Source organism: Triticum urartu, chromosome 3A, assembly GCF_056163025.1.
Source record: "Triticum urartu cultivar PI428250 chromosome 3A, HENAU_Tu73, whole genome shotgun sequence".
NCBI classification, from domain to species: Eukaryota; Viridiplantae; Streptophyta; class Magnoliopsida; order Poales; family Poaceae; genus Triticum; species Triticum urartu.
The window spans coordinates 62,559,722-62,631,810 of record NC_141875.1 but is presented as its reverse complement, the minus strand read 5'-3'; the positions used below and the strand labels follow the sequence as shown (position 1 = coordinate 62,631,810).

Genomic DNA, 72,089 nt, shown 5'->3' with positions numbered 1-72,089 from the left:
GACTGATTTTCTAAATCACCTTTGTTCCATATTAAGTGTCGCTAATTTAGTACTAAATCAACGCCACTTAAGATGGAATGGAGGGAGTAGCTTTTATTACATCTTCACCAATTTCCTGGTGCCATTCTTATTCTATAGCACCAAGTCAAATGTTGATCCTTATTTGTATAATATGCCCATCCATATTAGAAGGGCTACATTCTACTAATTCAGTTAGGCTCTAACCATCCAAATTTTAGTAATCAGTGTTATTGACTTTCTTATGTCGTGTCCTCTGCTCCTAAAAGACGACATGCAATCAGAGATGAGGACTGCGCATGTGAGGGCAACAATTTCACCATACGGGGCTACATCCATGCGCCAACTAAGTTATGCACTTCTTCACTTTCACCTAGACTACAGAAAAAATGGGCAGATCCACCTGGCACTATCGCTATTAGAATTAAAAGAACGTTTCTCTGGTACCGTTGTTCTGCATGCCAAGTTTAGCAAAACTTATTTGTCTAATGGATACATAATAACATGTTTGTTTATCTAACTAATGCCATATGAATAACCGACAGTTTTAAAATCGACTTTGTATTTTAATTCATACAACATACAGTCAATCAGGCAACATCCTAAATTTATTTTGCACATAGGAAGATCGGAAGAAGAAGAGGAAAGAGGGAACGGAGAAATCAAAATTCAAGGAACAAAGAACCAGAAAGCAGCCACAGTAGCCTGAGAAAAAAATCCTCCTTTCAGCAAGAAGAAACAGAAGAAGGAACATGAGATCCACTTCCCATAAATATCCGGACCTCTTGGATTATTTTTTTCTTGGCTTATCAAAATAGAGTATACTAATTTAGAAACATCTGTATAACAGATAGTATTACACAATGCAACGGGCAAACCTTTCCTAAAAATTAGACATGCACAAACATGGGGTTCGAAAGAAACTGCAAGATTTGGGATTTGTGTGCAAACCGAAAAAAGGAAACTTGAGACCCACAGCAAGATTTTCTTTTTATGTATATGCAAGGCTCGTCCTATCTATTAGTTTCTTCTTCTGAATCCCCAACTATCAAGTGCTTTCTCTGAATAAAAAACACTATAGTGTTCTATGAATCATATTGTGTGATACTAATCAACCAATTAGCTAGAATTAACAATATAAAGAGCCATTGCCATTTTAGTAAGGTAAATACCATCCCTATGACTATGGAAAATAGCATGCACCAAAGTGAACATCCATGATGAGAATTGCACACGTAATCCCTCCGTTCCGATTTACTCGTCGTGGTTTTAGTTCAACGAGTAAATCGGAACGGAGGGAGTACTAAAGAAGGCACTGACTTCCCAATAAAGAAAACAAATTGCTAATACATAAATCAAAAAACCGATCCGACCTTGATCTCTAATTACAACTGCAGCACACATTTCTACCTAGAGATATATTTGTTTTGCATATACTCCCTCTGTCCCAAAATAAGTGACTCAACTTTGGGACGGAGGGAATATAAATCAATTCATAGCCTTTCTAGAACAACTTTAGAGTAATCAGCACCCTTGGTAATATACCAAAACAGGTGCTTCATCACTTGTGACTTATTACTCCACTCCACATTTATATGGCCTTGAAACATTCTAAGTAAAATGTCATGTTATAAGGTACTACCAGTCTGTTGTTGAGATAATGGCCATTTTTATAAATTGTTCGACCATCATCACGACGTCGGTATAAGGCAAACCCATGTTCATCAATGATAGTTGAATCTCTTAACTATTTTGGAAAATATTTTGAGAAACAACATTTTTTCATGCAAATGCATTTATCATCCATCTCACTACACTGACCATGCATCATGAATTCAGAAATTGAAACATATCCTAGAGGATCACCTAGTGGATTAGGTATCTCAAAGGGAATAAATGACTCGATACTTTCAACACCGACCTCACCTTTGTCTCATTTACGCCAGACGAGTATATGCATGTGTGGCAAGCCTCGTTTTTTGGAACTCGGCGGTATACAACACTGCAGAAAACATGCTGAAGTTCAGTTAGCTAGAACACCAACCGAAAGAAACATAACAACATAGAATAAAAAAAATTGTGCATTTGATTTAAACTAAATAGAACATAGTACCAGGCTTAATTGGGCCAAAAGCTCGCCCAGACTTTATCTAATTTAAGCTTCATATGATAGATCCCAACAACAATACCCACCCAATCAGAAGGCCTCTGCCCTGGCTCTAATGCATCCTTAATCTCATGCCATTTGGGGTCAAGTAAAAGTGGTAAATATTTCTAGTGTGACATGCACCCATCACAAAAAAACCCATCCTGGAAGTAACGACAACCACTGTTCTAACATCCAACCATCAAAGTGGGATCATCACTTAATGCAAAACACATATTAGGGCTATGGGGATCAAAATCAACTCCATTGATTCATACTTAATCTCAAGTTGTTTCTGAAATAGAATAAACAGGTTCTCCTGAACACCCTTGGTAATAAACACCTTGCAATTGGTGTGACAGAGTGGAAAACACCCTTAAATCATAACATGCCTCTTATATCATTTTTGAGATCGATTTCCCCCCTAATGTATCTGTGAAAGTGAGCATCATATGTGCAATGAGAAGAGCTGGAGTTGCAATTGAGGAAAATAAAACAATTTTTCTGGCACCATAAAAATGCAGTAATCTGACCTCTCCGACATCAAATGCGGGCGTGCGGCACTCATAAAATGTTTGATTTACTCCATAACGGCCCCTTGCCTCCTCCATGGTGCTCGGCAGAGCGAGCAAATATGGCACTGCAGATTTTCAAGTTACCATGGCCATGAGAAAGAGACATACATATGTGGTTGAATAATACAAAATAACAAACAACATTGCCATTGGGACCAAGCCGATGTACTGCTGCTACTCCTCACCATGATACGCACAAGGCAGTCAGCCCTGGCATGCACGCTAATAAAAGGAAAAGAAATAGTAACATCATTGCCCCCCATTTATAAGTTGCTTCCTCTGAATTCCTATCTATCAGCTGACAATAACCTGAAAGAATACCAGGCACATGAACCTTACATGTAAGCACAAAACACGAGCATGCAACAATTTTTTAAGATAAAGGGTGAAAACAGATGTGCATCAATTACCAGGTCATTTAAGTTAAAATAACCATTAGCCAAACAATGAAGTTCACTATATGGAAACCATTTAACTTTAGACATTGCTACCTTTCAACTGGAAAATACCACATCTGTGTATGCAGTTGCATGGCACTAACAAAACTTCCAGTACTATAAGAAAAAATCTGGCTATTTTAATTACCTCCATGGTTATTGAACAAGAGCAAGATTGACTTGATTTGCACACAAGCACTTACAGCTGCGCAGGGGGATGAGAGGAGAGGAGAGGAGGGCACACCTCAGTCGGGTCCTTGTCGGGAGCGGTGGTCAGAGAAGCTGCAGGAGGCCGAGGCACCGGATCGATGACCAGCAGTTCGCCGGCCATAGGTGTGTCTCGCCATCATAATAAATAAATCCACAACCCAAATGGACCGACAAAGTGCAACTTACCCTTTACCGGATTAAATTAAGAACCAACAACAAACAATAAAAGATCAAGAACAACTTATATGCAGTGAAGATATGAGAGAAGAAACCTTTACATAAGATGGCTATAAACACTGGAGCATAAATAAGCAACACCTTTAAATACAAATAAAAAGGGTTCAGGGTTCATTGCATAGTGGGCTTAGATTAACCTTTCCTCGATTATATAACCTGCCCCCGTCATCTCTTATCACCAGCTCAATCTGTTTATACAGTAGAGCTGCCCTGGTTATCACTCAACAAGAATGACCATCCAAGGACAACAACAAGCATCACAGGATCAAAAAGGATTCTAGAGACACGAGGGAGGATCCAACTTGATACCCACAGGTGCCTCGATTGCTCAAAGGCACACTACTTTCAGCCAAGGTAATCATCATCGCCCATTTTGTTGCCATTGGAATTTTATCCGACGGCTCACAACGATCTGGTAAATATCCACGTGAGCCGAGCCCGAGATCCGACGCCCGAAAACACATCAGGAAAACGATCGGACGGCCAGAATGCTCTAATCACTGAGAACGCTCAGGTTTCGATCCGTCTCATGTTTCTGGAAGAAAGGATTCAGGGTTCATTGCATAGTGGGCTCAGATTCACCTTTCCTCGATCATATAACCTACCCACGTCATCTCTTATCACCAGATCAATCTGTTTATACAGTGGAGCTGCCCTAGTTATCACTCAACAAGAATGACCATCCAAGGACAACAACAAGTATCACAGGATCAAAAAGGATTCTAGAGACAAGAGGGAGGATCCAACTTGATACCCACAAGTGCCTCGACTGCTCAAAGGCACACTTATTTTAGCCACAATTAATCATCATCGCCCTAGCACGAACGCCACTGATCAATCTAGCAAATCTAGGAGCATAGGTATAGGACCAGGGCATCCACATGTAAACCAGAGCATCAAATGAGCTCCTATGATGTCACGCCCTCGATGCGACTATAGCTCCCATGTGTCGAAGCACGACTTAAAGATATAATCGCATTGAAGGCATATGTCGCAAGTGAGGTAATCTTCACACAACCCATGTAATACAATAGGGGAAAAAGATACATAGTTGGCTTACAATCGCCACTTCACACAATTAAATGAATAAAGCATTACATCATCCAAATACAATCAAGGCCCGACTACGGAGCCAAAATAAAAGAAGAACCCCAAATGCGACAAAGGTCCCCGATCGACCCCAACTGGGCTCCTCTACTGATCAACTAGAATGGAACAACACGAAGGACAAGGTCTTCAACGAGCTCCTTCTGAGCTGGGTTGCGTCATCTGCACGGACTCATCGGCACCTACAAGCTGGTTTTGGAAGTATCTGTGAGCCACGGGGACTCAGCAATCTCGCACCCTCGCGATCAAGACTATTTAAGCTTATGGGTAAGGTAAAGGTATGAGGTGGAGCTGCAGCAAGCGACTAGCATATATGGTGGCTAACATACGCAAATGAGAGCGAGAAGAGAAGGCAAAGCACGGTCGATAAAAGTAGATCAAGAAGTGATCCTATAGCAACCTACGTCAAGCATAACTCCAACAACTGTGTTCACTTCCCGGACCCCGCCGGAAAGAGACCATCATGGTTACACATGCAGTTGACTCATTTTAATTAAGTTAAGGTTCAAGTTATCTACAATCGGATATTAACAAATTCCCATCTGCCCATAACCGCGGGCACGGCTTTCGAAAGTTCAAATCCCTGCAGGGGTGTCCCAACTTAACCCATCACAAGCTCTCACGGTCAACGAAGGAATATACCTCCTCCCGAGACATTCCGATCAGACTCGGTATCCCGGTACAACAAGACATTTCGACAGGGTAAAACTAAACCAGCAACACCGCCCGAATGTGCCGACAAATCCCGATAGGAGCTGCACATATCTCTTTCTCAGGGCACACTCAGATTGTCTTAGGTACGGGTAAACCAACCCAGAGTTGCCCCTGGTGGCCACCGGCAGCTGACAGGTGGACCAACACTCAGAGGAGCACTGGCCCGGGGGGGGGGGGGAGGGGTAAAATAATGATGACCCTTGGGCGCGCGACCCCCAAGGGAAAAGAAAAGGCTAGGTGGCAAATGGTAAAACCAAAGTTGGGCATTGCTGGAGGAGCTTTACTTAAGGCGAACTGTCAAGGGGTTCCCATTATAGCCCAACCGCACGAGGAACGCAAAATCCGGGAACATAACACCGATATGACGGAAACTAGGGCGGCAAGAGTGGAACAAAACACCAGGCATAAGGCCGAGCCTTCCACCCTTTACCAAGTATATAGATGCATTAATTAAATAAGATATGTTGTGATATCCCAACAAGTAAACATGTTCCAACAAGGAACAACATCACCATGTTCCAACAAGGAACAAACTTCAATCTTCACCTGCAACTAACAATGCTATAAGAGGGGCTGAGCGAAGCGGTAACATAGCCAATCAACGGTTTGCTAGGACATGGTGGGTTAGAGGTTTGACATGGCATTTTGGGAGGCTGGCAAGCAAATGGTAGGCATCGTAGCATTGGCATAGCAAAAGAGCGAGCAAACTAGCATAGCAAAGATAGTAGTGATTTCGAGGGTATGATCATCTTGCCTGAAATCCCGCAAGGAAGAGGAACGAGTCCATGAAGAAGACAAACGGACGTAGACGAACGGGTCCTCACAACACGACGTTACCGGAACCAACCCGAAGAAGCAACACCGGAAAGAAACAAGCAATCATGGTAAACAACCATCACATAATCATGCCAAGATGCACAACCAAGTATGATGCATGTCCGATTTAATTATGCATGGCAAGAGATGAAGCATAAAGAAACTACACATCTAGTCAAGGTTAAATGAGGCCGGAAGCAACGAACAACAAATCCGGAAACTCCTCATGTGCATATATTAGGTTTGGTCCTGTTCTGCCCTAAACCATATTTTAGAGTTGTTAAACATGCAAAGTAAGGCCACCATGTTAAACTAGGCATTTTTCTACCCCATTTACATATAAAGATTATTTAATTCAGGGCTACGGTTGAATAGTTATGAATTAAATCATTTTAGCATGGCATAGGAGCAAATTTAAACAACCATCATTTTAGACATTTTAAACATGGATGAAAATGACATATTATTAAACTAGACAAAATTCTGAGCAAGTTTCATATATAACTCATTTTAATCCGATGCACGAATGGTGAGTTATTATATGCATGACAATGAGGGTTTTTCTGTAAAACTGTAATACTCTGGATAAATAGGAAAATCCCAGGCGTTGAGAAAAAAACATCACGGGCCGAATCCTAGAACAGGAGCATGGGCGCGGAATAGCATGTTGCGCCCAGTGCGATGTATAGGTGGGGGCAGCTCACCATGGGCTTCGGCCCAGCTGGAAGCAGAGGAGGCCGGCGATAGCATTTCTGGGCCTCGGGCCGTGCGCTGGGTCGGATGAAGCTGGGTCGGCGCTGGGCCTTGGCGCCTGTCGATGGAGGCGGCCCAGTTCGGTGGATCTGGAGGCCGACTGGCTTGGCGCTGGGCCTTGGCGCGCTGCGGCTGGATCCTAGGCCGCGCAAGCGAGGCAGCAGCTCGGGCGGAGTCAACGGGCGCGCAGCGGCGCAGCACCGCGATGTAGAGGATGCAGGCACGCGCTCGTCTCCATGGCTCGAACAGAAGGAGAGGCCGCGCTGCTCCTGCGGCTGACAACGAGGGGATGGCGGCGCTGGAAGGCAGGTCAGGTGCACGGTGGGGAGGGCGTGATCAACGTGGTCGAGCGGGACAGGCTCGGTTCCGTGCACAGCCCGATGCAGGGAAGAAAGGCGACGCGGCAGGAGCTTGACGCGATTCTGGCGACGCGGACGAGGTGAGGAGGAGTGGAGGTGGCCTGCTCCGGGTGGCGGCTTGCGAGGACTTGGCGTTGGCTTCGGTGGAAGCAGAGGAGCGACGCGACAACGAGGGCGGCCCTGGAGGCTCCTGGCGGCCGGACCCGGTGATGCAGCGGGGCCGACAAGGTCCTGGAGGCGCTCGGGCAGAGGTGCGAGCATCCTCTTCTGCTCGATCTGAAGTAGAGCAGCGGCGGTGACAACTTGCAGGCAGGATCGCGGGGCACGGCGGCGGCTGCACAGAGCAGGGGAGGTGCAGTCAGGCAGCGGCGCAGCTGCATAGGGCTCCGGCGACGCGGAGGCTTGGCGAGGCAGAGGGCGTTCTCTGGATCCGTGGCGGCGCTTGGCGCAGGAAGACGAAGGACGCCGACAGCTTGCTCCGGGACGAGGCGGCCATGTCGGGGCATGCTGTTGACAAGCAGAGGGAGCGAGTTGAGAGAACGAGGAAGACAGAGGAAGGGCGGCAATATACTCATCTACTAGCTATGGTGAGCTGCGGCTTGCTCGGGGGCAGAAGGACGGGCGCCACGCTCGGGGTGAGCTGCGGGAGGAGGAGCCGGGGAACGAGAGGAGTGGTGGCCGTTGCGATCTGATTGGGTGGAGATGGATCGGGAGGGATCCCGAGGTGGAAGAGGACTGGCGGCGGCGGGTGAGGGGATTTGGTGGATGGGACAAGCCCCTAGGATCTAGGGTTAGATAAAGGGGAACTATATATAGCAAATGGATTTTTGGTTAGGGGCAAATCCGTCCCTCCGATCGTAATCGGACGGTCAGGAAAAATAGGCTAGGGAGCACAAATGAGAAAACGGAGACGTTTTGTATATGTTTGGGGATGATCCGGATCCAACGGTGACGAAAGTCCGGTTCGGGTCCGGGACAACTCTCGGACGCGCGCGCGAGGAGGGCCGCGGGCTGACGAGAGAGGTTAGGTTGGGTCTGGCGGTAGGTAGTGGGCTGTGCGGAAGTCCTCAGGCTGAGAGAAGAGAAGAGAGAGGCCCGGCGACTGTTTCCGGAGACCGAAAACGTCCAACGAAAATACCGGCTATATTGCCGCTATAGTTTAACGGTTGGGCTATCAAACGAGCTCCGAATGCGATGAAACTTGGCAGGCGACCTACTAACAACATAACAACACCACATGCCAACTTTCATCCCATTCCGAGAACATTTTCCTGCCACTTATAAAATACTATTTCGGACATGCCGCGGGCGCGTGCAAGTGTGTCTGGGCTCAGAACGGACAACGGAAGGAACTGGGAGAACCCGGACGGATGCAAGTTTTGAAAACATGATGATGCAATGCACATGATGACATGGCAAGATGCAACACGCAAGCAAATGACATGGCAACGACAGCGAATAACTGAACGACACCTGGCACATCGGTCTCGGGGCGTTACATATGATAGCAACTAAACATGAAAAGCAGCCTGCAAACACTAAGATAGCATGGATCCACAACTATAGAGCTCAAGTAGGAACCTATGCATGAGTAGGGCATAGAGCATCAACCAGACGAGCACCACATCAATATTGCCACGGCCATGTCCCATACAGTAGCCGAAGCAGAGGAGCAGATGGAAGATGGAGCTCACCGAGGGAGGTTATAGCTGAGACAGTACTCAGTGCGTGCCGGGGTTGCGCCTGAACGCCATCCAACCGGCGAGGAACCGCATCAGAGTTGCGCCTTGCACCGTCCCGCCGACGAGCACGAACGCATCAAACAACCAAGTGACTCTGTGCACGGAATACATGTCACACAATATAAACAATCAGATATGCCATCACAATAGGCGAATAAACATCTAGTAAAAACAGAACAATGTAAGATCCACACTCACCTAAGATGAGCCGGGGCATGCCTATATGTGCTCCATTCAAATGCTTAACGCTACACAGATCAAGATGGAAAGAAATAAATCAGGTAGAAATCAACTCACCCACATCAACAATATAAGAAACAAACAAAAGATATTTCCCCCTGATAACACGAACCTGCAGCCACAGCACAAAAATCCTCCCGGCAGTTGAATTTGGCATCGACCTGGACTGCGAGCTATGAGAAGGGCTGCTCGGAGATCACGTCTCCTCAGCGACATATACCATCTTAGGGAGTCTAAACACCTCTCTCCAGGTCATAGCTGACACCACTACAAACAAAAGGGAAAGGTTTTGATGAGTACAAGTAAAGGAAGAAAAGGCCAACAACAATTAAGTAAGTGAATAGTTGCCATACTTTGAGGATACTCTTATCAGAAAAAATGAAGCTAAATATGTAAATAAAAGTTTCAGACCTATCGTATGTGCAATTATCAAAGTTGTTATTTTTAGTAAGCATAGTATCATTGGTCTCAAATTTGCATATCTGCTTTTGCAGCTGTATCGACCACAAAACAACAAGCCAAAAATTTACCATTAAAGACATTCCACATCACACGTCCATAAATCATGAATCGCACAAAAGAACAAAAAAGATGGGAGGGAGGTGGTATACCTGAATTGGAAAGGTTTTCGACAAGGAATTACAACTCTGTACAACGACAGCTACACCATTGGGATAGCCGTGCTGCACACAAAACATGCTCATGTCACAGAATTGAGCGCCATGGAGAGGAGAGGTGGACAGTAGTACGACAATGAGAGAACACCTACAACAATCGGCGAGTGAGCATAGGCCTAAAATTCATCTAGTTGCATTCTGCAAGACCTAGGTTGTTATTTGAAACTCATAAAGTGATAGGCCTCACAAATAGATGATCTATGAAGAGCAAGAGCGTGTAGAAAGCATCTGATCTATACATATAGGAAAAGCACCTACAAACCGGCGCCATGTCAAATTTTAAACTTGTTCAGAATAAGAGTTCATGTGCCTAACAAAAATATGCCATCCCATAGCAAAGCTTTTCTCTTCTCCTCTCTGTTACCTCGAGTAGCTGCATTAGCTTATCATATAATTATTTCTACTATATGAAGAGAAGCACTATTTTAATAGATATGTTTGACAGAATTGGCAATAATTCTTTCAACTCAAGACATAAAATAGACAAGCCTTCCAGTATGGGGACTGGTATTTCCTAGCTGCAAGTATTTAGAACCATTGACAGAATTGCTAGTCTATTTAGTCAGAGAAATCAGCACATATGTAAACAACATATCTAGATTTAGGAACACTACAAACACACGAAGCATAGACCGATAATATCTAATAATCTGTAAATCATACTTGCTATGGTGTTATCTTTAAGAGATGCATGTGATCTAATTGAGAAAAACACCTTGTGTGGCCATTCTGCTTGTGTGACCACCCATGCTCCTCACTAATGCAAACATCAATTAAACCATAATTGCAATTCAATATTTGGAAACTCAGATCATCACACCCTTGCCTCGGTTATTGTTGAATCATAGGAGCATAGTATAAAGAAACAATAAATAAAACAAGCAAAGGAACAAAATAACCAACATTCCATGCACAAAGGTGAAAGGACCAACAATCATAGGCCCTACAAAGATCCAGACAAGGAACAAAAGGCATATATCTAGGCTCCACTAAAAACAAGCAGTGAAGGAAGGAAACGACAAACATCCAATGCACAAAGACAAAAATACTTTTGGCCTTTAACAGAAAGGACATGATCTACAAGCAGAACGGAGCGAGGCAAAAAATGCATACTACCATACAATCCTACACCTAGGTCTGGAAAGAAGAGGAGGGCAAAGGAGGAGAAGTGGGGTTGACCCGCAGATCCGTGAACAAAGATGGACGAGGTTGCTAATAGATGATGTGCATGCACAGATCGAAGGAGTCACCGACCAGGGGATTGACCAGAAGGTCATGAACCGTGGACCAATCTGGATGAAAAAAAGATGAAAAAATAAAGATTAGCAGTAGCCAATAACCAAAATGGAACAAAATAGTGACATACCTACGGATCGACGAGTGCAGCAGAGGTGGAGCACCATGGTGCGATGTGCTTGCGGCCCGAGCTAGGGCGCAGCCGCGGCGCCGAGTGGCAGTGGCAGCCTGTGCTCGAAAAGCAGAGCAACGGACGAGGACTGAGGAGGAGGGGCACCCCTGGCACGAGCAAGGGACCGCGCTGCTCGGGTCGAGCACTGGCGCATCTCTACAGCTCGAGGCCGGCGATGGGAAGTGCGAGAGGATATGGGCCGGTGATGGCATGAGAGATACAGCAGGGAAACGAGCGCAGGAGAGGAGGGGCTAGGAGATCGAGTGCGGGATCGAGCGGACGACAGGAATCCACCGCCGCCACGGATGCCATCGCCGGCGCCGCTGATCCGCCGCCCTCCTCCGTGGCCGCTGCCGCCGTCGCCGTGGTTGGTGGGAGCCGCCTAAGCGTGCGGGGCCACGCGGTGGCGTGTTGGGGAAGGAAGAACGCGGGCGCCGGAGCCGTTGCCGCCGTCGCCGGATGAGGAGCGAGCGAGGGAGGAGGGAGGCGGCTGCGTGGGAGGGAGGGAGGCGGCTGCAGGAGCGAGCGAGGGAGGAGGCTGCTAGGTCTCCGTTGAGCGGCCCCCTTTTATACCCCCACCACGCGAAATGACCGAAATGCCCTGGTGGGGCATGGTATTTACATTTTGTTGCCATTACTATTCATTCCAGCAGTGATCGTCTCAGATCCAATGGCCCAGCTTCCTTCAGATGTCGATCCAATGGCCCAAAACTCATCAAGCCACACGATCCAATGGTCCAGAATCGCGATCGCTGAGGAGGCTGTGTGATCCATCCGTCTCTTATTTCTGGATTTGCTGACCAGGCTGGCCCTAGGTTGGCTTCCCCAGCGTGGCCCATTTGCATAAGATGGGGCCACCGCTTTTCAGCTCTTTTTCTGTTGAGTTTTAATTTTCCAGAAAATATGTGGTTATTATGTGGCATGTTCAATATGTTTGCTTTTTTAGCAATCTCTATAACATGTCTTATTACTATAACGACATTGTTTTGCGATCGAGATTAAGTTTTCTCGCACAACAATACTAGACCATAGTGGCGCGCGTTGCCGCGCCCGTCGGTTTTTTCTATAAAATGATAGGAATTTCTATAAATATATTAAGACATGAACCATAAAAGTAAATTTGCATTAAGACCAATAAATATCTCCAGTAATTATTTTTTGTGGGCGATTAAATATCTCAGTAATTAAACATATAAAATTAGTTGATACTGAGCGAAATAGTGCAAAGTCGGTTCGAGCCTTGTGGGTATTTAGTTAGGACTGTCCATGGATAAATGTTCAATTTTTGTTATGCATCCTACCCGCCACCTTGTTAGCCTTTAACTCCAGGTGCATACGGCCTCGCAACATGCTCCAACTTACCCATTTCTAAAAAAGCACACCATTATAGTATTTCCCTACTAATTTTTCTTGTATTTAAGCATTTACAGAGCTATAATATATTTTCTTAATAGCACAGATTAACACCTCTTGAAGAATCAACAATCCAAACAATATACCAGTTTAGGGGGTATTCCTAAATTATGAACGCAAAATTTTAGGATGATTCTTAGTCTTCACACCATGTATATTCATAGTAACTCACCACAAATACTTCACTCCATATATATTCAGATAACTTTACTACATATTCAGATAATTCACATGACACAAATTTTGAGTATATGGCACGACATTTGATAAGACAGTTGGTGAGTGCAAGTCTGTTTCATCAACCAATGCTACCTGCAGATTTTCAACCTTACACGAGGTAAAAGATATGGACCAAACATATAATTATTGGCAGTGGGATTCCTTACCCCTAATCAACCATTAGTTGGAAAGCCTATAGAAAAAAAACACTGGGGCAGAGAGGAAAGTAATTTGATAAATTTGGAAGAAAAATATAATTCTGTCAGTACATAGTTAATGATTTCTGTTGTGAGAATCCTTTTTTGCTTATAGTTTCAGCTATGTGTTCTGCTATAGATAGGAAAGTAGAAAAGGCACCTCAAGTTTCAGTTTGTCCCAAACTTATGCAAGTTATGCAACAAGATATCTTCCTGCAAAAAAAGCAACAAGATATTACACTTTTTGTGTATATATAAAGTCAGGATAAATAATTAAGAAGGAAATATACCTTATAAGGTTTGTTCACAATTACCATCAAGAAGGTCGCTGAGTTTCCTTCTGCTCACATAACACCCTGAAACAATTCTTCTAGAGCCCTATAATTTTTTCCACAGACGTAAACCACCCACAGTTGGTCTCATGGCTGACAGGCTATTGGCAAATAGAGGATCCGAAGAAAACAGTAAGGACTTTTGAGCCATTGAATCCAACACCCTGCAGTAATATAATCAAATCTTGACTGGAATTAGTACGGCAAGATATAGCCTCGTGCATGATATTATACTCCACATCAAGAAAATGGTGAATCAAGGAGAAGTTGATGTATATGCCAAGTAGAGTAGGAAAAATTATAATGCCTTGTTCATCACACTGCCAAAACATTATGAAAAGTAAGAATCTTCCTATGTTTTTAGATCGAACATAATTAAGCTTAGTCTCAATCATTGATCAGAAATTCAGAAGTGATGTGAGATTCTCACCTGACAGAAAAAAGGTTGTCGTGGGACAAATCAAGAAACCTATTATCCCAGTTTTAAATCAATCCAGAAGTAAATCAAGCAACAACGGCCTGACCTTGTTTGAGGATGCAACCAGAACCACCGTCCGTTGCACATAGAGAAGGATATCGTAGGCAAAAAGGAGTGTGCCGGCGGCAGACAACAATGTTGGAGCAGATGATGCCAGGTTGCAGCCTTGGAGTGAATCCAAGCTGCAAAGCCAATGGAGGCCGGGAAAGTCGTCGAGCGTCAGGACCAGGAAAGGCATGAGGAATCAGGAATTCAAAATCTAAGTAGAGAAATTACATATAATGAACCAAAGAATATAAATAGGCTTATACGAAGTAAGGAGAACATAGGGAATAAGGCCACTAATTGATGCACCACCATCGAACTTGACTAGGGAACAGACCGGCGACACAATCAAATCATACAGGAAAGGGGGAGCGTAGGGACGAAGTATATATACACACCTCCATTAATTGCCATCAGCGAGTGGCGCACATCACCCGCGATGAATTCTCCATTGAACTGACAATTGATTGCCTCCTTCAATCCCGGCAAATCCGTTTCACTGGTATGGCTCACGAACAGTCCACCACCGCTTCGCTTGATCGCATCTACCTGCGTAGTAGGAGGCTAGAACCTGCTTGGTCGCATGGTTCGCTACGTCTGCGTGACAGGCAAGGCCGCGTGATCACATCGCCAAGCTTGGCTTACGGTCGCTATGCGGGTCTTCATTCATGTCCACCGTACATCATCATGCCAGGGTTGCGGCCGAGCGAGCGTAATAAGGGTCGTGTAGAGGCCTGTTCTTTTCCTCTTTTTTTAGGCAAACTCGCGGCCTGTTCTTTTCCTCTCGCTATGGATAAGGGTCATGTAGAGGATGGGAAGTTGGCCAAGTAGGCCCAAAATAACATCAGTGGCCCAAAATTGTCACCGGAGTAGCGTCCCAGTACGGACAGCGGCCCACGCGGGATTAAAAGCTAGTCGGACGGCCAAAAATGCGTACAAGTGATGATCCAACGGTCTCAAACGCAGATAGCCTGGGATGGCCGGAAAAGTGTTCGGTTATAATGTTTCTAAATTGATTTGCGATTGAGAAATATATTTTTTTCTCACAAAACAATCTCATTGCGATTGAGATTAATTTTCTCTCGCAAAATATTAATTCACCCTGTTGAATTATCTTGCAACTTGATACATGATCATCTCATTTAATTTGAGGTCTATACAATTCAAGTTTTTTTCATTGAACATCAAGTTTGCAATATCATTACTATTTATTATAATAGTGGTGTATTTCCGTTGAGTGCGATGTATTCCGGAAGGTGCAAAATTTAAAGTGATTTCTTCAAGCTGATGCTTGGGATCACAAGATAGTCATATGGATCTAATGCCTACGCAGATTATCGATGACTACTGATAAAGTCTACATTTTGTCGTTTTGACATTATGATTGCTTTACAAAGTGCTCTCCCACACATTTTTCTAAGTCATGACATAAGGCATTATGAGTGAGTATTTCCTGATTTCATCAGATTATACTCCCTAATGCTGCGAGATCTACTTCATTCTGGAGATTATCTTCAAGGTGTCATGCTTAGCAATTTGAGATTCGCATTAATGGTTTCAAGATAACTTCTTGAAATATCCATTAACTTTGCAACATTACCATGATGATCTTTAATTTACTAATCGTAAATTAATTATCTCTGGTAACCGATGGCTAGAGAATTGAGGCATTCGCCCTCGATGGCCACCACTGCCCTACTTGGGCCATGGACATCATGATCGCTCTTGTGTCTTGTGGGATAATGTGTGCCATCAAAGACCTGTCGGATTCTCCTACGGTTAGAGTCACACCACTAACAGAATAAACATGTTGCTTTATGCATCATAAGACATTATATCGATCCAGATCTCAGCATCTGGTTATTCTGTATTAGCAATCCCTGGGATACAAAGAACCTCAAGGGCAAAAGGTTTGAAGGTCACTCCTTCAATCTGACATCATCATGGCAGTCTGTTGTTTGCATGACGTTCTTCTAGAACCGAGCAATAAAATGACTATCCAACTGTCACAGGACCCTATGAGCACGGAGAACATGAAGGTTGAATATGCATCAACTGACATGTTTGGAGACTACATTTAGTCCCTCAATCTCCTTAGTGATCTATTTATTTATGTCCATTTATGATGTTCTAATATGAACATGATTATTGTTGTCATCATATATTGTATCAGCACTTTGGTACAAATACATTTGTATGTATTCTATATATCTAACACTGATTTTCATATTGAGAATCTTCATGTCTATATATATATATATATTTCTACGGGAGTCAATCTGATGAAAAATGATATGTGCCTTGTGGACATATGCACCACAAACTTTATTCTCAGGGTAGTCCAATGTTTCCACTCTCGTTGAGAGAAAGAAGATATTTAAATCACTAGGCGCGATGAGGTATTTGTTGGCTCAACTCGAGTCATATTTACTATCCCTGTGGGTACTCGAGTAACGTCGGGATGCTTTATTGCTTCCCAGGTTTAACTCGTACCCTACTAAACTATGGAGGTATCCGTCAAAATAGTTTCCATAGTGAAACTTATGATGACAACAAAGAGAAATAACTTCTCTTTACCATATGCAAAGGATATGGAAAACACATTCTATGTGTATCATCTGGATTGTACTACACATACGACACAACCCGTACCACATGTTGTGTACGAGATAGTTTTCCAGAGTGTCTTGCACATGACAAACTTGGCATACTTGCCTTGGTCATCGAGACATTGGGTTGAAACAGAAACTATCAGCAATTCCAATAATTTATGATTATTATGATGCTAAATTCTAATAACATTTGGATTTTATGTGCACTACAAGTGACAAAGGGAAGCTAATTTTAAGGCTTGCACACCTTAAAATTCTACGATGAACCACTCAGACTCCTTGAATGCATCAAGTCGAGGTAAGTGGCTCTTTCCAGCCATTGAGTAGACTATTCAGGTATTCCATGGTTCTAAAAGACATATCTACATGATGGTCTTAAGTGTGTGCTTTATTCACACGAAACCATTGGCTCATTATCCTGACATCGATTTCAAGCAAATCCAATGGGTAACCAAAATTCTCCTTGAAGGCATTCTCTATGGCCTTTGGATTGAAGTTTAGCAATTTGTCCTGATGTCTAGACTCAAAATGGTTTGGTAGAATCATATCCAAAGAGTTAAGCTCATTGCATTATCTTTATTTTGGAATTGCAACTTACCAACTTTACGTTGGAGTCATGTAGTTTTACACGCTCATGACCAAACTGCATAATATTATTCCCCTCTGTCTTTGATACGTGGAAATCTATCTAGTATTTCTTATCTGTGGTAATTCGGTTGCATACGATATCACCACCCGGCATACATCATTGGCCCCTCAACATATAGTTGGGATCTATGTGAGGAATAACTGTATTTCTGTCAATACCTCAAGCCCCTCGCATGGGGAGTTATTCAATGCCAGTATGCTGATTTAATGAGGAACATTTCCAGGCATTAGGGGGAGATTTCATTTACCATAAAAATGCCAGGAAATTAGTGGAATGTTCAACACATTTCTGCCTCAAATCCACGTACTCAAAGATCTGAACCATGCATTCAGAAGTTTTGCAACACATTGCAAATAATCTGCCAGGTTCATTTACTGACTATAAAGGTGTCACACAATCCTACAATCCTGCAAAGTACGCATGAAAGAGTGGAGGTACCAGCAAAATCCACTCCACTCCTCGTTCAAAGCAACAGGGGGAGATGTATGGCAGAAGTACATCAGGATTCAGCTTCTCGCAAGGAAGGATATCAAGGCATGTGAATCAGTAAATGCAAGTCAACTTCACATTGGCAGACACCTAATGGGTAGTATACACCCAGTGGATGGGAAACCTCCACCAACCCAGGTCATAGTGCACATAATGACCGGGTCATCGGAATACCCGACTCAATCGCATTGGGAAATCGCGAGCAGTCACCATGGGTAATGATGTTTCTATCAACTCTATATTGGAATATAAATTCTGGAGAAAGATATAACGGAAGTCTACAAATGTCGATATACATTTCTCAACTAGGTTGCAAAAACCTTTCAAATGATTCAGATCCAAAGACCATGGCCATGGCAAAGTGTGAACAACATTCAGACTGAACTCAAGCAAAGGGTATAATCTAGGTAGAAATGATCTTGCTCAATAATGGGAAGGTATTCATAAGCAATACCTACACCAGTTTTCTTCTGGAAAAAAAAACTGAGAACAACAAGGTGGTGAAACATAGAGCAAGTATTGTAGCACAAGGGTTCACGCAGATACCCAACTATTCTCCAGAGGTGGAATCTCATTCTGATAAGTTATATCATTGGCAGTTCAAAATCATCTACCTCTGCAGTTGATAGATGTAGTGATCACATGTCCATGTGGATCACTAGATTCAGACATATATGATTGATTTCCGATGGAATCTCAATTCTGAATCGAAGTACAAAATGCAACATACATTGTGTAAAATAAATAAGTCATCATATGACTTATTATTATCGTCGGTACATTTGGTACAACCGACGTAGTGAGTTCCTTATTCACAGGGATTACTCCTACAATGATGATTATCCATGTTTGTGTGTCTGCAATGACGACACATGTAATCATCTAAATGACGGAGTTTAAAATGAAGGATTTGGGTAAACCAAAATACCGCTTGTTACTACAACTTGAGCACCTTCGTTCATACATTATGGTATACTATGTTGTCTATATCCAAAATATATTGGAGAAATTCATTGTGGACAAATCTTATCCATCCATAACTCTCATGGTAGTTCATTCTCTAGACGTAGAGAAAGATCTATTTAGACCAAGAGATGATGGAAATGAGATATCGGGACTCAATGTTCCATAATGCCATTGGATCCACCAAACACAATTGGTTGGGACTCAAGAATATCTATCGATATCTCCAAAGGCATCAAACATCTTGTCCTGGTTTTTCAGTTTCACAGAAATGTGAACACCGATATCATTGGATACATCGATTAGATCCCCACTATGTCAGATCGTAGACAAGTTTAGTGTTCATACTAGGTGTGGTAGCCCTCTCATGAATAGTCTTCCAAACAGACCTCATGGCTACATCCACCAACCATTATCTCAAAGATAATGTTGCTTGTGTTGCCCGGATGCAAACAGGTTACGTAATTAGCAATATCGTTATATTGCATATCTTGCAAGTCAATCATGTGAACGATTTGTTCACCAAGTCTCTACCAGCTTCTACATTCCAGAGATACGTTCATGGAATTGGTATATGACGACTTCGGAATATGCAAGAATCAGGGGGAGTATCCTTCTAAATTGTTCCTGTTCAATGCATCATATTATACTCTTTTTCCCTTCATGAGTTTACTATACAGGTTCTCATAAAGGTTTTTAATGAGGAAATATCAACATGAGATCATATGTCATACTTTCTGTTTTCCCCACCGGGGTTTTTGGGAAAGTATATACGACATATTTATTGTTCTCTAAACTCTACGAGTTTTCTTGTACTGAGTTAAAAGAGACAATAACCATTATATGTTGCATCATTTTCTCCTTATTTTTCCCACTGGGTTTGAAGGAGTTTAGCAACATATCAAACGGTATACTCCTCACATTTTTCCCACAGGGTTTTTGGAGGAGACCTTTTCAAGATGATGATATTACATGGACAAGTGTAGATTAGGGGGAGTGTTAAATCTCAATTAAACTTGTGTTAATTATGGGGGAATCTCCCCTTGTACCAACCGCAGCCAGTTTGCATTGGCAACTGTCGCGTCGGTTCCTGACATCTCTCCCAAACGGATGCCTCTTCGATGCATCCCTTCTGCCTGTATAAATACCTACAATCATCTAATGAAAGGACACTTGTTCACTTTTACATCTGTGCCGAGGCTCTCTCGATTGTTCTCTTGTTTTCCCTTTCAACACTCTTCAAATTGGTCTGGAGTGTAATTATGTTGGGACAATCATAACTCTCCTTTTTCTTGTGGGTGTTACAGTCGTGACTCGTGATTAAAGTGTGTTGTGCTAAACATTTTTCTTTGGGAAAACTTTATTTTTGCCACTCTAGTTTTTTACCACTTTGCATATGTCACTCTAGAATTTGACATTTCACTTTTGCCACTCTTAGCTTTTTGTTTTGAATCTAAGTGATTGATTGATCTCATCGATGGTTACAGGATGCCATTTATATGGTCTGGAGGGATACGATGGTTCGGACAAGACATCGGTTCCAGACCAGATGCGTCTGTGCGGGAGGCAACCGCACGACGGTTGGGCAAGGGAAGATTTCCCCTAATTACATATGTAATTAATCTTAACACTCCCCCTAATCTACGCTTGACCATGTAGAATTGTCTCACGATCTTCCAGGTAGGGCTATCATCTTCAAAGATTCTTCTCCAAAAAGTTCTTCATGAAAACTTGATGAGAACCTGGAACATAAACTCACAAAGAGATAGCATAATATGATGTCATAAAATAAGGATATCTCAAGAAAGGACTTCTCCTAATCACCGCTTGTCATAAGAATCCATCATCTTGATTAAGTCTCCTCCAAAAACCCTGTGGGAAAAATATGAGGAGTAGTGTAGGATATGTTGCTAAAACTCCTTCAAACCCAATGGAAAAGAAGAAGAAAAGGATGCAACATATAATGGTTATTGTCTCTTTTAACTCAATACGAGAAAACTCATAGAGTTTAGAGGACAATAATATGCTGCATATACTTTCCTAAAAAAACCTATGGGGAAAAGAGAAAGTAGGGCACATGATCTTGTGCTGATATTACCTCATTAAAAACCTTTATGAGAACATGTATAATAAAATCATGAAGGGAAAAAGAGTATAATATGATGCATTGAACAGGAACAATTCAGGAAGATACCCCCCCTGATTCTTGCAAATTTCAAAGCCGTCACACACCAATTCCAAGAACATATATCTGGAATGTAGAAGTTGGTAGAGACTTCGTGAACAAATCAGTCATATGGTTTGACTTGCAAGATATGCAATATAACGATATTGCTTATTATGTAACCTGTTTGCATCCGGATAACACAAGAAACATTATCGTTGAGATAATGGTTGGTGGATGTAGCCATGAGGTCTGTTTCAAAGACTCTCATGAGGGGGCTACCACACCTAGTAGGAACACTAAGCTTGTCTATGATCTGCCATAGTAGGGATCTGATCGATGTATCCAATGATATCGGTGTTCACATTTCTGTGAAACTGAAAAACCAAGACAAGATGTTTGATGCCTTGGAGATATCGAAAGATATTCTTGAGTACCAACCAATTGTGTTTGGTGGATCCAATGGCATTATGGAACGTTTAGTCCCAATATCTCATTTCCATCATCTCTTGGTCTAAATAGATCTTTCTCTTACGTCTAGAGAATGAACTACCATGAGAGTTATGGATGGATAAGATTTGTCCATAATGAATTTCTCCAATATAATATGGATATAGACAACATGGTGTACCATAATGTCTGAATGAAGGTGCTCAAGTTGTAGTAGCGAGCGGTGTTTTGGTTTACCCAAATCCTTCATTTTAAACTCCGTCATTTAGATGATTACATGTGTTGTCATTGTAGACACACAAACATGGATAATCATCATTGTAGGAGTAATCCTTGTGCATAAGGAACTCACTACGTCGGTTGTACCATATGTACCGACAACAATAAGGCGTATGGTGACTTACTGATTTTACACAATGCATGTTGCATTTTGTATTTCGATTCAGAATTGAGGTTCCATCGGGAATCAATCATATATGTCTGAATCTAGTGATCCACATGGATATGTAATCACTACATCTATCAACTGCAAAGATAGATGATTTTGTGCTGCCAATGATATAAGTTATCAGAAAAAGATTCCACCTCTGGAGAATAGTTGGGTATCTGCGTGAACCCTTGTGCTACAATACTTGCTCTATGTTTCACCACCTTGTTGTTCTCAATTCTGTTTCTAGAAGAAAACTGGTGTAGGTATTGCTTATGAATACCTTTCCATTATTGAGCAAGATCATTTCTATCTAGATTATACCATTTGCTTGAGTTCAGTCCGAGTGTTGTTCACACTTTGCCATGGCCATGGCCTTTGAATCTGAATCACTTGAAAGGTTTTTGCAATCTAGTTGAGAGATGTATGTCCACATTTGTAGACTTCCGATTATATGTTTCTCCAGAATCTATATATCAATATATAGTTGATGGAAATATCGTTACCCATGGTGACTGCTCGCGATTTCCCAATGCGATTGAGTCGGGTATTCTGATGTTCCGGTCATTGTGTGCACTATGACCTGGGTTGGTGGCGGTTTCCCGTCCACTGGGTGTATACTACCCATTAGGTGTCTGTCAACGTGAAGTTGACTTGCATTTACTGATTCACAGGCCTTGATATCCTTGCTTGCGAGAAGCTGAATCCTGATGTGTACTTCTGCCATACATCTCCCCCTGTTGCTTTGAACGGGGAGTGGAGTGAATTTTGTTGGTACCTCCACTCTTTCAGGCGTACTTTTGCAGGATAGTAGGATTGTGTGACACCTTTATAGTCAGTAAATGAATCTGGCAGGTTATTTGCATTGTGTTGCAAATCTTCTGAACGCATGGTTCGGATCTTTGAGTACGTGGATTTGAGGCAGAAATGTGTTGAACATTCCACTAATTTCTTGGCATTCTTTATGGTACTTGAAATCTCCCCCTAATGCCTGGAAATGTTCCTCATTGAATCAACATACTGGCCTTGAATAACTCCCCATGGAGGGGCTTGAAGTATTGATGGAGATACAGTTATTCCTCACATAGATCCCAACTATATGTTGAGGGGCCAATGATGTATGCCGGGTGGTGATATCGGTATGCAACCGAATTACTATAGATGGGAAATACTTGGTAGATTTCCACGTATCAAAGATAGAGGGGAATAACATTATGCAGTTTGGTCACGAGCGTGTATGACTGCATGACTCCAACATAAAGTTGGTAAGTTGCAATTTCAAAGTAAAGATCATGTAATGAGCTCAATTCTTTGGATGGGATTCTACCAAACCATTTTGAGTCTAAACATCAGGACAAATTGCTAAACTTCAATCCGAGGGCCATAGAGAAGGCACTCAAGGAGAATTCTGCAATGCTATCCATTCGATTTGCTTGAAATCGATGTCAGGATAATGAGCCAATGGTTTCATGTGAATAAAGCACACACTTAAGACGATCATGTAGATATGTCTTTTAGAACCATGGAATACCTGAACAGTCTACTCAATGGTTGGGAAGAGCCACTTACCTCGACTTGATGCATTCAAGGAGTCTGAGTGGTTCAGCATACACTTTAAGGTGTGCGAGCCTTAAAATTTGCCTCCCCGTGTCACATGTAGTGCACACAAAATCCAAATATTATTAGAATTTAGCATCATAATAATCATAAATCATTGGAATTGCTGATAGTTTCGATTTCAACCCAATGTCAATGATGACCAAAGCTAGAATGCCAAGTTTGTCATGCAAAAAACACTCTAGAAAGCTATCTCGCATGCAACATGTGCTACGGGTTTTGTAGTATGTGTAGTACAACCCGGATGATATATAGAGAATGTGCTTGCCATATCCGTTGCATATGGTAAAGAGAAGTTATTTCTCTTTGTTGTCATCATAAGTTTCGCTATGGAAACTATTTTGACGGATACCTCCATAGTTTAGTAGGGTACGTGTTAAACCTGGGAAGCAATAAAGCATCCCGATGTTACTCGAGTACCCACAGGGATAGTAAATATGACTTGAGTTGAGCCAACAAATACCTCATCGCGTATAGCGATTTTAAAATATCCCCTTTCTCTCAATGAGAGTGCAAACATTGGACTTTCCTAAATATAGAGTTTGTGGTGCATATGTCCACAAGGCACATCATTTTTCATCAGATTGACTCCCGTAGAAATATATATACAGACATGAAGATTCTCAATATGAAAATCACTGTCAGATATAGAGAATACATACAAATGTATTTGTACCAAAGTGCTGATACAATATATTGTGATATACAATATACGATGACAACAATATGCTGTTGTTACAACATCATAAATGGGTAGTAATAATATTGACCACTCAGGAGATTGAAAGACTATTCATAGTCTCCAAACATGTCGGTTGAGGCATATTCAACCATCACATTCTCCGTGCCCATAGGATCCCGTCATCACTGGTGATGTCGGGTTGAAGGTTGAAGTGAGATTCAATCCTTTGCCCTTGAGTTCATTGTATCCCAGGGATTGCTGATACAGAATAATCAGATGCTAAGATCTGAATCTAATGCCTTATAATGTATAAGACAGCATTTTTCTGTTAGCAGTGTGATGCTAACCAGAAGTGATTCCTGGATTGCACAAATTATCCCATGAGACACAAGAGCGATCATGATGTCCATGGCCCAGATAGGCAGTGGTGGCCATTGAGGGCGAATGCCTCAAATTCTATACCATATGTTACCGCTATGGGTGAACCAGAGATAATCAATTTATGGTCGGTAAATTGAGGACCATCATGGTTGATGTTGTAATGAACTTAGCAAAATCAATGGGTATTTCAAGAAGTTATCTTGAAACCATTAGTGTGAATCTCAAATTGCCAAGTATGACATCTTGAAGATAATCTTCAAAATGAAGTAGATCTCATAGCACTAGGGAGTATAATCTGATGAAATCAGTAGATACTCACTCGTAGTGCCTTATGTCATGACTTAGTAAAATGTGTGGGAGAGCACTTTGTAAAGCAATCATAATGTCGAAACGATAAAATGTATGCTTTATCAGTAGTCATCAATAATCTGCGTAGGCAGTAGATCCATATGACTACCTTGTGATCCCAAGCATCAATTTGACGAAATCACTTTGATTGTTGCATCTGTATTTGCAAGAAATTGAAAATTTCAATTGCAAATAGACGTATTAATCTCGACATGGGTTTAATATGGAAATAAATACATCATAGATATATTCCGGAATACATCATACTCAACGGAGAAACAGTACTGCAGAGGTACTGAATTTATCTTTGCAAGAGATTAAAAATCTCTATTGCAAATGGACGTAATTAATCTCAACACGTGATAAACGTGGAAATGTATTACATCAACTTAAGATCTGGAATACATCTCAGTACTCAACAGAAAAACAGTACTAATGTAGTGAATAATAATGATGATGCAAACTTGATGTTCAAGTGAAAAACTTGAATTGTATAGACCTCAAATTAAACTGAGATGATCTTGTATCAAGTTGCAAGATAATTCAGCGAGGTGAATTAATAATTTGCGAGAGAAAATTGATCTCAATCGCAATGAGATTGTTTTGCGAGAAAATAATAATTCTCAATCGCAAATTTATATTGTTTTGCGAGAAAACTTAATCTCAATCGCTGAAAACATATTCTAGAGAATTTAGTCTAAAACAGGAATAGATCACTGTTAGAACCACTGTTGCTAATAAGTGAACTAGTATTAATACCAGTGAAACGATCAAGCAACTAGTAGACAATAAACAAATACACGGGCTGCTGGTGATTCGCTGAAGCATGTACATGGCCTGGCCACCTAAGGCAGAGCGCACATGGCCACGTTCGGTAGTGTTTTGAATCTAAGTGATTTCCTGGTCCACCGCCGAACAGATAAGGAGACAGACTAGAGAATAAATCCCCAATCTTCCTGGGACTCAAAATGGCGGAGAGCCGGAGAGCCCATGGCCGGCACCACCTCCACGCATGCCGCCGCAGCAGCGTTCACCGGCGACGAGATGTGTTCCCGTCGCGCTCGTCCTCATCCGAGGATCCGCCGGGGAGCTGCGTCTCGGACGCGACGCCGTTCGTCAGTCCCAGCGCGGCCGGGCTCCATGAGCCGGCACGGCGGCCCCGGCTGCTTGATGGCGAGGCGTCCGGCGGGCTGGGAAGCGTGACGCCGAGAGCCATGAGGCGACGGCGAGCGCCCGTGCGAGGCAAAGGCGGAGGAGTGGCAGGCGCGACGGCCCGACAGTGTCCGCGTCGACAACCACATCGCTGGCTTCGGCTTCAACAACCGCAGGGGTTGGAGACGGCCTCGTCGTCATCCTCGATTATGACGACCTCGTCCGGCTGGCCGGTGCTCAAGTCCCGGCACGGCGGTCGATGGCGGCCATAGTGCGGCCGTAAAGCCTCTCCGCGAGAGTGCTCCAGCCCGCGTTGGCGGGACAGGTGCGCGCGAGGGCGCGACAGAGCGCGGGAGCGCGGCGCGGACAGGCAGCGGCCACGGGCAGGAGGGCGCGCAGCCGGGCGGCCGGGCGCGGGGGCGCGTTGCAGCGCGGAGGCCGTGGTCAGGGGCGCGGCGCGGAGGGCGGCGGCCGGCGCGGCCAGAAGGCGATGGCGCGACGCGCGGCATGGCCGGGCGGAGCCGGCCACGGCCTGGCTCGGGCGGGGCGCAGCACCTACGCGGCCCGGAACGGCCACGGCGCAGGCGGCCGGCGAAGAGGGCACGATGCGCGGTCGTGCGGAAGTTTTGAGGCCTGGTGCTCTCGGTTACGAGCGTGCTGATAACGTGTTTTGAATCTAAGTGATTGATTGATCTCATCGATGGTTACAGGATGCCATTTATATGGTCTGGAGGGATACGACGGTTCGGACAAGACATCGGTTCCAGACCAGATGCGTCTGTGCGGGAGGCAACCGCATGACTGTTGGGCAAGGGGAGATTTCCCCTAATTACATTTGTAATTAATCTTAACATTTTTGACAATACATTACAATTGCCATTATGTGGCAAAAATTTCAGAGTGGCAATTGTGATACTTTGTCAAAAGTTAAGAGTGGCAAAAGTGAAATGAAAAATTATTACTTTTGCCACTGAGTGGTATTTGTGATGTATTGTCAAAAACTAAGAGTGACAAAAATGATATGTTAAATTCTAGAATGGCATAAGCAAAGTGGGCAAAAACTAGAGTGGCAAAAACAAAATTTTTCCTTTTTCTTTTGAGCAAATGCTAAACTATTTTTGTAAAGATTGTTAAAAATAGTCACAAAGGTAGCAAAAAAATGGTTGGCCCAAGAAAAATAGAAGGCAAAAACACAATTGAAGAAGTTGAATTTATGTAAACTCATTTTAACACCAAAGATAAAAAGCCTAAACACATGATTGCATATTAGTTAATTACTCCATAATGGTTTATGTTGCAAAATTTAGAAACCAATTATGGGTAATCTAGCTTTTTTTTCTTAGTTTTTCTAATTAAAACGAATGGAACTCGTTGGCACATCCATAGCTGTAGCAGAACTGAGCTGTAGTATAAGTAGAGGAGGACAAAAAGCTTTAACATTGCTCGCTTCACCTCACGCTCTTTTGGTAACTAGATAGGAAGTGCGGCTTGCCGCACCCGACAGCACCGCTGCCGGGTAAAAGTCATATCCAATCCAGTAACGATAATACAATGACCAAAGCATTGCAAATATACACAATAGCATGATATTGGACCGCCACAAGTTTAATCCCTAACTTAATACTGTGAGTAACCCTATTAGGACCTACTTGATAACCCTATGAATAACATGCCAAAGAACCTAAGTAAGCGTGCTATAACTTAATACTCCTTAACATGATGTATGAACCTGTCAGAATTATACAATTTAGCCAAAGGAATTATACAACATGAGTATGACTGTGTAAATACTCACTGGGGCAAGTAGAAATCAGAGTAATCACCGAAAATCACCAGTGTAATATAGAGAAGCACAACATTGATATAAATATGTTCATTACATAGAAACTGGTCCAAGCAACAACAAAAGGTAGTGGAATCAGGTGTGCCAAAAGCAAGGCAACAACTTCAGGCCAAAAGCAAGCCAAGACGATCCATCGAAACAAAACAAAAATAATAATTGGGCCACAACATGGATCGAGCCACGTTCACAACGAGCGGAATCACAAGTAAAAATAAACGGCAAAAGTACGTGCTCGTGGGTAACTACCCTGAAGGGAGTCTGGTGGTGCGAGAGCGGCCTGTCCATCATAGCGGGCTCAGATTCACCTTTCCTCGATCATATAACCTACCCCCGTCATCTCTTATCACCAGATCAATCTGTTCATACAGTGGAGCTGTCCTGGTTATCACTCAACAAGAATGACCATCCAAGGACAACAACAAGTATCACAGGATCAAAAAGGATTCTAGAGACAAGAGGGAGGATCCAACCTGATACGCACAGGTGCCACGATTGCTCAAAGGCACACTTATTTCAGCCACGATTAATCATCATCGCCCTAGCACGAATGCCACTGATCAATCTAGCAAATCCAGGAGCATAGCTATAGGACCAGGGCATCCACATGTAAACCAGAGCATCACATTAGCTCCTATGATAGCAACTAAACATGAACAACAGCCTGCAAACCCTAAAATGGCATGGATCCACAAGTACAGAGCTCAAGTAGGAACCGATGCATGAGTAGGGCATAGAGCATCAACCAGACAAGCACCACATCAATATAGCCATGGCAATGTCCCATACAGTAGCCGAAGCAGAGGAGCGGGAGGAAGATGGACCTCACCGAGGGAGGCTGTAGCCGAGGCAGTACTCAGTGCGCGTCAGGGTTGCGCCTGAACGCCGTCCAACCGGCGAGGAACCGTGTCAGAGTTGCGCCTTGCACCGTCCCGCTGACGAGCACAAACGCATCAAACAACCTGTGTAAGGAAGGCATCGTTGTTTATCAGAAACAATTAGTTAGGAATTACTATTTAACAGAAATGCATTTTTTAGCACAAAGATATGCACAGGAAAAATACAGAGCTCAAGTAGTAAATAAAATGTCATGCAAAAGATATAAAGGTCCAATGTCCAATAACAACTCAACCTTATTTTTTCAGAATCCTTTGATACACACTATAAGTTGCCGACCAAAATCTTTGAGCATGCACATCTGGCATAAAAATTTGATATGAGAACTCATAGCATTTTTTGTCGGTTTAAAACCTTGGATCTACAATCAGAAGTATCATATTACTATTACTCTTACATACATGTTGGCATACACAATATATCTCTACTCTGCCATAGTGTATAGAAAAATAACAGGACTATTAACTCTACATGAGAAGTGAACTCATGGGTACAGGGGATCAATCTTACCTTGAATGTCTTTCACCAAGGCATCCAGCTACCAACGCAAGATCTCAAACACAGAACATCTATCTTAGAACACCAGTGTTTCCCTTCATAGTCCACCCTTCCTATAATATTCTGGTAACAACAGAAATCTCCCGTTAGTTTATATAGCATGCAATTTGCGCTCAAACTGAAATAAGAACAACATTTTGTCAGTTTTGTCAGTAACATTTGGTTAATTGGGCACCAACAAAATCTCCTATATGATTTGGCGATTAAAGAATAGTAACAAATGATATAAAATAAACAGTGACATCAACTCTAACTACACAATATCTAGGGAAACAACATGAATCTCCAATTGGTTCACAAAGTATGCAACTTTTCTCTCAACTGAAATGCGAACAACATTTTGTCAGTGATATTTAGTTAATGGAGCACCAACAAATCTCCTATTTCATTTAGAAGAATAAGAATAAATAAAGGATATAAAATAACCAGTGGCACATTTAACTCTAACTACAACTTGGCAAAGAAATTACATTAGTTGATTAATGATTATCTGTAGCTAAATCCTATATTCAATACACAAGACGAAGGAATTCATATATTAGAAATCATATGTGTTGGGGAACGTTGCAGAAAACAAAAATTTTCCTACGGTTTCACCAAGATCCATCTAGGAGTTCATCTAGCAACGAGTGGTTAGATGCATCTACGTACCTTGTAGATCGCGAGCGGAAGCGTTCAAAGAACGGGGATGATGTAGTCGAACACGACGTGATTCAAATCACCGATGATCAAGCACCGAACGGACGGTGCCTCCGCGTTCAACACACGTACGGAACGGATGACGTCTCCTCCTTTCTTGATCCAGCAAGGGGGGAAGAGAGGTTGATGAAGATCCAGCAGCACGATGGCGTGGTGGTGGATGCAGGGCGTCACAGTAGCAGGGCTTCGCCTATACTACGAGAGAGAGACGTAACGGGGAGAGAGGAAGCACCAAAGGCTGAGGTATGAAGTCCTCCCTCTCCTCAACTATATATAGGAGGGCCAAGGGGGGGTGGTGCGCAGCCTAGGAGATCCAATCTCCTAGGTGCGGCTGCCAAGGGGAGGTTTCCCTCCCCCCCAAGGCACCTCGGGGTGCCTTCCACCACTTGGACTCCTCCTTGGTGGAAACCCTAGGCGCATGGGCCTAGTAGGGCTGGTGCCCTTGGCCCATGTAGGCCAAGGCGCACCCCCTACAGCCCATGTGGCCCCCCTGGGACAGGTGGCCCCACCCGGTGGGCCCACGGGACCCCTCCGGTGGTCCCGGTACAATACCGATAACCCCGAAACTTGTCCCGATGCCCGAAACAGCACTTCCTATATATAATTCTTTACCTCCGGACCATTCCGGAACTCCTCGTGACGTCCGGGATCTCATCCGGGACTCCGAACAACATTCGGGTTACTGCATACACATATCTTCATAACCCTAGCGTCACCGAACCTTAAGTGTGTAGACCCTACGGGTTCGGGAGACAAGCAGACATGACCGAGACGACTCTCCGGTCAATAACCAACAGCGGGATCTGGATACCCATGATGGCTCCCACATGCTCCACGATGATCTCATCGGATGAACCACGATGTCAGGGTTAATCAACCCCGTATACAATTCCCTTTGTCAATCGGTATGTTACTTGCCCGAGACTCGATCGTTGGTATCTCAATACCTTGTTCAATCTCGTTACCGGCAAGTCACTTTACTCGTGCCGTAATGCATGATCCCGTGATCAACCACTTGGTCACCTTGAGCTCATAATGATGATGCATTACCGAGTGGGCCCAGTGATACCTCTCCGTTATATGGAGTGACAAATCCCAGTCTCGATCCATGTCAACCCAACAGACACTTTCGGAGATACCCGTAGTGCACCTTTATAGTCACCCAGTTACGTTGTGACGTTTGATACACCCAAAGCACTCTTACGGTATCCGGGAGTTACACGATCTCATGGTCAAAGGAAAAGATACTTGACATTGGAAAAGCTCTAGCAAACGAACTACACGATCTTATGCTATGCTTAGGATTAGGTCTTGTCCATCACATCATTCTCCTAATGATGTGATCCCGTTATCAATGACATCCAATGTCCATAGCCAGGAAACCATGACTATCTGTTGATCAACGAGCTAGTCAACTAGAGGCTTACTAGGGACATATTACGGTCTATGTATTCACACGTGTATTTACGATTTCCGGATAATACAGTTATAGCATGAATAAAGACAATTATCATGAACAAAGAAATATAATAATAATGCTTTTATTATTGCCTCTAGGGCATATTTCCAACAGTCTCCCACTTGCACTAGAGTCAATAATCTAGTTACATTGTGATGAATCGAACACCCATGGAATTCTGGTGTTGATCATGTTTTGCCCTAGGGAGAGGTTTAGTCAATGGATCTGCTATATTCAGGTCCGTATGTACTTTACAAATCTCTATGTCTCCATCTTGAACATTTTTACGAATGGAGTTGAAGCGACGCTTGATGTGCCTTGTCTTCTTGTGAAACCTGGGCTCCTTGGCAAGTGCAATAGCTCCAGTGTTGTCACAAAAGAGTTTGATTGGCCCCGACGCATTGGGTATGACTCCTAGGTCGGTGATGAACTCCTTCACCCATATAGCTTCATGTGCTGCCTCCGAGGCTGCCATGTACTCCGCTTCACATGTAGATCCCGCCACGACGCTCTGTTTGCAGCTGCACCAGCTCACTGCTCCACCATTCAACATATACACATATCCGGTTTGTGACTTAGAGTCATCCAGATCTGTGTCGAAGCTAGCGTCGACGTAACCCTTTACGACGAGCTCTTCGTCACCTCCATAAACGAGAAACATTTCCTTAGTCCTTTTCAGGTACTTCAGGATATTCTTGACCGCTGTCCAGTGTCCCTTGCCGGGATTACTTTGGTACCTTCCTACCAAACTTACGGCAAGGTTTACATCAGGTCTGGTACACAGCATGGCATACATAATAGAACCTATGGCTGAGGCATAGGGGATGACACTCATCTCTTCTATATCTTCTGCCGTGGTCGGACATTGAGCTGAGCTCAATTTCACACCTTGTAACACAGGTAAGAACCCCTTCTTAGAATGATCCATATTGAACTTTTTCAATATCTTATCAAGGTATGTGCTTTGTGAAAGACCTATGAGGCGTCTCGATCTATCTCTATAGATTTTGATGCCTAATATATAAGCAGCTTCTCCAAGGTCCTTCATTGAAAAACTCTTATTCAAGTAGGCCTTGATGCTGTCCAAGAGTTCTATATCATTTCCCATCAAAAGTATGTCATCTACATATAATACGAGAAATGCTACAGAGCTCCCACTCACTTTCTTGTAAACGCAGGCTTCTCCATAAGTCTGCGTAAACCCAAACGCTTTGATCATCTCATCAAAGCGAATGTTCCAACTCCGAGATGCTTGCACCAGCCCATAAATCGAGCGTTGGAGCTTGCACACCTTGTTAGCATTCTTAGGATCGACAAAACCTTCCGGCTGCATCATATACAATTCTTCCTTAAGGAAACCATTAAGGAATGCTGTTTTGACATCCATTTGCCATATCTCATAATCGTAGAATGCGGCAAGTGCTAACATGATTCGGACGGACTTTAGCTTCGCTACCGGTGAGAAAGTCTCATCGTAGTCAACCCCTTGAACTTGTCGATAACCCTTAGCGACAAGCCGAGCTTTATAGATGGTCACATTACCATCCGCGTCTGTCTTCTTCTTAAAGATCCATTTATTTTCTATGGCTCGCCGTTCAACGGGCAAGTCAGTCAAAGTCCATACTTCATTTTCATACATGGATCCTATCTCGGATTTCATGGCTTCTAGCCATTTGTTGGAATCCGGTCCCGCCATCGCTTCTTCATAGTTCGAAGGTTCACCGTTGTCTAACAACATGATTTCCAAGACAGGGTTGCCGTACCACTTTGGTGCGGAACGTGTCCTTGTGGACCTTCGAATTTCAGTAGGAGCTTGATCAGAAGTATCTTGATCATCATGAATAACTTCCTCTCTAGTCGGTGCAGGCACCTCAGGAACATTTTCTTGAGTTGCGCCATTTACCGGTTCAAGAGGCAATACTTCATCAAGTTCTACTTTCCTCCCACTTACTTCTTTCGAGAGAAATTCTTTCTCCAGAAAGGATCCATTCCTGGCAACAAAGATCTTGCCTTCGGATCTGAGGTAGAAGGTATACCCATAAGTTTCTTTAGGGTATCCTATGAAGATGCATTTTTCCGACTTGGGTTCGAGCTTTTCAGGTTGAAGTTTCTTGACATAAGCATCGCATCCCCAAACTTTTAGAAACGACAGCTTAGGTTTCTTCCCAAACCATAATTCATACGGTGTCGTCTCAACGGATTTCGACGGAGCCCTATTTAAAGTGAATGCGGCAGTCTCTAAAGCATAGCCCCAAAAAGATAGCGGTAAATCAGCAAGAGACATCATAGATCGCACCATATCTAATAGAGTGCGATTACGACGTTCGGACACACTGTTACGTTGAGGTGTTCCAGGCGGCATGAGTTGTGAAACTATTCCACATTTTCTTAAGTGTGTGCCAAATTCGTGACTCAAGTATTCTCCTCCACGATCTGATCATAGAAACTTAATTTTCCTGTCACGTTGATTCTCAACTTCACTCTGAAATTCCTTGAACTTTTCAAAGGTTTCAGACTTGTGTTTCATTAAGTAGACATACCCACATCTACTTAAGTCATCAGTGAGGGTGAGAACATAACGATAGCCACCGCGAGCCTCAACACTCATTGGACCGCACACATCAGTATGTATGATTTCCAATAAGTTGGTTGCTCGCTCCATTGTTCCTGAGAACGGGGTCTTGGTCATTTTTCCCATGAGGCATGGTTCGCACGTGTCAAATGATTCATAATCAAGAGACTCTAAAAGTCCATCTGCATGGAGCTTCTTCATGCGTTTGACACCTATGTGACCAAGGCGGCAATGCCACAAGTATGTGGGACTATCATTATCAACCTTACATCTTTTGGTACTCACACTATGAACATGTGTAGTAATACGCTCGAGATTCATTAAGAATAAACCATTGACTATCGGAGCATGACCATAAAACATATCTCTCATATAAATAGAACAACCATTATTCTCGGATTTAAATGAGTAGCCATCTCGTATTAAACGAGATCCTGATACAGTGTTCATGCTCAAACATGGTACTAAATAACAATTATTGAGGTTTATAACTAATCCCGTAGGTAAATGTAGAGGTAGCGTGCCGACGGCGATCACATCGACCTTGGAACCATTCCCGATGCGCATCGTCACCTCGTCCTTCTCCAGTTTCCGTTTATTCCGCAGCTCCTGTGGTGAGTTACAAATATGAGTAACGGCACCGGTATCAAATACCCAGGAGTTACTACGAGTACTGGTAAGGTACACATCAATTACATATATATCAAATATACCTTTGGTGTTGCCGGCCTTCTTGTCCGCTAAGTATTTGGGGCAGTTCCGCTTCCAGTGACCCTTCCCTTTGCAATAAAAGCACTCTGTCTCAGGCTTGGGTCCATTTTTTGACTTCTTCCCGACAGCTTGCTTGCCGGGCGCAGCAACTTCCTTGCCGTCCTTCTTGAATTTCTTTTTACCCTTGCCCTTCTTGAACTTAGTGGTTTTATTCATCATCAACACTTGATGTTCCTTCTTGACTTCTACCTCTGCTGATTTCAGCAAGCAAATACTTCAGGAATGGTCTTTACCATCCCCTGCATATTGAAGTTCATCACAAAGCTCTTGTAGCTTGGTGGAAGCGACTGGAGGATTCTGTCAATGACCGCGTCATCCGGGAGATTAACTCCCAGCTGAGTCAAGCGGTTATGTAACCCAGACATAGTGAGTATGTGCTCACTGACAGAACTATTTTCCTCCATCTTACAGCTGAAGAACTTATCGGAGACTTCATATCTCTCGATCCGGGCATGAGCTTGAAAAACCATTTTTAGCTCTTCGAACATCTCATATGCTCCATGTCTCTCAAAACGCTTTTGGAGCCCCGGCTCTAAGCTGTAAAGCATGCCGCACTGAACGAGGGAGTAGTCATCAGTACGTGTCTGCCAAGCGTTCATAGCGTCTTGGTTCTGTGGGACGGGTGGATCACCTAGCGGTGCTTGTAGGACATAATCTTTCTTGGCAGCTATGAGGATGATCCTCAGGTTCCGGACCCAGTCCGTATAGTTGCTGCCATCGTCTTTCAGCTTGGTTTTCTCTAGGAACGCGTTGAAATTGAATACAACGTTGGCCATTTGATCTACAGGACATATTGTAAAGATTTTAGACTAAGTTCATGATAATTAAGTTCATCTAATCAAATTATTAATGAACTCCCACTCAGATTAGACATCCCTCTAGTCATCTAAGTGTTACACGATCCAAGTCGACTAAGCCGTGTCCGATTAACACGTGAGACGGACTAGTCATCGTCGGTGAACATCTCCATGTTGATCGTATCTTCCATACGACTCGTGTTCGACCTTTCGGTCTCTGTGTTCCGAGGCCATGTCTTCACATGCTAGGCTCGTCAAGTTAACCCTAAGTGTTTTTGCATGTGTAAATCTTGCTTACACCCGTTGTATGTGAACGAAAGGATCTATCACACCCGATTAACACGTGATGCTTCGAAGCGACGAACTGTAGCAACGGTGCACAGTTAGGGGAGAACACTTCTTGAAATTGTTGTAAGGGATCATCTTATTCACTACCGTCGTTCTAAGTAAACAAGATGCAAAACATGATAAACATCACATGCAATCAAATAATAATAGTGACATGATATGGCCAATATCACATAGCTCCTTTGATCTCCATCTTGGGGCTACATGATCATCCTTGTAGATCGTCATACTCATCGACATGTAAGTCGTGATTCCTATTACAAGAGCATGATCAATCTCATACATCACATATATCATTCATCACATCCTCTTGGCCATATCACATCACATAGCATACCCTGCAAAAACAAGTTAGACGTCCTCTAATTGTTGTTTGCATGTTTTACGTGGCTGCTATGGGTTTCTAGCAAGAACGTTTCTTACCTACGCAAAGACCACAACGTGATATGCCAATTGCTATTTACCCTTCATAAGGACCCTTTTCATCGAATCCGATCCGACTAAAGTAGGAGAGACAGACACCCGCTAGCCACCTTATGCAACTAGTGCATGTCAGTCGGTGGAACCTGTCTCACGTAAGAGTACGTGTAAGGTCGGTCCGGGCCGCTTCATCCCACGATGCCGCCGAATCAAGATAAGACTAGTAACGGCAAGCATATTGAACAAAATCAATGCCCACAACTAGTTTGTGTTCTACTCGTGCAAGAGAACTACGCATAGACCTAGCTCATGATGCCACTGTTGGGGAACGTTGCAGAAAACAAAAATTTTCCTACGGTTTCACCAAGATCCATCTAGGAGTTCATCTAGCAACGAGTGGTTAGATGCATCTACGTACCTTGTAGATCGCGAGCGGAAGCGTTCAAAGAACGGGGATGATGTAGTCGAACACGACGTGATTCAAATCACCGATGATCAAGCACCGAACGGACGGTGCCTCCGCGTTCAACACACGTACGGAACGGATGACGTCTCCTCCTTTCTTAATCCAGCAAGGGGGAAGAGAGGTTGATGAAGATCCAGCAGCACGACGGCGTGGTGGTGGATGCAGGGCGTCACAGTAGCAGGGCTTCGCCTATACTACGAGAGAGAGACGTAACGGGGAGAGAGGAAGCACCAAAGGCTGAGGTATGAAGTCCTTCCTCTCCTCAACTATATATAGGAGGGCCAAGGGGGGGTGGTGCGCAGCCTAGGAGATCCAATCTCCTAGGTGCGGCTGCCAAGGGGAGGTTTCCCTCCCCCCCAAGGCACCTCGGGGTGCCTTCCACCACTTGGACTCCTCCTTGGTGGAAACCCTAGGCGCATGGGCCTAGTAGGACTGGTGCCCTTGGCCCATGTAGGCCAAGGCGCACCCCCTACAGCCCATGTGGCCCCCCCCGGGACAGGTGGCCCCACCCGGTGGGCCCACGGGACCCCTCCGGTGGTCCCGGTACAATACCGATAACCCCGAAACTTGTCCCGATGCCCGAAACAGCACTTCCTATATATAATTCTTTACCTCCGGACCATTCCGGAACTCCTCGTGACGTCCGGGATCTCATCCAGGACTCCGAACAACATTCGGGTTACTGCATACACATATCTTCATAACCCTAGCGTCACCGAACCTTAAGTGTGTAGACCCTACGGGTTCGGGAGACAAGCAGACATGACCGAGACGACTCTCCGATCAATAACCAACAGCGGGATCTGGATACCCATGATGGCTCCCACATGCTCCACGATGATCTCATCGGATGAACCACGATGTCAGGGTTAATCAACCCTGTATACAATTCCCTTTGTCAATCGGTATGTTACTTGCCCGAGACTCGATCGTTGGTATCTCAATACCTTGTTCAATCTCGTTACCGGCAAGTCACTTTACTCGTGCCGTAATGCATGATCCCGTGATCAACCACTTGGTCACCTTGAGCTCATAATGATGATGCATTACCGAGTGGGCCCAGTGATACCTCTCCGTTATATGGAGTGACAAATCCCAGTCTCGATCCATGTCAACCCAACAGACACTTTCGGAGATACCCGTAGTGCACCTTTATAGTCACCCAGTTACGTTGTGACGTTTGATACACCCAAAGCACTCTTACGGTATCCGGGAGTTACACGATCTCATGGTCAAAGGAAAAGATACTTGACATTGGAAAAGCTCTAGCAAACGAACTACACGATCTTATGCTATGCTTAGGATTAGGTCTTGTCCATCACATCATTCTCCTAATGATGTGATCCCGTTATCAATGACATCCAATGTCCATAGCCAGGAAACCATGACTATCTGTTGATCAATGAGCTAGTCAACTAGAGGCTTACTAGGGACATATTACGGTCTATGTATTCACACGTGTATTTACGATTTCCGGATAATACAGTTATAGCATAAATAAAGACAATTATCATGAACAAAGAAATATAATAATAATGCTTTTATTATTGCCTCTAGGGCATATTTCCAACAATATGCACACCAATCAATCAATTAAACAACAAGAATTACAAATAAAAAGAAATTACATTGGCAGTTCATATCAGTCTCCTACCTTGAAAGTGAAAGGTTTCAGTAAACCCACTTCATTAGTAATGTGATGCATCGATTTTCTCTTAGCAAAATGATGAGTTGCAAGAACTGAAATTACTGAAACAATTATACCTGTCGAAATAGTGCCGTGTAAAGCAAAAGTTGAGAAACGGGTAGCAGTGTAGTGATGCACCCATCAGTCCTTGCTTGCTCCCCCGTCATCTACCAGCGACCTCCTCTTTTGTCCCTCCCAAGCTGTTGCACACAAACTGAACTATAAGTCTTGAGCTTTAGAAAAAGGGATCTAAACCTGAGGAGGGGGGGGGGGGAGGGAGGGAGGGAGGGAGAGAGAGAGAGAGAGAGGACCTGGAGCAGCAGTAGAAGGCAGCGCCCCTCTTGGTGATGAAGGAGAAGGAGGAGCAACAGGGGAGCACCGCATCGAGCGCCTGTAGCAGATGCAGAAGAGGAGCAACGGGGGAGCGCCGCATCGAGCACCTGCTTCTGCCTCTACTACGATGTCTCCGTGGCGTTGAGCCACTGGAGCATGTCGGCGTCGCCGAGGCCGCAACCGGTGGCAACGGTGCGCTCCGCCTGGCTTCCTCCCGTCGACGGCGGCGGCGGTGTAGAGGAGAGGAGGAGGACGGGCGGCGGCGGCTCAGAGGAGAGGAGGAGATAGGGTTAGGGGAGGACGGAGCGGGAGTGCGCTTGTGCTGCACTGCCTTGGCCTGCTGCTGCCGCTCCCCTCCGCCGCCGCTGTCGTGCTCCCCATCTTCCCTCCGCTGCTGCTCATCGTCGTTGGGAAGGGTGGGGGGGCTCTGTTGCAGCGGATCTGGCCGCCGACGGCGCGGTTCGAGGCGGTGGGTGGCGGCGGCGGCGATGTGGGTGGGAGGAAAGAGGCGCGTGGGAGGGGAGGGGAGAGGAGGCGGCGCGCGGGAGGGGAGAGCAGGAGGCGGCGCGGGGGAGGCGCGAGTGCGGGAGGGAGGATGCGGCTAGGTCATCCCACGACAGCGGTCCCTTTTTATACCCTCCCCACGTGAAATGACCAAAATGCCCTGGTGGGGGCATGGATATTACATTCTGATGCCATTGGAATTTTATCCGACGGCCGAGGTTGATCCGGTAAATATCCAACGACCCACAGCGATTTGGATCGAGATCCGACGGCCTGTATCGCGAGGAGATTTCGATCCAACGGTCCAGAATCCAAAAGCATGGGGAGGCTCCATTTTGCTTCGGACTCTAACAAGAGGATGAGCCAAGCCAATCATTGCTTTTAGCTTGTTACTATAAGCTAACGAGCTTAATGATCTAGACAACCGAGTTTCACAAGCAGCTTATTAAGCTCGTTAATATTCTTGTTACCTAGCTTTATAACTCACTGAAATACGAACGGCTGGACCCTCCAATTTGTTGCAGGGTTGACTCTAATCATTTCTTGAATGTATTCGAAGCACCTCTCCGAGTTATTCAGTTATTCAACCCGGCCGCAGTGTAAGTAAAAGAGCGTAACTATGTCCCGCAAAAAAAACGTAACTAAAGTTTTAATTATTTTAAAGTACAAAATATAATACTTAAGTAATAAGGTCTTGTAGCTCAGTTGGTTAGAGTGTTGGTCTGATATGCCAAAGGTCATGGGTTTCAAACCCCATTGGGACCAATTTGTTTTCAATTGCGATTACTATTTTTCATTACTCTCTAATAACCGGTCATTGCTTTTTAACAGACAATTATTTTTAATAAAAAACAAATATTGCAAAATAATTAGGTCCTGTAGCTCAGTTGGTTAGAGTGTTGGTCTGATATACCAAAGGTCATGGGTTCAAGCCCCATCAGGACCAATTTGTTTTTAATTGCGATTACTCTTTTTGCATATATTCCCTATCCATCGGGGCGAATTTGTTTTTAATTGCGATTACTCTTTTTGCATATATTCCCTAACCACTCATTGTTTCCTTTAGTAATTTATAAGTGATAAAATAAAAAATAAGTTATTACTAGGTCTTTTATCTCATGAACCCGATCTTTTAAATTAAATTCATAGCAACTGACAAAATATGCTCGTGCGTTGCATCGGAAGAAAATATAGCACATGCCTCGGGCCGGGTTCTCGAGGCACCCAACCAGTTTGCAAAGAAGCCTAGCAACTCATATTTCTGCAGCCCAAGGACCGGGTTCTGGGCCGCGATAGGGGGCTCCTTGAACACCTCCTCATTCACCTTCAGCTCCGGTATGGCGACGTCGCTGGTGTCCGACGGGGCCATCATAACGTCAAGGCCCTGCCACTGGGCGTTGTCATGCTCCCGCACGGAGTCCTTGAGGACCCTCCTCACCCGCTCTTCCTCCTCCTCGACGGACATGGTGGGAGGTGGTGGTGCGGTGACGGCAAGGGGGAGGGCATCAGTGTCAGCCCGCACACGACCGCGCGACCGAGGCGGGCTAGGAGCACGCGCGCGGCTAGGAGAGCGCGTTCGTGGCGGGTTCGGAGCATGGTTGACAAAAAAAAGTCTGCCGACACAGGTCATGCTCGTTCTGGAACCACACGTCCCACATGGGGGATTCGACGGGTATCTCAAGTGGCTGACGAGGTCAGGAGGAAGGCGGGCACGACGGCGGTTGATCTCCAGCAGGCGGCGCGACCGCGCACCGGAACGGGCACCCGATCTGGGCCGAGGTGTTAGTTTTTGGGGAGATGCACGTCACTCCACGCAACGGCGTGCCCGTCTTCCGGTAGCGCTGGCAGATCTCCGCCTTGACGTACGACCGCACACACGGTGAGGCCATCGGCGGGGAGACGGAGAAGGTGGGCAACGAGGTGGAGAGGGCGGCGCTCCCAGACGACGTGGGGGAGGAATCGGCCTCGTGGTCGTGCTTCCCCTTCTCGCCGGGGATTCACTTCCACATTCCCATGGCGGGGAGGCGGCCGGAGGGAGTGAGGACGGAGAGGCGACTGGAGCTAGGGTATGCGTGTCGAGGCTCAAGGAGGCAGCGGTGGAAAAGGACTGGTCCACGGCTTCCACATTAATGGGACAGACAGGGAGACATATCTGCCCAGTGTTCGTCTGGGCGCAATTCCGGCCGTAATTTGTGCCGGATTTGGGTCAAGCTTTTGCCGTCGCACGTTGGGCCATGGATTGCGTCCGTTTCGACTCAAACGGACTGGGTCGGACCGAATGTGGTCGCCAATTGGAGTCACCCTAATGTGCTCGCGAACTTTAATGAACCGGTCAATGTTAGTTTCTGTACCGTTAATAAAAATGAGCTTAACGATCCAAGACTTAAATGATCATGAGTCTTAACGAGCCGAGCTGCTTGTTAATCCACTCCTGAATAAGTCGATATTCAAAGAGTAATTTTACTCATATTAATAAGCCCAATCTGCAGGAATTATACACGCATGGGTATTCACAACTACTACATTTCACTTCAGTTTCTTTGGACTGCGGTATAGTACAACATGACCAAAATGGGAAAGAAAATGAATTTCTATTCAATATATACAACTCCTTTTCATTCATTCTGTTCAGTGGATGCAACTCCAGCAGCAGCGAGTTGCTCGCCACCCACTTTCTCCAGTTCAACTCCACTACCCTGCAAATACCACGCCACATAAACAATCCCAATGTGAAAAATGTAAATAACTTCGTATTGAAACTGAATGAATCTACAGGTCTACCTCATCATCTGGGATCACCACTGTCTTAACTTGTGCGACAATGACCGTAATGTCGTCCATCTTACCGCCTGCGTCGACAAAAAACGGCATCATGGGTTTTCTGGTTCTGCTGGATGGAACCGAGCATGACACAGCGTGTAATGGGATCATGGTCACGAACCTACTAGCTTAGCTCCAAGTAGCTTCTTCCACCAAGGAACATCAAAACCCTGCATGTAAGTAACCGGAATGAAATGTGTGATATCATACATTTTTTAGCAAAAGAATTGAAGAAACTTGTGAAGAGTGATAGGATAACAGGGAGGATGTATTTGTTTCGCACCCTACTCCGGGCCTCCATCGAGTAGGGTGAATCGAATGTTACATCCACTGAATGTTTTCTTGCAAGCTCCGCCAAAGCTTTTGCTGCGGAAAACATCAAGTTTTCAGAGGGATTGGAAGGATGCACCATGTTGTTTTACGTTTCCAGTTGCCGAGTTGAAAGAGGGAGAGATTTACCAGCTTCATCTGTGCCTGGAGACTCATTAATGACAGAAAGGATCTCTTGATCAAATATATTGTCGAAGAATCCATCTGAGCCACTGACTATCATATCACCCTCCATAAGATTTACAGTGCAAACCTGGCATAAAACCAAAAGGGATCAAGATCAGTAAGCAACAGTCTTCAAGAACACTTAAATATTGTTCGGCTCTATAGATCACTGCAGTAAAGCAATAAATGACCGACATTACAATAGTCATGTCATATTGCTGGTGCTTCAACAGAAATTAAAAAAAAAGCAACTAAATACCAATGCATCTTGAGATGTTTGACCAATTGCCTCGGAGCTTAGCTGGTATGGACAATCAAAGTAATGTTCTTGAGGGCATGTAGAGAACATCACTTGGCCTATATGTTGAAGAAGAAAAAAATATATTAAAATGGGTATGTACTAAGTATTCTAATAACCTTAAGATAAATATAAATTTCATTGATAATCACCTTTTCGAATAACTTTCAAACCACAGTCGCCTACACTCGCAATTTTCAGGGTTCCAGTCTTCTCAAGCATCGCGACGATTCTGTTACCATCGCACACAATTGTATAAATTTTGACGCATCTAATAGGAAAATGAGTGATCTGGAAGGCTGTAAACACTGTAAGAACATGCTTACACTGTAGCAGATCCAATGGAAGAAGTTGCAGCATGAGCCTTCATTAGAAGAATTTGAGGATCCTGACTGACCTGAAGACATGATATTTAATTTGTCGCAATAGTAGTACATGACATGGTACTGGAACATAATTTATTCAGCAGTACTAACATAGAAATACCTCCTCATCCTTGATAAAAGTAGAGCTGTTTGCCATAAGCTCTCGAGAAAACAGAGCTGGGTTGACATTCTTTTCTGCCCATCTGTCAGTAGATAAGAGAATGACTAGCTGGATAAAAGCCATGTGTCAATGCAAATTGCTGAAAGCAACATATATCTCTTGTAAAGTGCTGAAAGCAATCCAAACCACAAGAGATGAGACTAAGGGTGCTGATCGCAGTTCATTGGAGCGATTCTCGAAATAAATAGAGTTCATTGCAGCAAAGATGGCATACCCTGAAACGCCGTCTGCAATGGCAAATACTCCACCGCCATCACCGCCCACAAAGAAAGCATCTTCTCCTCCGGTCTCAACCTTGATGATGTGAGCAAAAGAAGGGAACTTCAGGTCAAGGCAAAAGCACCGCCCAATATATGATTTGCAAACAACTGAATCGACATAAATGGCTAACCTTTCTCGGGTGTGGGATTACATGAGTTCCAATAGATAACACAGCTTCCAACCTACAATCAAAGATTCACATGACCAAATGCCGACAGATGCACGATAAGTAACTTGAGAGCCATAATTAGCACTTTGTAACAAATCCAACTATTGGTCCACCATTAAGCTAGAGCAAGCAACTTAATTTAGCACCTTGCTGCCGATACGAGTTAATAGCGACAATTAACAGAATACATGATCCTATCTTCAAGTTAAACAGGAAAAAACTTAAACAGAATTTCCTTAATTGATTAGAATGGACAAAAAGGACCAGCATAATCATTACTCGCTAGTCACTAGCCTATGCACTACCAGACCCCCCCCCCCCCCCCCCCCCCCCCCCCAAAAAAAATTATCTTATTCTAGGCTCCACGAACCTGATATAGCCTAACATTTGGGAAGGCAATAGTAGTTCGTGAAAAAACAAGAAGGATGGAGCAAAGGGGGACGTATATACTTGGCAGCGCGTAGAGGGGAGAAACGCGAGCGGCGGAGCGGATGGTGGGGAGCGGCGTGGAGGCAAGGGGGCGAGAGGCGGGACGCGGTAGAAGCCGCCATGGCCGTCTTCTGGCTGCTGTGCCGCTGCGCTGCTATCCTCCGTCGCCCGCGGCAAATGGGGGAGGCGCTAGTGGTAGTGGAGGCAGGCAGGCCACATCAACATGGCTGTCAGCCTGTTGTTTTGCAGGCTCCCAGTAACAAACTCTCCTTTCTTTCAGTTTGGTCCCTGGCTGGCTGCGTCAGTTAAGGGCTTCTTTGATTCAAACATCTTCGTAGAGATTTTTGAGGATTGAAATCCTTGGAGTTTTTTTCTGTGTGGGTTGTATGATTTGTTGTATTGAATTGTACAAAGTTTTTTCTGAAGAATTTCGTTCGCACTATATTTGTTACTTAGGCCCACAAATATCGATGAAGTTATTTTCTTTTCTTTATAGATATTCACAAGACATGTGTCTGTAATTGCTGAAAAATTCAAAACCAAATGCGAATTACACACGGAAAATGGGTGCCGGACATGGTTGAAAGTGCATCTTTTAGATGCCTTTATTGGGGTTTTAGTGATTGAAAGCAAACCAATTGAGAAAACCAACATTTTATCAAGTCTATCTCTTGAACTCAGTCCTTTATAAATGGCGACCTTACGTTCATTTCAAGATGGCATCTACATTAAGCTCTTATAAATACCCCCTTATGGGACGGAGGGAGTACTTTATAGGTTTTTGGTGAATCCAACATTCACATTGAACCTAGGACAACCTTGCTACCAAAAGGGGCACATGAAAATGTACTTTGATTTGAACTTCAAGGAAAGACCACAAGCCAGAGATCCTCAAACAATCCACTCGAGCCACTCAACTCCTCTATCTTCCTAAGCCCGATTACCACTGACGGTGTCCTAGACTAGGGGGTACCAACCTAGTTGGCCCACAGTCCTCGGGCCGGGCTTATGGGCCCTCATTTTCGTAAGGAAGGAATCCGGAAGCCTTGCACCTCGACGTGATCAAGACAACCCCTGCCAAAGACTTGACGTGTACTCCAAGGACATCTTCGTCCACCGCCATACGCATCCTCAGATCTGCAATCGACCATGTAACCATAGGTACCCCTCTGGCGTGTATATAAGCCAAGGGGTTTAGCCTGTAAAAGGGATCCAATCATAATCACATCCACCTAGCCTTAGGGTTAGAACACAACTTACGATCTCGAGGTAGATCAAGCGTACTTGATACACAACCATTAATACAATCAAAGCAGGACGTAGGGTATTACCTCTTCGAGAGGGCCCGAACCTGGGTAAACACCGTGTCCCTTGTCTCATGTTACCATCGATCCGAGATCCACAACTCGGGACCTCCTACCCCGAGGTCTGTCGGTTTTAGCACCGACATTGGTGCTTTCACTAAGAGTTTCGTTGTGTGATCAAAGAAGGATCCATGGGGTCGTCGGTCACCGACCCCAACCTTCAGGGTACTGTTCCCATGCTCATACCCCCGTCATCGGATCCCACCTTCTCCCTTACGAGCAAGGTTGCGACGAGCAAGAAGCGACCCATGAACCCTTCGCCTCTCCATCCGCCCCGGTCAAAATCCCCGTAAAGGGCGAAGGGCTAAGGTATTACTTGGAGAGAGACCCCGATAACAGCCAGCTAGAAATAGCCGAGGAATCAGATCTTAAAATCAGCTCGGTCGATCCAGCATCGGTATGTCCTTTGCAGGATAAAGACTCTGGAGTCTTGAGCCTGCGGTCTAAGGGGATCGAATTTTTTCTCCCAACCACCCCCACATCGAATACTGCCCGGATAATTTGGGCCCATCCGATGTCTGGGACTTAGCCTATGTGCAACAGCTACCTGACAAATCAATCAGACAATTCTGGGCCAGGTTCCTGTCCATCAAGAACAATATACCGGACTACCAGGATTCAGACATAATAGCAGCTTTTCAGCATGGATGCAAGGATAAAGGCATCTCAAACACCGTCACCCGTTGCTGCGTCCAAGCGTTCTCTAAGCTATTTGATCCACTGTTAAGATTTTGAACCATTAAAGACGCCTGGCTGGCCCGGGAAAAGCAAACAAATTCAATCTCAGACAAAAACATAAAGCATAATAGGCTCACACTTCGGCGCGAACACCGCACACAGCCATCATCAGACAACAAACCTCGGAAAAAGAGGAAGCTGGTTGTAGGATCCAAGGCTTCCCTCCACGGTCTATTGGATAAGCCACACCCTATCCACTCTGTTCTGCTAAATACCAGCACAACCTCATAGTCTTCGCGACTGTTGGGTGGTGAGACATGTAGCTAAGGGAGGTGAAGCCCACCTCGCTGGCAAGAAAATATATATGGAATAGTCCCTGGATGAGGACGAGGTCCTGATGATCTATGAAGTCTTCACGTCAAAAAGCCAGAGAAACAGGCTCTCTGAGAAATTAGATCCATTCAATACATAGCATCCCGAGACACATGGATAGACACACCAATTACCTCCGACCATAAAGATCAGCCGAGGAGCACCCCGGGCAGATGCCCAGCCGCCCTAGTTCTTGACTCAATTGTTAACGGTTATCGTCTTTGAAAGGTGCTAATGGATGGAGGTAGTAGCCTAAACCTCATATATGAAGACACTCTAGACAAGATGCAAATCGATAAATCACGCATCGAGCAGAGCCAAACCACCCTTAAGGTATAATACCGGGATGAGAGGCACTATGCAATGAAAAATCACCTTGGACTTGGCCTTCGAAAAACCCGAGAACTATCGATCTGAGGAAGTAACATTCCATATCGTCCCCTTCCAAAGTGGGTATCACGCCCTTATGGGCTGCGGCGCCTTTTAAAAGTTTCAAGCAGTTCCACATTACGACTATATGAAGCTCAAAATGCCGGACCCAAACGGGATAATTACCATCTCAAGTAATCCCGATAGAGCACTTAAAGCCAAAAATAAAACAGCATCGCTCGCCCTTGAGTCACTATCCGAGGCCCTCGCGGCCAAGGAGTTGACATCATTAAGAGCCATGGTCGATCGAGATGATATCATCCTTGACAAGCGTCCGGAGTCGACCTCATTCAAGCGGGTCGACAACATAGTCAAATTTCAAGTACACCTCACTGACCCAAATAAAACATCGTCGATTGGGGCACAACTTGAGCCAGAAATTGACGAGGCTCTACGCAACCTCCTTAGAGAAAACTGGAATATATTCGCGTGGCACCCCTCGGATATGCCGGGGATCCCCCGAAGATTTGCCGGACACAGCCTGGACATCTTGAAAGTCTATAAGCCTGTCAAGCAAGCACTTCGGCGGTTCTATGAACCCAAGCGCCAAGCAATGGGCGAAGACTTGGCTAAACTTCTTGAAGCCGAATTCATCAGAGACATTAAACACCCCGAATGGCTCGCTAACCTAGTCATGGTACCCAAGAAAGATAAGTCCTGGTGCTTATGCATCGATTTTAAAGACCTCAACAAGGCCTGCCCTAAGGACCCTTTCCCCTACAACACATTGATCAGATCGTGGATGCCACAGCAGGGCATGACTCACTATGCTTCCTAGACGCCTACTCGGGATACCATCAGATAAAGATGAAGGAATCCGACCATGCCGCGACTGCATTTATTACGCCATATGGGCCATTTTGCTTTAACATAATGCCTTTTGGACTAAAAAACACCGGTGCAACGTACCAGCGTATGATCCAAACATGTTTGAAAAAACACATCAGAAAAACCATAGAGGCATATGTCGACGATGTGGTTGTCGAAACCAAACACGCCAGGCAGCTGGTCGACAACCTTCGTGAAACATTCACCAGTCTGTGGGAGTATCAAATTAAGATCAACCCTGAGAAATGCATCTTTGGTGTACCGACGGGAAAACTCCTCGGATTCATTATGTACAACCAAGGAATCAAAGCCAACCTAGCCAAAATTCAAGCCCTGGTCCGACTAGAGGTGCCAACCAAGCTCAAACACGTCCAAAAAACTGGTAGGCTACATGGCCGCTCTAAGCCGCTTCATCTCAAGGCTCGGGGAACAAGCTCTACCCCATTACAGATTGATGAAACAAACCAAGACTACCGAGGCAACAGCCGCCCTGGAAGATATTAAAACCCTCATCGCTACAAATCTCATTCTAATGACATCAGGCACATTGAGCCGACGGTACTATACATCTTGGCCATCAACCAGGTCGTCAATGCAATTCTCGTGGTCGAACAAGACATGGAGGGCCATAAGCTTTGGGTTCAAAAGCCTGTTTACTATGTCTCCGAAGTCTTAACTCCGTGTAAGACACGATATCCACACTATTAGAATATAGCCAATGTTGTGTTCATGGTTCATGGCATCAAGAAAACTTCGGCATTACTTCCAAGAGTGCTCGGTGGCTGTGGCATCGGAAGTGCCCTTGAGCGAGATAATTAACAATAGAGATGTCACGGGATGCGTCGCCAAGTGGGCCATAGAGCTCCTTCCCTTCGAAATAACATACATGCCGCATCGAGCTATTAAATCTCAGGTGCTTGCAGATTTCACCACGGAATGGACAGAAGCCGAGCTCCATAGAGAATACATCACATACTCGCACTGGACAATGTATTCTGACGGTTCAAAAATGCTTGTCGATCTAGGGGTTGGAGTAGTGCTTACATCGCCAATAGGTGACAACATCTGGTACGTGCTACAAATCATGTACACAGACTCAAATAATGATGCCAAATATGAGGCCCTTCTGCATGGGCTTCGGAGAGCTATTTCGATGGGTGTCAAGCGCCTCGAAGTCAACGGTGAGTCTAACCTCGCTATCTCCCAAGTAAACGGTAAATTCTACGCCAAAGACCCGAAGATGACTGCATATCGGAATGCAGTCCTTAAAATCCCGGCAAGGTTCGAAGGGTTGGAATTTCATCACATCCCACATGATAGCAATCAAGCCGTCGGGGCGCCAAAAGGGACAAGGTTCCCGATAACACCTTCCTCGAATGGCTCTTTAAGCCATCCGCGGTCTGGCGGGACAATACAATAACGTCGGAATCAAACGACACATGGCAAAGTATCCCACCCGAGGACAGAGTGGAGCATGACATAATTGGAGGATCAACCATTCAGGAAACGACTTCAGCTCACGAGGTCATGTCGGTTATTGCACCATGGACCAAGCCTCTCCTTGCATACTTACTCCGCAAGAAGCTCCTCGAGGATGAAAGCACAAGTGCTCCCTGGGCAATTTTGGTAATTAATGTCAACATATCTCTTGTTGGACTAATGGTTTTATCTAGCATGTTTCAGATAAGTTCAACGATGGAGTGGCAAGGACAAGAGGATGTGGAGCACCTTTAAAATGCTAAGGACAAAGATTGGCAAAAGCTCAAGACTCTTTGTCTTTATTTTAGTGATCCAAGATCACATTGAGTCCATAGGAAAGCCAATACTATTAAAAGGGATGAGGTGTTCCCTAATGGTCTACTTGCTCAAGTGCTTAGTGATATTGCTCCAAAACCCCCAACCACTTTCTCCATCCAAATATGTCCAAACCCTAAGCTCAAACTCGGCCCCACCGATTCTTTCTATCTGGAGCCACCGAGTTCATTTGACATAGCCACTGCCAGAAACCCTAATGATTCAGTCACACCGATACGGATCTCGGTCTCACTGAGATGGCCTTGCCAACGCTCTGTGATCTATTGCATTCGCTTCGGTCCCACCAAGTTTATGCAATCGGTCTCACCGAGCTGGCTTGACAGATTCTTTATTGCTTATTGCTTCACTTCGGTCCCACCGAGTTGATGCAATCGACACCACCAAGATGATGTTTTCCCTAAGCCCTAGCACATCGGTCCCACCGAGTTGTTCTAGTCGGTCCCACCGATCGAGATTCCTAATGTTCATATTTTCGAACATATCGGTCTCACTGAGATTTCTAATTGGTGCCACCGAGATGGGTCAAAAGTGTGTAACAGTTGGATTTTGTGTGGAGGCTATATATACCCCTCCACCCCTTCTCCATTAGTGAGAGAGCCATCATAACGTACCTACACTTCCACCATTCATTTTCTAAGAGAGAAGCACCTACTCATGTGTTGATATCAAGAGATTCCATTCCTGCCATTTGAACCTTGATTTCTAGCCTTCCCCAAGTTGCTTTCCACTCAAATCCCTCTTCCACCATAGCCAAATCCGAGAGAGAGAGAGAGTTGGGTGTTGGGGAGACTATCATTTGAAGCACAAGAGCAAGGAGTTCATCATCAACACACCATCTATTACCTTTTGGAGAGTGGTGTCTCCTAGATTTGTTAGGTGTCGCTTGTGAGCCTCCGTTGTGATGTGGAGTTGAACCAAGAAGTTTGTAAGGGCAAGGAGATCGCCTAATTCGTGAAGATCTACCCGAGTGAGGCAAGTCCTTCATGGGCGATGGCTATGGTGGGATAGACAATGTTGCTTCTTCGTGGACCCTTCGTGGGTGGAGCCCTCCGTTGACTCACGCGACCATTACCTTTCGTGGGTTGAAGTCTCCATTAACGTGGATGTACGATAGCACCACCTATCGGAACCACGCGAAAATTCTCCGCGTCTCCATTGTGTTTGCACACTCCAATCCCATTCCTTTACTTTCTCGCAAATTGCATGCTTTAACTTTTCCACTGCCTATACTCTTGTCATGCTTGCTTGAAATGTATTGTGAGTGCTTTAACATGTGCTAAACTCAACCTTAACTTGAAGAAATTAAAAACTACCACTTTTGCTTGTTAAGGGTCTAATCACCCCCTCCAGGCCCCTCTTCTCGATCCTTTCAATTGGTATCAGAGCATTGGTCTCCATTACTTTGGTTTAATCACTGTCGGTGTCAAAATCGGCGGATCTCGGGTAGGGGGTCCTGAATTGTATGTTATGGTTGTTGTCCTACGGACTAAAACCCTCCGGTTTATATAGACACCGGAGAGGGTTAGGGTTACACAAGGTCGGTTACAAAGGAGGAGATATCCATATCCGTATTGCCTAGCTTGCCTTCCACGCCAAGTAGAGTCCCATTCGGACACGAGACGAAGTCTTCAATGTTGTATCTTCATAGTCTAACAGTCCGGCCAATGGAGATAGTCCGGCTGTCCGGAGACCCCCTAATCCAGGACTCCCTCAGTAGCCCCTGAACCAGGCTTCAATGACGTTGAGTCCGGCGCGCAGTATTGTCTTCGACATTGCAAGGCGGGTTCCTTCTCCGAATACATCACAGAAGAATTTGAATACGAGGATAGTGTCCGACCCTGCAAAATAAGTTCCACATTCCACCGCAGAGAGAATAATATTTTCGCAGATCTAATTTGCTGGCTTGTTTTGGCAGCACGACGTTATGTCATGGCCCGGTAATTATTCGAACCATTTCTTTTAACCAGCTCCACACACAACGCGAGGCGGTTTCTTGACGCGTCTTGTCGAAGCGGAGATCGTGTTCCCCCAATTACGGGATTCTCATTAATGCGGTCGTGGGTAACCCAACCGTGTCTAGGACTCCTAGATTATAGGCAAGTCCTAAACGGCTACGGAGAGGACGCTTGATATTCACCCTCTTTATAAAGGGACAAGGTTTTTGCTTTTTCCCTCTCGTGCTCAATCGAACCCTTCCCCCACCTCGAGTTCTAACACCCAAAGCCCAGGTTAGGTGCTCTGGATCTTCAATCATGTCCGGATCCAGCCTTCAAGGCCGATGGATGCCCTCCTCCGTTACGGAAGAGGACATTAAGAAGTTGAGGGAGGCTAGATACCTGACCGCCGAGGTTTCGCATCGGCTGCCTGCTCGAGGGCAGATTGTCCCTACTCCCGAACCCAACGAGAACGTCATGTTCATCTCCCACTTCCTCTGAGGTCTAGGCCTCACTCTGGATCCCTTCGTCAGGGGTTTGATGTTCTATTACGGGCTAGATTTCCACGATCTAGCTCCGGACTCCTTTCTCCACATCTCGACATTTATTGTCGTGTGTGAGGCCTTCCTCCGCGTTACCCCTCACTTCGGCCTGTGGCTCAAGACCTTTGAAGTAAAGCCGAAGATGATCGAGGGGCAACATGCAGCGTGTGGAGGTGCATCAATAGGCAAGATGGCAGGAGCTCCATGGCCGAAAGGTTCCTTTCCAGAGGTGTCTGAATTATGGCAACGGGAGTGGTTTTACGTCACGGCTCCCAGAAGTGCCAAGTGGGCGGCTGCCCCCGCTTTCCGCTCGCCCCCCCACCACAACTGATGTCATGGATTAGCAGAGGTCTGAGCTGGGGTCCAGCCAAGGACGTGCCTATACTGCAAAGCCGCATCCGAGATCTCTTCGAGGGAGATTTTAATTTGGCCATGGTAATACAAGTTATGCTGGTTTGTCAAGTCCAGCCTTGCAAACGCCGGCCCCTTCGCTTGTGGAAGTTCAACCCAGAGGGACCGCGTGCCATTCAAAGTTTCCTCGGCCTGACGCACGAGGAGATGTACAAGTCATTCTTAGGACCTCGAGTAGAGTGTCCGGATATTACCGAGGACGTGGGCCTGAGCAGTAACCGCGCCGCCGAACAAGTAAGAAACCCTCTGGCCGAACACACTGTCTTTTATTCATCACGAAGTTATTTCTGAGAGTTCGCTTTTTGACCAGGACTGGCTAACAAAGGCGAAGATGATTCGGTGTTTGGCCCCCCTCCCTGAGGGTTTGGAAAATCTGGTATTGGAAAAGATGCTCAAGGTCGCACCTTGCCCGGAGCCCTCAAAGGAAGATACCGGGGGGGATAATACGGGCGGACACGGGCCCCCATCGCTGCCCGTTCCAACCGAGGGAATGAGCGTCTCCACGAAGGAGGACAACCGGAGGAGGAAAAGGACTGCTTCCGAGGATCCGGAGGCCGAAGCCTCCAAACGGGAGAAGAAGTCTCCCACAGAGGGTCCTGCCTCGGGGGGTGCTTTTGTCGCACAAAGTCCGCGGGGGGATCAGCCCTCCAACGAGTCGTAAGTGATCCAAAATACTTTAATAGTAAAGGTAAGCTATCTTTTTTCTAAGAAAATAACCACCGCATATATCTTGCAGTTCAGGCCTTAGCCCCTCTCAGATGAGCTCGTCTTCGGGGGATCTTCTTCCAGAGATGATGGAGAGCGAAACGCCTCCCCCGGACTCCTCCGCTCAAGAAGCGGGCGACCCCGAAGTGTCGTCACGGAGGGCCTCTCCGGATCCGGTGAGGCCAGAAGATAATCCCATAGACCCCCGAAGTCCCCAGCGTCCGGCTCCCGAAGAGAGCAGACAAAAGAGTCCGGCACCGTCTAGTGTGCCGTCGGACGTTCTAAGGGAGTTGGTGGGGCGAGCGGCCATCTCAGAAGAACACCGTATGCTGATGGGTATGGTGATGGAGATAATCTCGTCCGCCGAAAGCGGATTACATGAAGCCTTTATGAGTCTACTGACAGGCTTTGAGGTACGTGAGATAATATGTGATAGTACTGCACATGTTAGGTGTGCCCTGTGTAGATAGTAGCCCCTGAGACTCTGGTTGTCGTCGAGAACGGCGGCGAACAGAGGATCATATTCCCAGGCAATAACCAGACTGCCCCTATGTGCAGGTGGTGGAAGCTCCGGTGGCTAGCCGGACTGGTGAGTTTGCCAAATTAAAACGGCAACTGGATGCGGCAGACGTCGACATCGAGCTTGTTAACAAGAGGCTTGACGAGGCACATGGTAAGTGTTATTATCTGGTGAACGCCACATAGTAAGAGCAGCATGATGCTAGTATCTTTAATACATTGTGAATGCAGATGGAGCTGCCACCGTGGAAACCTTGCGGGCAGAACTTGCCCGAGCCAAGGAACAAGCGAGAATTAGTAATGCCGTTGCTTTGAAGGCGGCCGAAGAGTTGAAAGTCAAGAAGGCCGCACATTGCGAGAGCCAAGAGAAGATGGCCAAGATGGCCGTATAATTAAAATACACTGCCGACCATTGCCGGGTCCTTGAAAAAGAAAACCGAGTGAAGGCAACGGACCTTGAGAAGGCCACGACGGCGGACAAAGACACCCGTTCTGCTATGAGAGCGAAGAAGGAGGAGCTGCGGGAAGCCGGGGATATTGTGGCTAGGAAACCCTTCATGTTACGGAGGAAGTTCAGAGATCCACGGTATGCCCCTCTGGATCTGCTGTGGAGTTTGGCAGATGCGTATATGGATTTGGCAGCGAGTGCTGCCGATGCGGCCAAGTACTTCCAAGGTCAGACAGATCGTGAAGTGGACAAGCTGTTCTGGTCGCAATTCCACGCTCCAGAGCATCTGCTTTCATTGACTGACCAGCTAGCCGAATGGGCCGAACTGAATAGGTTGTCCGGACTTGCCATGAGGTCTGTTGTGGATCAGCTATGGCTGGAAAAGCCAAAGCCGAACAACTATTTCAGCTTAGTGCAGCAGTTCCTTGGTGCGGTGCCGCGCATTAATGCGACGAAGAGGTCGGCGTGCATAGAAGGCTCACGGATGGCCCTTGCCCGTGTTAAAGCATACTGGGCGGAGATGGACGCTACCACTGTTGCGGCGCAGGGTTCGGCCATAGGCCGAGTGGCTGCTGAGCATTATTTCGAGGAGGTTCTCGAGGGTGCTCGTTTGATAGAGGCCCAGTGCTTGAAGAATATTATGTTTGAGTGATATGTATCCTCTTCGCCTCCCGCATCGTCATCCATACCGTCGATGTCTTCGGAGTCGAAGTCGAGCATGTCGGTTGAGTCATCGACAGTGGCTATTAAGTGGGTGGTGGGTGGGCGTCGAATTTCTTCATCGTCCGCATCCCAATCCTGTTGGCCATAATCCGGCCAGGGCTCTCCTGACAAAGAGAGAGACCTTAGTGAATTCAGAATGTCGCCGAAGGGCGAGTGCTGAAAGATATCCGCGGTGGTGAATTCCATGATCGGCGCCCAATCGGATTCGATTGGCAGGGGCGCGGGCGGTTCGGAGTCAGAAAAAGAGTCCGACACCTTGGAGTCACGGGCTGCGCAGAGGGTTAGGCTGGTGTTTGGCTCGATCGCCGTTGAGACTGCAGCCCCTGAGGCGGTGTCTGACCACCCGTCCTCGTTTGGCATAGTTGGCTCCGAGCTAAAGGTTGGAGCTGATGCGGGCGCGGCCTCTGGGGCACTGTTCGACGGCAGAGCTAGGTCATACCCATTGCGACAGTGCGGCGCACCTGGCTGTGGCTCGAATCCGTCGAAGATCAAGTCTCCGCGGATGTCGGCCGTGTAGTTCAAACTTCCAAATCTGACCTGACGGCCAGGGGCGTAGCTTTCAATCTGCTCCAGATGGCCAAGCGAATTAGCCCGCAGTGCAAAGTCGCCGAATACGAAGATCTGTCCGGGGAGAAAAGTCTCACCCTGGATCGCATCACTATCGATGATAGTAGGAGCCACCAAGCCTAACAGCGACGACACAGATGAACTCTCAATGAAAGCACCAATGTCGGTGTCAAAACCAGCGGATCTTGGGTAGGGGGTCCCGAACTGTGCGTCTAGGCCGGATGGTAACAGGAGGCAGGGGACACGATGTTTTACCCAGGTTCGGGCCCTCTTGATGGAGGTAAAACTCTACGTCCTGCTTGATTAATATTGATGATATGGGTAGTACAAGAGTAGATCTACCACGAGATTAGAGAGGCTAAACCCTAGAAGCTAGCCTATGGTATGATTGTATGTTATGGTTGTTGTCCTACGGACTAAAACCCTCCGGTTTATATAGACACCGGAGAGGGTTAGGGTTACACAAGGTCAGTTACAAAGGAGGATATATCCATATCCGTATTGCCTAGCTTGCCTTCCACGCCAAGTAGAGTCCCATCCGGACACGAGACGAAGTCTTCAATCTTGTATCTTCATAGTCTAACAGTCCGGCCAATGGAGATAGCCCGGCTGTCCGGAGACCCCCTAACCCAGGACTCCCTCAATCACCATTGGAGGAAGATGGATGAGTCTACATTCGGGAGTATTAGACATAGAGTGCATATTCTTGATGGGGAGATTTATGGTTCATGGAAAAATGAGATGCTTGAGATTTTCAATGAATATAATTTGAACAAGTATATTCTTAGCCCTTATGTGCCTCCTATTGATCCTTTGCATCCTACCCCCAATGAGTATCTTGACATGGTTCACAATCTTAGGACTATTGATCTTATCATTAGAGGATTACCTAGAAATTTGCTTGTGTGCTTGCCTACTTTTGAATGTGCATATACTATGTGGAATTATCTTGAACACTTCCCGAATTATTCCTTGAAAAATCTAGATGAGATTCTTTGAAAATCCATTGCTTTGAAAAAAAATGGATCCTAGTGATCCCAAGTTTGATGAATGTCTATTTGAGCCCCGTGATCTTGCGTGCCAAAGGAAATGTTGGAGTCATTAGTAGCATCATTTCAGAGACAATTAGAATTCATAAACTTGAACATTGTCATGGTCATAAATCTAATGAATCACTTGCTCTAGGTGATGATCACACACATGATGATGATGAGATTGAGCATGGCTATTATGATGAAGACAAAGAAAATGATATTGACTTTGAAGAGACTATGAGAAATCTTAGTCTCATGGCAAACTTTCATGACTACATGGCCGGAGGAAAAGAGTGGATTCTCGATAGTGGATATACTAATCATATGACTAGCGATAAAGACATGTTTTGTGAGCTAGCCAAAAAAGACAGCCCAAGCAAGTATGTAACTTTTGGAGAAAACTCCAAGGGTAAGGTACTTGGTCTTGGTAAGGTGGCCATATCCAATGATAGCTCTATTCAAAATGGTATGCTTGTTGAATATCTTGGTTACAATCTTATTTCCATATCTAGACTAGCCGACTTTGGTGTCAATGTTCTATTTACTGAAGTAGATTGCCAAGTGTTTCATAGAGATGATCATAATATGGTCTTTACCGGTATTCATAGAGGTGATCTATACAATGTTGATTTCACTAAGAGAGCCCAACCTCGTACTTGCTTAATTGCTAAATCTTCTAAAGGTTGGTTATGGCATAGAAAGTTAGGTCATGTGGGCATGCAAAATCTTGATAAGCTTATTAAAGGTGATCACATCCTTGGTGTTAAAGATGTTATATTTGACAAGGATAGACTTTGTAGTGCTTTTCAAGAAGGAAAACAAGTTGGAGGAAGTCATCCCATCAAGAACATCATGACCACGAGAAGATCACTTGGGCTACTTCACATGGATCTCTTCTGTCCAAATGCTTATAAGAGCCTTGGTGGTAACTCTTTTGGTTTGGTCATTGTTATTTACTTTTCAAGATTTACGTGGGTGTTCTTTCTTGATGATAAATCGCAGGTCCAAAAGATCTTCAAGAACTTTGCCAAGAAGGCCCAAAACCAATTTGAAGTGAAAATCAAGAAGGTTTGAAGTGATAACAGAATGGAGTTCAAGAACACCAATGTGGATACCTTTCTCGACGAAGAAGGGATTTCACATGAGTTCTTGGCTATGTACACACCTCAACAAAATGGAGTTGTTGAGAGAAAGAACTGGACACTTATCGAGATGGCGAGAACAATGCTTGATGCATACAAGACGCAAGACACTTATGGCAGAAGCAGTTGAGACAGCTTGTCATGCTACAAATCGACTATATCTTCACAACATTCTCAACAAAACAGCATACGAGCTACTCACCGGTAACAAACCCCAAGTTGGAGACTTTCGAGTATTTGGCTTAAAGTGCTAATTCTTGATAAGCATCGTCGTTCGAAATTTGCTCCTAAGTCTCATGAAGGTTTTCTACTCGGCTATGGCTCAAACTCTCACACTTACCGTGTCTGCAACAATTTCACCCGAAAGGTTGAAGAGACAGTAGATGTGAAGTTTATGAATTTGACGACTCGTAAGTAGAGCAATTGCCAATTGATGTAGGAGAAAAAGATCCCGCAGAAGCAATTCAAGATTTGTCTATTGGCAAAATTTGACCAACGGAGGTGAAGGAGAGTACTTCATCCATTCAAGTGTAAGTCTGAACCTCACACCAAGGTGAACCACAAGTTGACTTGGAGGCATCCACAAGTGGAACACGTAAGACGAAGGAAATGAGGAAGTACAACAAGTTGAACCACCTCGACCTCGTTCTCCACCTCCACAAGCGAATGAAAACACCACTGATACGTCCATTTTGCATCATGCTTTTATATCAATATTTATTGCGTTATGGGCTGTTATTACACATTATGTCACAATACTTACGCCTATTCTCTCTTATTTTACAAGGTTTACATGGAGAGGGAGAATGCCGACAGCTGGAATTCTGGGCTGGAAAAGGAGCAAATATTAGAGACCTATTCTGCACAACTCCAAAAGTCCTGAAACTCCACGAGAGTCATTTTCAGCATATATAAAAGATATTGGGTGAAGGAAGCACCAGAGGGGGTCCACCCACCATCCACGAGGGTTGGGGCGCGCCCCCTATCTTGTGGCCCCCCTGGCAGGCCTCCGGTGCCCATCTTTGGCTATATGAAGTCTTTCGCCCTGGAAAAAAACATAAGCAAGATTTCGGGATGAAACACCGCCGCCACAAGGTGGAACCTTGGCGGAACCAATCTAGGGCTCCGGCGGAGCTGTTCTGCCGGGGAAACATCCCTCCGGGGGGGGGGGGGGGAATCATCATCATCGCCATCACCATCGATCCTCTCATCGGGAGGGGGTCAATCATCATCAACATCTTCACTAGCACCAAGTCCTCTCAAACCCTAGTTCATCTCTTGTATCCAATCTTTGTCTCAAAACCTCAGATTGGTACCTGTGGGTTGCTAGTAGTGTTGATTACTTCTTGTAGTTGATGCTAGTTGGTTTACTTGGTGGAAGATCATATATTGAGATCCTTTATGCATATTAATACCCCTCTGATTATGAACATGAATATGATTTGTGAATAGTTACTTTTTTCCTGAGGACATGGGAGAAGTCTTGCTATAAGTAGTCATGTGAATTTGGTATTCGTTCGATATTTTGATGAGATGTATGTTGTCTTTCCTCTAGTGGTGTCATGTGAACATCGACTACATGACACCTCACCATTGTTTGGGCCTAGGGGAAGGCATTGGGAAGTAATAAGTAGATGATGGGTTGCTAGAGTGACAGAAGCTTAAACCCTAGTTTATGCGTTGCTTCATAAGGGGCTGATTTGGATCCATATGTTTCATGCTATGGTTAGGTTTACCTTAATACTTCTTTTGTAGTTGCGGATGCTTGCAAGAGGGGTTAATCATAAGTGGGATTCTTGTCCAAGGAAGGGCAGTACCCAAGAACCGGTCCACCCACATATTAAATTATCAAAGTAACAGACGCGAATCATATGAGCTGATGAAAACTAGCTTGACGATAATTCCCATGTGTCCTCAGGAGCGTTTTACTTTATATAAGAGTTCGTCCAGGCTTGTACATTGCTACAAAAAGGATTGGGCCACCTTGCTTACTTTTGTTACTTGTTACCCGTTACAAATTACCTTATTACAAAACTATCTGTTACCAATAATTTCAATGCTTGCAGAGAATACCTTACTGAAACCCGCTTGTCATTTCCTTCTGCTCCTCGTTGGGTTCGACACTCTTACTTATCAAAAGGACTATGATATATCCCCTATACTTGTGGGTCATCAAGAGTGAAGCGCCTTTGGTAGGTGGAATTTGGTAAGGAAAAATTTATATAGTGTGCTGAAATTTACTGTCACTTGTTACTATGGAAAGTAATCCTTTGAGGGGCTTGTTCGGGATATCTTCACCCCGACCAGTAGAGCAAAGAGTTGCTCCTCAACCTACTGAACCTACTGAAAATGTTTATTTTGAAATTCCTTCGGGTATGATAGAGAAACTGCTAGCTAATCCTTTTACAGGAGATGGAACATTGCATCCCAACTTGCACTTAATCTATGTGGATGAAGTTTGTGGATTATTTAAGCTTGCAGGTATGCCCGAGGATGTTATCAAGAAGAAGGTCTTCCCTTTATCTTTTAAGGGAAAGGCATTGACATGGTTTAGGCTATGCGATGATATTGGATCATAGAACTACAACCGATTGAAATTGGAATTTCATCAGAAGTTTTATCCTATGCATCCGGTTCATCGTGATCGTAATTATATATATAATTTTTGGCCTCGCGAAGGAGAAAGCATCGCTCAAGCTTGGGGGAGGCTTAAGTCAATGTTATATTCATGCCCCAATCATGAGCTCTCAAAAGAAATTTTTATTCAAAATTTTTATGCTCGGCTTTCTCTCAGTAATCGCTCCATGCTCGATACTTCTTGTACTGGTTCTTTTATGATGAAGACTATTGAATTCAGATGGGACTTATTGGAAAGAATTAAACGCAACTCCGAAGATTGGGAACTCGACGAAGGTAAGGAGTTAGGTATAACACCTAAGTTTGATTGTGTTAAATCTTTTATGGATACCGATGCTTTTCGTGAATTTAGCACTAAATATGGACTTGGCTCTGAGATAGTAGCTTCTTTTTGTGAATCCTTTGCTACTCATGTTGATCTCCCTAAGGAGAAGTGGCTTAAATATCATCCTCCCATTGAAGTAAAAGTAGTTGAACCTATTAAAGTTGAAGAAAAGACTATCACTTATAATGTTGATCCTATTGTTCCTACCGCTTATATTGAGAAGCCACCTTTCCCTGTTAGAATGAAGGATCATGCTAAAGATTCAACTGTGGTAAAAAAAGTAACATTAGAACACCCAAACACTCTAAGCAAATTAAAGTTGAACCTAGTATTGCTATGGTTAAAGATCTCTTGGCAGATAATATTGATGAGCATGTTATTTACTTTTGTGATTAAGCTGCTAGAATTGCTAGACCTGATACTAAAAATAAACATAAACTTGTTGTAGGCATGCCTGTTATTTCTGTTAAAATAGGAGATCATTGCTATCATGGCTTATGTGATATGGGTGCTAGTGCGAGTGCAATACCTCATTATTTATATGAAGAAATTATGCATGATATTGCACCTGCTGAGATAGAAGGTATTGATGTTACAATTAAGCTTGCCAATAGAGATACTATTTCACCGATTGGGATTGTTAGAGATGTTGAAGTCTTGTGTGTGAAAGTTAAATATCCTGCTGATTTTCTTGTTCTTGGTTCCCCACAAGATGACTTTTGCCCCATTATATTTGGTAGACCCTTCTTGAATACTGTTAATGCTAAGATAGACTACAAAAAGGATATTGTTTCTGTTGGTTTAGGGGATATGCACTACAAAAAAAAGACACATCCGTGACATTTTGGGCTGAACGAATTTTTTTTCTGTCATACATATGACACTTCTATGACGATAATTGTGACAAAACCCGGTATCATCATAGATGTGGTGGGCTCCTACTTCTATGACAAAAAATCATGACAAAAAATGGGCTTTTCGTCCTGGGTGGGCCGGAGACGCAGCTGCATGACATTCTTTGGGCCGTCCATGACGGAAAAAACCATGGTAGAAGCGAGGGGGAGGAAAATTTCGGGGAGTTCCCGGTTACGGTGGGAGGTCAGGGGCCGAGCGATGCGCGTTTCTCTCATACACGTACACGCGTGTGTGTGAGGCGTTGGCTCTAACTGAACCCGAGCGAGGCGTTGGGCTCTAACTGAACCCGAGCGATTGCACTGCAGGCTACACGTTACTGAACCCGAGCGATCGATCGATGGCTGTTAACTGAACCCGATCGAGCGATTCCTTTGCTACTGCTGCTAACTGAAGCCGATCGCTGCTGCCTCTGGATGAACAGTGAGCGTTGTGGGGGGGGGGCTTGGATGAACAGTTCCCGGTGGGGGTGGATGAACAGGACCCCGTGGTGTTGCCTCTGGATGAACAGGACCCCGATCGATCGAGCCGGTTGGGGCTGGATGAACAGGACCCTGTGGAGGGCTGGATGAACAGGACCACCCCGTGGAGGGCATGATGAACAGTAGACGGTGGAGGGCAGGATGAAAAGTAGCCTTTGGAGGGGTGGTTGAACAGGAGCCCGTGGAGAGGGCTGGTTGAACAGTAGCCGGTGGAGTAGCGCGCGGTGGAGGCTGGATGAAGAGGAGCCCATGGATGAACAGTCGCAGGTGGAGGCTGGAGGAGGTCGACGGTGGATGAATAGTAGCTCGTGGAGGCTGGAGGGGGTCGACAGTGGAGATGAACAGTATCCCGTGGAGTCCCGTTTTGCGGTACGCCACACCCCTCCCGATGAACAGGACCCCCGTTTCGACTGTAGCACTCCAACACAAGTCCATTTTGTCCATTTTGCGGTACGCCACACCCCTCCCGATCAACAGGACCCCCGTTTCGACCATAGGAGGTCCGTTTCCTCCATTCTGCGGTACACTAGACCCCTCCCGATGAACAAGATCCCGTTTCGAACGTGACCGGTCGAACACAAGGCCATTTCCTCCGTTCTGCGGTACGCCATGCCTCGTTTCCATTGCCTATTCCGTCCAAGCCCTCCCGATGAACACGACGCATTTCGTTGCCTCCCCATGAACACGACGACGACGCTGTTTCTCCGTTCCGACCCAGCCATGTACACGAGCCCTGGCCGTACGTATGCGCGAGTAGGTGTTCGAGACCCCGCCCATATGTACACATACGTGGCCATATTTTCTTTCTTGCACCCTGGCCACTGTATGTACATGTACATGCTACATGCGCGCCTCTACTATGACACGTGCGCGCCTCTACATCGACCAGTATATATGTACGTACACGTTCGCGACCAGAATGACACCGCTATGTACGCTTCGACCAGGTGGGTCCCGACTGTCAGGTACTTCCTTGCGTGCGAAGATGTAGCTGGTGGGTCCCAGCAGTCAGGGGCAAATGTTTTTTTTGTGAAATACGGTGGCCCGTCCGGTGGGTCCCCGCTGTCAGGTGGAGGAATAATTATTTTGCGCGTAATAAGGAGGCACTTCCTTGCTGCGGCCGTGGACCCAGCTGTCAGCGTCTCCACGCACAGTACTCTTCCGATGGAAGTCGATCGTTGACCACATTGACCACGCCGCGCCGAGAGCACCACGATGGTGGACGACGGCGAGGCCTAGGAAGGGGACGACACGGAGCCGGGGAAGACGCGGCAGTGGAAGCCCACGCGGAGAGGAGTACGAGGTTTCACTGGTTCGGCTGCGGTGTGAGGCTGCCGTCGCCGCAGGGCCTGGCTAGCGGTGGGAATAGTAGGGGGCGGTGAGGCCTCCGCGGCAGCACAGCCGGCCACGGGAGGCAGGAGCATGCGGCACGACCTGCACTGCTTTGGGCGGCTGGAGCAAGAAGACCAGAGGTTGAAGAAGCACTACGGCCGTTGGATGGACATCGTACGGTCACTGGAGCTAGAATCGTTCATATTGACTAAGTTGACAAAGCCCTTCGTCCCCGTCAACTTAGTAGGCCCACAAGCCAGCCTCCCACCAAGGTGGGTCCCAGCTAGTCGGGGGAGTATTCATTTTTTTGTGCGTAATAAGGAGGCACTTCCAGTGGGTCCGAGCTGACAGCGGGGGGAACGTTTTTTTCACGAAACACGGTGGCCCGTCCGGTGGGTCCCAGCAGTCAGGGGTAACAATTTTTTTCGCAAATACTGGTGGCCCGTCCGGTGGGTCCTGCTGTCAGGTGGAGGAATAATTATTTTCTGCGTAATAAGGAGGCACTTCCTTGCGGCTGCCGTGGACCCAGCTGTCAGCCTCTCCATGTACAGTACTCTTCCGATGGAAGTCGGTCGTTGACCACATTGACCACGCCGCGCCGAGAGCACCACGGCTGTGGACGACGGAGAGGCATAGGAAGGGGACGACGCGGAGCCGGGGAAGACGCGGCAGTGGATGCCCATGCGGAGAGGAGTACGAGCGTTCACCGGTTCGGTTGCGGTGTGAGGCTGCCGTCGCCGCAGAATAACAGGGGGTGTGGGTGAGTAGAGGGATGCCCTGGCCAGCGGTGGGAGTAGTAGGGGGTGCTGAGGCCTGCGCGGCAGCACAGCCGGCCATGAGAGGCGGGAGTAGGCGGTCCCGCCGGCGCTGCTTTGGCGGCTGGAGCAAGAAGATCAGAGATTGAAGAAACACGACGGCCGTTGGATTGACATCCAACGGTTACGTCTGTTAGAATCGTTTGTTGACGTATATAATAACTAAAAAAAAATCTTGCATACGCGTCAACTAAACAAGCCCACAAGTCAGACCACTCCCTCTTTTTTTAATAATTTATATATAGCTCATGGCAACTTCTTATGCAATTTATTGCAGTCGTTTTTTTGGTTGGCCAGGGCCAATTTCGCATATTTCTGTGGGTTCCAAACTAGTTTTAATACCGAAATGTCCAGCCAGATTTAAAGTACTTTGAAGATATATTTAAATTAGGTTAATGCCCAGTGAAATAGGAATCTAAAAATGTAATAAAATTCAGAAATTATAAAGTAATTGCCAATTTGTCATCTGTTTTTATATTTACAACCCATTTCATATTACTTTCAAGATTTGCAGGCGTCTTCAAAGAGTTGCAGCCCATCAGGGCGTAGAAAAATAAGTAGGCCTGGATTGGGTATTCTTCAGAAAAAATAAACTGGGCTCATTTTCACAAAGAAAAAATAGCTGGGTTGGTCACATGGTGAACATGAAATATAAGCCTGGGCTAGATGGGCCACAACCCAGTTCAAACCCTGCTCCGTCTCAACAATACCAAACAAAAAAATACTGCTCGAGTAGCTACGTCCCAGGTGTCAGCCGATCTTGTGCTGTTCTCTTGTCTATTGACTATATACGCTCACAATGTCGTGGGTCCCAGATGTCAGGAAAACACTAGGAGGAAGCATTTTATTTTTCCATACGCTGACGTGGTGGGCCCCTACTGTCATCCTCTCCACGTACTTCTGCCGATTCCTGTTGTTTGTTGACCATGTTGACAACGCTAGAGGGCGGCACCACGGCGAGTGCGCCAAAGCGCGCGGAGGACGTCAGCGTTAACGATTTAGGAGACGGTGGGGCGGCGATGCGTGCGCTGAGGCTCAGCCAGCCGCGGGAGGCGGAAGCAGGCGGCCCCGCTGGCACTAGTTTGGTTTTGGCGGCTGGAGGAAGACAGGACTGAAGAAACACGACAGACTGTAAAAGCAGCAGGAGTACTTAACAACCTTAACTGAAACCAGCAGGGGCACTTAACAACCAAAGCTGAAAGCGGTATGAGTACTTATATAGGTTCAACCGTACAAAGCACGCCTCGAACTATGCTACTTTGCCTACAGTTAACCCAGGGTGAGGCCGCCAAGCCCCAGGACAAGGCCCAGGCGCCACCCCGCGCATCCACAACCTTCTAAAAGCGGCTTCATCTCGCAACGTGGTCAATAAACAGGATATTCGCTTTAGAGCCATGGAAAAACATGAACATAATCTTCTGTCCTATTCTCCAAGATGGGCGAGCCTTCATTATTTGAGACCACCCATGAATAAGTATCTTTTCACCTCCAAGGGGAATTGAGTAGGTCGACATAAACATCATGTTGTGACCAAGCGCAAGTCTGACCCGACCATGGTCAGGCATCTGTATAGGAACAATATAACTCGGCAGTTCCTGTTTCAAGAAGATCGCAGCTGTAAAACTGTGTATAAGCAATAGTTTATGAACAACATATATAACAGAAAACATCTCGTACCATAAGTTTCTCGACACAGTTGGACCTGTTCAATGAGTGCAGCAGTGGCACACATATCCCATGTGGCCTTCCACCATTGAAACGCCCCACAAGGACCTCAAGGCGATCAATAAAGTGTAGGAACTTGTGGATGTCGATCCAGTCAACTTCAGTGCCATTAGTAACAGCCGAGTTATTACAGAGTAACAAACGAGCAGACTGCTTAACTCTGAAAAAACCTACACGTGCCACCAATTATAAGAAAATATTAGTTAGAAGTAGCATCTTCGTGAGAGATTCATTGCTACTTCTAAAGTTAAATTGTGATTAGTTAGACAGAATAGGTGGATTAAGAAGTAATCGAGGCAACAAGCAAGAACCAGATACAAAACTAACATGGATGAATAATTGGAACGACGTCGGGGTGGAAGATTGCAGTGAAGATGAGACCAGGTTCTGCTATTTCCATCAACATTCGTGTGCCAACTTTCAGTCCGTAACACTTGAGAAAGTTTATCCAAGTTCGGCCATAAAAAAAGCAGCGATCTTCTTGGTTCATGAACCCAACTCGGAACTTATATCCATGGCTTGTCTTCACTGTGACCATTAAACTAGTGTATTCAGTTATGGCAAGGCCGAGCATCTTGAAGACATGTGTTCTGGCAGAGCAAATAATACACTGCAGGAAAAATAATATGAGAACACAGCATGTCCAAAAAACCCCCACCCCCCGGATAGAAAAGAGGATTCTAGGAACATACTGTGCACATTTCAAAATGCTGTGTTAGGATGAGAAGGAACAAGTGTGGCGTCTCGCCGAGGGCGCAGAAACCTGTAGGGTACTCGCACTTCGGGCACTGCAAATGAAACATACTAGATTCAATAGGAAGAAAAATGCATCAACGGCGGCGGCTGCCATCCTAGGATTACCTGCGACCAAGGGACTTGGGTTTATCGGGGATGGATGAAGAATTCGTACCTAGTTCTCCATGAGAAAACCCTATGCAATCGCTGAGAGGGGGTTTTCTCTGAACAAGTAGACGAGGGAGAAGGGGATTCAGGCCCAGTGAAATATTGCCGCTTCGTCCGTCCAGCTTACTGCTAAAGCTGGAAAGGGGGGCTGTGATTTGAGGGCTCAATGGGCATTACTGCGGCGCTACGACCGGGGTGTGTCTACCGTGAAGTTGTGCACTCTAATTTGTGCATATGGCACGTGGACCCCGTTGCCGGTTGCCCCACATATCAGCGAAAGGAAGTAGAAAGACAGGAGTAACTAGTTACACATAAATATATTTTTTGACAGAGAGATACTCCCTATGTAAAGAAATATACAAATCTTTTATATCACAGACTCACCTTGCCGAGAAATATACTCCCTCCGCAACGCACAGGCATTATGGGGGTTTAGCTAAGAATCTAATACTTAGATTTTTTTGAGGGATAAAAGCTGCTTTATTGAAGATTAACAGTCATAGGTATACAAATAATTTTGGGGGTTCCTGTGAGCCAAAGGAGTCCACAGGGCAAAGAAGTAGCAGCTTTTGCGAGCACATGCGCTTCAACATTACACTCGCGTTTTTCATGTATGATCTCCATGGTTTGGAACATATTCTTCTTCATCTTGATCTCGTCCATAATAACTTTGCTAGGCCCCAAGTATGCCTCTCCGATATGCTTGACTGTTGCTGAACAATCGGTGCTAATCTGAACTTGTTGCAGGTTTAAGTTAAGAGCCAGAGATAGCCCCTCGCAACATGCCATTGCCTCTAGGATCTCTGGATCAGTAACACTTTCGCACACCAGTGCCGATGCTCCAAGGAAGAAGCCTGTATGATCCCGGCTCACAACTACCAGGGCTTCCCTTTCACCATTGCGAGATAACGCATCATCAACATTCATCTTCGCCCAACCCACAGCAGGAGGAGGACGCCACTTCTGCACTGAGCTAGTGCTTCTCAAAACCAGGTTCTGGACTTTGGGCCGCAGGACGACCCTGCATGTTTGGGGGCCCATGTGTTCCACCTCAGCGCTTTTCATATTGCAAGCGATCGGTACGGCGCTGGTTTTAGATGTTGTCGCAAGGCGAATACACAAAATTGAATAAAGCACGACAATTGTTGGAATGAAATCGAACGACAGTTCCTAACCAGCAATCAAAGTTGCAATTCTATCAACGATATACCATGTGATAAATAATACTATCATACTACTTATACACACATGACACTTGTTTCACCATGCCAGATTATTACATCAAAATCTCTCGGAGGATAGATCAGTTAGGCAGTTGCGTGCTGCTACTGAAGAATTTCAAAGTTGATTTGGACCAGCTCTCCTTGCCGAGAAAGTTCGATTTTGACATCATCCCCTACCGCAAGATATGATTTAGATTTGAACCTTGACCATCCTTTAGCATCAATCATCATGCGACCATCCTTTGTACTTACGATATATTGAGCAGGTTCATTCACACCAAGGCTGCACATGGTAAGAGAAACTTGGCCGCGGTCGCCCGGATTGTTGAACGACTCCCTCGTTGCTCTAGGAATTCTATGTTTGCAAACAAGAAGACATACCCAAACAGTTAGATCAACACAGTGAATCATGTGAAACAACATGGAAAGAAAAAAGAACGAAGCACTTGTGCGGCCAATGCTTACCAAGAAGGTGGACATGTCGGTTTTTGTAAAGACTTTGGTATATGAAGTGCGAATTGCAGCCCAGTCTGTTGCCGGTGCAACTGCACGGGCCGGAGCAGATGCAAGTGCAAGTGTTGGTGCAGGTGCCGAAGCCACTGCTGCTGTCGGAGATGGTGCTCCTTGTAGAGCTGGTGCCGGTGTCGGAGCAGGTGCCGATGTCGATGCCCGATCCTCCGGTAGATCAGACTGATCCACTGATGCGGTCGGTGCCCAATCCTCAGCTGGATCAGACTGAGCTGCTGCCGCTGTCAGTGCTAGAGCAACTGTCGATGCTCGATCTGTGCAAGACAGCGGCGATCGTGTCTGGTCTGCTATGATTAGCTTTCTAACTTGACTAGGATCCGTGACCGTGATCCAGTTTTTTTCTTCATTTCTTTTAAACGCGAGAAGGACTAATTGTGGCGTTTTTGTTAAACCAAACTGCAGTTCATCATAGGGATTCAACTTGTACTCAGACAACAGACTGATCCAATTTTTTCTAGTAATATAAGTGATGGACAGTGCCTTCGTTACTGACACGACATAAGAAGTGAAACCTGCCAAAATAGCCATCGTAGAGCAAACCAAATGGTTTATTCTGTGATGAATGTCACATGGCAAAACCTGCATCATAAAATTGCAGGAAAAGAAAGAAAACATGACATTAAATCAATAAGATTTAGATAGTAAATCAATAAGATTTACTTGATGTGACACGAATGAATCCTTACCAGGAAATCACTATGTTGAAGTACTAAACAGAAGATTGATCGTCCAACTATGCATGGCATGCAGGGGCCCCGCCTACTCCCACAAGCAGGACAATCCAAAGGTCGTGACAAATCGTATGGACCGAACATCCATGGGGCTGGAAATCCTGGTGGGTGCGATAAACCCTACAATGCATACAGATATTGGAGTGTAACCATAATTGATAGACCGTCCTCACAAAAAATATGATATGGATACTTCAAAATATACAGACTGAATTGAGTGGACAGGCATTAACATAGACCGTTCTCAGGACTGACCACACACCAAAAGCGGTAGTACTAATAAACAATACAAGGTTCACAAACACAAATCAAGTATTGAACAATAGTACTTACTACAGACAAGCAAAGTTGCACTAACTAAACTCTGCAGACTATTTTTTGCCGCTGACCTACGGGATGAACCCCGCATAACTGACTAGGCCATGGACTTTGTGTGAGATGTCTACATACACCATCACCATCTTGTCAACCTTGGAGAACCTAACAAAGTGGTCTTTCCACTCATAAACATGATGATGAAGACAAGCCGCATCAGATTTGTTGGGAAGCTTTACAAGAACCACACCCTTCGTAATCGAAGGCACAGCCAGGAAATTGTTGTGGTCAAGTACAGCCTCGAGAACACGCCTGACAACAATGCTACAGGAAAACACTAGTTCAGGACACGTGGCGACAAGGACACAACAGCTGGATAGTTCAGCAGTAGAACTCATCATCAGGTCTTCCAGTTCACACGGCATGACTTTGAGAACTTCATCTCCACCGCGGACCTGGTTCTAATTCAAACAGAAACCATATTTTATTACTACCTCCGTTCAGAAATATAAGATGATTTTCGATATTATACTCCATATATGACTACATATACGCACAGAAATGAGTGAACAAAGACACTAGAACATGTCTTCAAAGGCATGAGAGCAGAGGGATTACATGCAATATCCATAACACAAGTTACTGAGGCAAATATACCCTCTTAAAAGGTAGCATTGATGTTCATAAAGTACTCCCACCGTCCCAAAATTCTTGTCTTAGATTTGTCTAGATACGGATGTATCAAGTCACATTTTAGTATTAGATACGTCTGTATCTAGACAAATCTAAGACAAGAAATTTGGGACAGAGGGAGTAGTTGAAAGTAATCAATAAGAAATCAGTGTCAACCTCTCGCATGTTTTGGTCAAAAGAGGAATTTAGAACCGTCATTTGGCACACAAAAATCACATGCAAGATCACCCAGAAAGTTGTACTACTAGTACTAGTACTGCGTGTTAGATGAAAAAACACGATCAAGATCGAGAAAAAGATCGTCAAGAAGAGATATTACCTGGACTTGCTTAATGAGGGATCCCGGAGAGGGGGGCTTGGACAGGGCGATGGCTTTGAGCTTGTCTGCGGTAGTCTCGGCGGGGTGCTTGCGCTTCTTCGTACCATGAGCCTCGACGGTTTTGGCCGGAGGCATAGACATCACTTCGGCCGGTGCTCCAGCGTCCATCAAGAAACTGTCAAATAGAAATAAAAGAAAAGAAACCATAATCACAAACCCAAAGAAGAAAAGAGAGGGAGTTATAGGATCAGTCTCGGGGTTGCAAGACCGGGCCTTGGCCAGAATCAACACCATTGATGCGCTCACCTTTCCTTCTTTGGGAGAGAAGAACAATGGCAGAAGCAGGTGGGGGTTTTCTTGAAGAAATGAGGAACAAGATGAGGCAGATGCGAGGGTTGGGTAGAGAGGAAGCTAAGAGAGAAGAGTGAAATGATGGTTGCTTCGTCCGTCCAACTTACTACTGGAAAGGAGGGGGTTTTGTGATTTCGCGGCTCATTGGGCATTACTGCGGCGCTTCGATCGGGGTAGTCTACCGTCACTCTACTACGGAGTAATTTAGTGAATGGCTGGTGGACCCCGATGCTGGCTGTCCCACACGTTGGCGAAAGTGAGTAATTTAGTGCATGGCTGAAGGAGGATCCGCACGGTAGAGCGTGTCCACTATTTTTCAGAAGAAAAAAATGATTACAGCAAGTGTTTCCACTCTTACGACGGAGGAGTGCGAAACATGGCAGCCACTTGAACATACACAGTGCTCTTACTACTAGGCCTGTGTAGTGGTTCATACGTTAGTACTACACAATCTTGTTACTAGTGTAGTAAGATATGACGATAACAAATGATGTTGTGCGCATGTCGACTACTCCTATATGTAACATAGTACCGCTTTTTCGACTGTCCGGTCGAGAATAGACGGTGAGATCAATGTTAACAGAACTAGGTCCACAGCGCACAGAGAGTACGGTGCTACAGTACTCCACGAAACATGAACCATATGAAGCACGAATAGTGTTAGGCAGGGTGTATGAAGGGTGCACGGGATAGGAGCAAAAGTTCCCTTCTCGACCCACTTTTGGGTGTTTGGCAGAGTGCATGAAGGGTGCATGAGTCCACACTAGTAGGTTGACAAAAATACACGAAGAGGAAACAACTATATTGAGATGAGAATGCAACCAAACACACCCACACGCTTTGTGCTACAGTGACTGATCT

General features: G+C 45.3%; 2 protein-coding genes, 1 long non-coding RNA gene and 2 other non-coding genes across 6 annotated transcripts in view; 3 read left to right on the top strand and 2 right to left on the bottom strand.

Moving 5' to 3' along the window:
- The window catches only part of LOC147978558 (uncharacterized), a 3,115-nt gene extending 2,487 nt beyond the window's left edge, over positions 1–628 (bottom strand). The window contains exon 1 of the mRNA XM_087546377.1: positions 1–628. This exon is cut by the window's left edge and continues 1,370 nt beyond it. The gene's annotated coding sequence lies outside the window, so the exon portion shown is untranslated.
- Positions 1–1,079, top strand: part of LOC147978557 (uncharacterized) — a 4,279-nt gene extending 3,200 nt beyond the window's left edge. The window contains exon 2 of the long non-coding RNA XR_015618196.1: positions 642–1,079. This is a non-coding gene — a long non-coding RNA (uncharacterized LOC147978557). The remainder of the gene's footprint in view (positions 1–641) is intronic.
- A 39,019-nt stretch (positions 1,080–40,098) lies between these two features.
- On the top strand, positions 40,099–40,173 carry TRNAI-GAU (transfer RNA isoleucine (anticodon GAU)). Its single transcript has one exon. It is a non-coding gene; the product is annotated as a tRNA-Ile (tRNA).
- A 107-nt stretch (positions 40,174–40,280) lies between these two features.
- TRNAI-GAU (transfer RNA isoleucine (anticodon GAU)) lies at positions 40,281–40,354 on the top strand. The gene has a single exon. It is a non-coding gene; the product is annotated as a tRNA-Ile (tRNA).
- Positions 40,355–41,852: 1,498 nt separating this feature from the next.
- LOC125542851 (putative protein phosphatase 2C 1) lies at positions 41,853–44,675 on the bottom strand. Of its 2 annotated transcripts, XM_048706077.2 has the most exons (12): positions 44,448–44,675; positions 43,959–44,010; positions 43,782–43,861; positions 43,508–43,589; positions 43,348–43,418; positions 43,174–43,253; positions 42,983–43,080; positions 42,688–42,811; positions 42,512–42,594; positions 42,350–42,398; positions 42,190–42,257; positions 41,853–42,104 (listed from the first exon to the last, which is right to left on the bottom strand). In XM_048706077.2, exons 1-12 carry the CDS (start codon positions 44,546–44,548, stop codon positions 42,024–42,026), a joined length of 969 nt encoding a protein of 322 aa, XP_048562034.2. In that variant the 5' UTR covers positions 44,549–44,675; the 3' UTR covers positions 41,853–42,023. The 2 variants fall into 2 exon arrangements, with proteins under 2 accessions (XP_048562034.2, XP_048562035.1); XM_048706078.2 differs by lacking the exon at positions 44,448–44,675 and having other exon boundaries at positions 43,508–43,615.
- Positions 44,676–72,089: the final 27,414 nt, after the last annotated feature.

Coding starts and splice junctions, on each gene's coding strand:
- LOC125542851 (XM_048706077.2), bottom strand. CDS start 44,548: ATGGCGGCTTCTACCGCGTCCCGCCTCTCGCCCCCTTGCCTCCACGCC. Junction 43,419..43,507: donor CTTTTATCAAGGATGAGGAG/GTATTTCTATGT, acceptor TCATGTCTTCAG/GTCAGTCAGGATCCTCAAAT. Junction 43,254..43,347: donor TCCATTGGATCTGCTACAGT/GTAAGCATGTTC, acceptor CGATGGTAACAG/AATCGTCGCGATGCTTGAGA.